This window comes from Schistosoma haematobium, chromosome 7 (genome assembly GCF_000699445.3).
Source record: "Schistosoma haematobium chromosome 7, whole genome shotgun sequence".
In the NCBI taxonomy this organism is placed as follows: Eukaryota; Metazoa; Platyhelminthes; class Trematoda; order Strigeidida; family Schistosomatidae; genus Schistosoma; species Schistosoma haematobium.
The window spans coordinates 5,867,640-5,924,405 of NC_067202.1; the positions used below are offsets into that span (position 1 = coordinate 5,867,640).

Sequence of the window (56,766 nt, forward strand, 5' to 3'; positions counted from 1 at the left end):
TTATATATATATATATATATATATATATATATATATATATATATATATATATATATATATATATATATATATATATATATATATATATATAGTGGTTTAACATCAATAGGTTCATGATCTTAACCAAAAACTTAATAGTTTCCACAATCCTATACTGATTATTACCATATGCTTACTAGTGACTAGCAAAGTGTGGGATTCTAGTGAGAAGCTGTGACCAGTGAATCTAATCCATATCAGGTAGGGACTAGTATCTATCTCAGTACAACGGAAGGTGGTCGCACAAGTTCGTGAATTAATTGAGGTTAGACACTAAAACTGTTGGAGGTTAAGAGTTCGCGCGCGAAATTTAAGGCTCCAAATTCGAGTCTCACGAGCGAGATCGTGGATGAGCACTGCTGAAGAGTCGTACAACAGGACTAATGGCCGTCCAATGCTTTCATCTTTTTAATTGTGGTCTAACATCAATCGATTCATGATCTCAATTAGAATAAAATTATCAATATCAAAGCTATGAAATCTCTAAACACTTCATTTCAATGTGTGATCCCATATATTATAATCAGATAATTATTTGAATTATTCATCTAAAAATACAGCAACAATTTGGTATTCATGAATCATTCACTAAAATTAATAAGCTTTAATTGATTCCGGTTCCGAAAAAAAAACATTAGAAATGTCAACCTCCAGTGACCACCTTATAGTTAAACACACATCTAAAGATTTGAAAGTCTTCAGTGCAATCTCTGATGATGTTATTAACACTCATTGTTGACAAATCTCAAACTGGGACACAACACTTGCCCAATGACTCCTGGCTTAAAATATAAGGTCAAAATGATATATATTCCTTAATAATAAAATAAAGACGTTTCAAGGCTGATAATCTAACATAAAATCATTCAAAATCTGACTAAAATCTAAATTGATTAGAATAATTAACGATTTTTAGTCTGTAGATGAACATACATTATCCAGTCTTGGATTAAGATTAAACAGACATTACAGTATAACGTTTACTTTTCCTAATTCCAATATCCAATCATTAAGATTTGGAACTTCGGTCTGCAAGTGTTTACATGATCTTTTGAACCGCGTTCTTTATGAATATTAACATTTATGAAATTTTAACAAAGACAAATTACTAAAAAACGACTGAATTATACTGAATGTACGATTCATGAAATGGGTTGTCTAAGATCATAATTATACCTTTGTGGTGTGTGCTACTTATATTGATATAAGTAGTATATGACGCGAATTAAAGAACGTAATGTCTGGCAGCAGAAGGTGGGGGAAAATCAAGAAAGGAAGAGCGGGAACGCAATGCAATTTTTAAAAAAAACTCATGAACAATGAAATGTGAGACAATGGATTGATAATTGCAACAGGAACAGTCCAGTTTGATATGATGGATTGATATTTTGGAAACTAACGATTTACTATAGTGTTTTTCCATTTTACAAAGTAACTCTGTAATTTTGTGCTAAATACATTCAGTTGTCCCCACCCGTGTTCAGTTCACTACACCTTCTCTTAGTTATTCTGGAAAGTGATAATTAGTAAGAGGATGTAAACTCATAGAATATTGGCCAATGTACTTTGCTCTGCAGAGGCAGTCGAGGTGATAGATATAAAAGTACATGATCAGTTCAGGTAATTCGTCCTTTAGTTTCAGCGTTACCATTGAGGGTATAGAAAACATTGGTGGTAGCATCCCAATACCTAACCTTTTTAATAGGTCCAAAACTAGCTGTTTTAATCAACAACTATACTAAGTATCTTTCTGTAAAATGACAAACATTAAGTCGTTTTAATAAAAACATTTTCTGCTGAAGAATCCAATAATTTCAATCCATTCAGATTAACACAATCCAGATGGTTAGTTATACAATTTAACAACTAAGTGGACAGATTGCAACACTCGATTGCTATACCATAATTTCATACTGTTAGTTTTACTCCGAAAATACCGACTTTATTAGTATTGTCAGTATGGGATAGTAGTATTTCATTTGAATCATGAACTGATGTTAGACAACCATTGAGAACCTAAAAGGACTGGATAATCTTTTCGTCCTAGTATGGGACTCGTCAGATGTGCATATCCACGCCTCTGAAAGCGTGAACCGAAACCAAGACCTTGTGGTGGTCGGTATTCGATATAATCATTAAACTTCGTATACAGTTCGTCTTGATAACCGTTCTATATAACGTCCCAACGGTTTATTAACCAGAAGGCAAATACGAAGTGTTGATTACGTTTATTACGAGACCACACACATCTATCCAAATGTACAGATGCGTTAAACAAGCATAGAAGAGTTGTGCCGAAAGGCAAGCAAGCGAGCGAGAGCCATAGCAAGAGCGAGACGAGTGTGTGAGTGAGTGAGTGAGTGAGTGAGTGAGTGAGTGAGTGAGTGAGTGAGTGAGTGAGTGAGTGAGTGAGTGAGTGAGTGAGTGAGTGAGTGAGTGAGTGAGTGAGTGAGTGAGTGAGTGAGTGAGTGAGTGAGTGAGTGAGTGAGTGAGTGAGTGAGTGAGTGAGTGAGTGAGTGAGTGAGTGAGTGTGAATAACATGGACATATAATATAGCATGTGAAATGAATGAGTAATCGAATCAAATAATCAGTTAGTAGTAAGACTAGCAGAGTGAATAAATGCGTAGGCCGTAAGCAATATTCAAGCATACGTATTTCATACAAGCACAAAATAATAAGAGTACAATAAGTTGTTATAGTGCGGATGTCTTTGTCCGCTAAATAAGTTAGCAAAAGGGCTTAACTGCGTTAGATGAGACTAAACTCATTTGCACGTGAGTCGCTATAACCTTCAGTATCGCACGTGAACACTTGACCTCCAGACCATTGTGTCACTATCAATCAGTGGCAATTTGTAACTTCAGTCAATCCACGATACTGCGCGACCATCTTCAATTGCCTTCTGTGGGTAGCTGCTTCATACCTGTAAACATGACCTATTGGTTGTTGGTATTTGTATTTTCACTTAGAATGAACTAATTCATTGTATCTTTTCTAGTTATTTAAGTACAATGATGTTTACTGACTCGATTATCTTATCTCAAAACATGGCAACCAACGTTTTATTCTTATTTCATTACGTTTGAAAGAGAGCTGTGTAGTAATTGTTCAATCCATTTAATCGCATTAGATCCTTATTGACGATATTCCATTTATTGAATCACCCTTAACACAAAACATATCAAATACTAATAAACTATATTAAGGAGAATTAACCAGAAAATGATTTGAACCAACAGGTTAGTAGTTGAGATTTAAATACATTTAGGCACTAAACTATCACTCCATGGATTAGATTCTCTTAACTGAACTACCCTCATTTCATAATTAATAAGCATGTGAATCATATGGTATTTCTATCACTTTAAACTGATTAATGGAACTTATTTACTGCTGTAAGTGACATCAAACTATTCATGTCATTCAATAGCACTAAATATAATTAAATGAATTGTAGTGTCGGTTATTATGTTAAGTCCATATACCTTATTCTAGCTTTCGAACAGCCCATTCTATTCATTCTACTTGAGTCACATTCTGACCTCATTATTAATTATTCGCTTATCAATCTTGACTGTTTTTATATGATCGTGTAGGTGTGTGTACATTTCTTATCCCATTGCTCATCACATGTCTGTAACTTACTTCTGTGTAACTATAAATATTGATTAACGCTTAGTTAAACGAGAGTTGGCTTACCCACCATCTCCACTACACGATTTAAGTCGGTGATTATATACGAGGATAGTTGATAACATACATTCATACGATCTAACTGAAGTCAGATCCACGGGCCATTAAAGTGGAGAGCCCTTTCGACCACATCGTTCAATCTAAATGACGACAAAATTCAAGGACCTCACTAAAGAATATTATATGTTAACATTAAGAAATGGAAAACTCATGTTAGCTAAAATAAGATTTTGTGATAGGTTGATAAGTGATGATAGACATACTCAGCCGCTCTAAATATAGAAAATTATCTTACAGGTAAAAACTGACTTCTCTGTGAACTCTAGCCGTATTTCACTCTGCGTTGACAGCTTATAATTTATAAACTGTTGTTTGGTCTAATCTAGTTCTTAATCAAGAAGTTGGATAACTGAAACAAGTATGCCACATGACCGAGTATAATTTGATTGAGCCCCTGGGCTATTTAATTCAACATCTAGTGCTCAGTGAAAACAATAATACTAATTGTTAAGCTTGTGTTATCTAACTACATTCACTACCTTTCCAATCCTCTTTGTATATTACATTATACTACTTACTAATCATTAAGTAACCAGCTTTAATTCTTATAACTTAATTGCATAATATTTTCAAGTACTTATGTTTTACACATCATATAATTGTGTCATCAAAATCTCCGACCATGAGAAATCAATCTTAAACAGTCTGTATTTAAAACAAACAAGTGAAATTAAAGAATATAGCACACAGAACGACAGTCTGTGTAAGAGTATAAAACAACTACGATGAATTTTAGTTAGATAAAAAGCACTCTTTGTAAATGACTATTTGGTGGCCCGAGATCTGACTCCAGTGATGTCGTTTCGGATTACTGTTGATATATATATATCATCAGTCCTCGTATGTAAATATCGACTTAGATAGCGTTAGTGAGTAACGGAATTAAATAAGTCAAATACGAAAATGGATTTCCCAATACATATATTTTGTACAATCTTCAATCCAGACAAAATATTAGAGGATCGAAGAGAAAAGAGCGAAGCGAAACGACGCGCAGTGGAGATGGGTAAGCCAACTCCATTTAACCAAGCGTTAATCAATGTTTATAGTCACACAAAAAGAAGCTACAGACATGTGATAGATGGGATAAGAAGGGCACACATATACGCTTACATAAAAACAGTCAGGATTGGTAAGCGAACAATTAACAAGGTCAAAATATGACTTAAGAAGAATGAATAGATTGGCCAGTCCAGAAGCTAGAATAAGGTATACGGGCTTAACATAGTAAGCGACACTACAAGTACATGGTGGAAATTAAACATTAGTATCATAAAGATTAGACAGATTTTACATAATTAGTAAATTTATTGAAGTCTTCTACAGGTTATTTTGTCTGTAAATCGAAGAAACAACAATATACAAGTCTGTCCATATAAGCATAGATCATTATCTTTCTTGAACTTCTGTAAAGATCTAAACAGTTCTACGAGATTTTGCACACTGTTCCTGGTTAGGGTTTGGGGTTACGACTATAGTTTAGAGTATATATAGTTAGGAATAAAAATCTTATAATTAAACGCACATTTCCAGCCATAACACAGTATTAAATATACATCTTAACATCCCCGTTTGTTCGAAGAATGAATAACACACAGATTTATTTGAAAGACAATAAACTTGCAACTCCCAACATATAGATTTAATCAACAAAGACCAAACTATTTCTCACGAATTTATATTACATAACAACATTTAACTGATTTTCTGTAACATCTTCCTTGTAAATTAATATGAATTAAGCTGTAATTTCTCTTCAGCGCTAACAAACCTTTGCTTGACTAGTGTTCAATACTTAATTTAAACTATTTGGTTCGAAAGTGGAATGACTTAGTTGAGGATAAACACATACAGTTAGTAGTTAACATCATAGAATGATCTTGGCTAAACAACTACTAAATATCAGGAAGCACTGAATAGCTGTTTCCTTTGAGTATGGGACGTTTTAGCAGTGCACATTCACAATCCCCTCCCTATTAAGGATTGAATTCATGACCTTCGTTTTTTGCGAATAAACGCATAATCTCTAGACCACTGGGTCAGCATTTATTGGTTTAACTGTTCTTAAGTTAATTTTATCCATTCATTTTATCTGATGTTTTGATTTGAACATTTTGGTTGCTCGTTATACACTTTTATTCTAACTAGTATAGTGGAAAAACACCCAAGTTTATTTCAAAATATTCTTGAATCTAAATTGTGTTTTCTTATAATTTCGATTGATGTATGTTGTTAGTTGCTGTATAGCATGCGTACAAAGTTGACATGATACACAACAAAACCAGTCTCAATAAGAGTTGACATAAAGAAGACTGAATACCAAAAGAGCAAATATCCATTCTAACTCTGGACAATTTAGATTGTCTTCAGATTCTCTTCACTCTTTTATATAAACATTCAACATCAAAAACAAACCTTATACATCCACCCACTCCATAAAAATGTTAGTTACACTACAAGCTATATTTATTTAAACACATAAACATTGATACAAGGAGGCACCAAATATATATGGGGCACGCTTTGTCATTCGATTTGTTTGGGGGATGGAATACTGTCCGGATGTCCAAACTAAAGTAGGTGGTTTTTTTAGGAGGCCACACTCGGAGCCTCTGACCTAAACGTCTAATCCACAAGGTAGTGGAGTAGTCCCATGGTAGCCGGTAACCAACAATAAGGTCATACGCCAGGATCCTGGAGCCCATGTGCATTATTGGTTTGTAATCAGGGTTTTCCAATCCCCTAGGTAGATCTTCTATATCCACCAACCCGGTTAAAGAGCTGGACATTCGCTTCCGTTCTCTCAATCTCATAAACGACTATCCGGTCTCTTAAAGGCAGTGAGTAGAACCTTCATGGCAGTGGCTGTATACACGTGGTTATATGAGAGAGCTGACTCTCCCTACCCTAGACAGTATCAGGGCATTTGGGGGGCATACTATAAACTAAGAACAAATAATTATTCAAATAAGTTTATTTTACACTACAATATTCTCCTCAAAATACGGAAAACTTCCCAAATATAAACCAAGAGCTAATTGTCTACCACGTAAACAATATGTTTCAATATGTACATTAAGATATTGTTTACAAGAACAACAATCAGCAATATATTCACAAGTCCCTTGATTATCACCTATTGGCCAACTCATTTGAATCAACTGACCAATAGACGAATTTCTTGGTAGATATATTAAGATTTTGTTACAAATATGTCTTGAAATATTTAATGCTTTATTAAGAAAGAGAATATCTTCAAGATTTTTAATAGGTTCCATTTCTTTCAAATCATATAACCAATGTTTCCGTTTACGTTGATTCCAACTAGACGAGCCAGGTGGAAAAATGTTCCCAATGTAATCAGGACCACCCCAAGGTGGTGACATGAATATGATATCGATAAGTGAGTTAAATGTAGAATTAGTTGGCTTCTCTAAAGTCCCATTTTCATTCAACTCTGGGTTCACTTCTAATGTGGTCTCTGTATTAGCTAATAAATGTGATGATGAACTCTGATGTTCAGATAGATTGAAGTCGGGTTTCAAAATATTATCATCTATATTAATCGATGTTTCGGACGAAAAATCCGCAGATTGTTCATCATTTCCAGATAATAATGTACTTCGGTTATTCTCAGGTGAACGTATAGAAGTTACTTTCAAATGATCACTTTCACATTGATTTTCTAAAGTTCGCACGCTTATATCATCATCACCAGTTGTCAAACTTGTAGACGACAATCGAACAATTCTTAAACTACTTAAAATTTTTTCAACGTCTCCACAAACAAGCATAATGTTTGACAAAACACCATATATTTGTGCATTAATTTGGAGCATTAATAATCGCGGAAAACAGTTTTCAATGGCTAAAACTAGAATTGAACGAAAACGAAATAAATGAAGTTTCAGGGCAACTTAAAGCAATGACGGGGTTGAACTTTACAAAGTCACATATATGATATCAAGTAATACTGTAGCTCGTTAAGTAGGATAGGACATGCATACTCAATAGTGTTTTGGTTTTTCCTTTAAATTTTTGATAGGTATTGTTTGACAAAATATTGATTCACCTTGTTTGACCATACATACAGTAACCAATCGTAGAAATCAAATATGGAGTGATAGTTAGGAATATAGTACTTGAATAAATTATAAATTCGTTGAGATAAGTATTACGTTTTGATTATGCTTGTCATATGTCCTATTTGTAGACCGGTGCTAGTTTAGGATAAAAGTTGTGAGAAGTTACAAAGTGATAAGATTATAATACTAGATTATGTGATACGAATAATAAAAATATATTTAGTGAATATAATAAGATGATTAAAATGATGATTAAAAGAACCCAGCTTGGTTATATAAAGGTGAAAGGAAAACAGTTAAGAGTTCTATACTTAAACACCTAATCGACTGTAACCATTCTACAGATCTATAATTTGATTTTAAGGTTGTTAATATTATTCGTTCAAATCTACCCAGATTTCTTCGTATCCAACTCTTAAAAATAGACGAAGCTCTTACCATCCACGAGCTTAAACCAGAACTATGCTTACAAAAGAAGTACGTCTTATCGTTACCTTGGCCTTAACTATTTTGATTATATTATTATTATTATTATTATTATTATTATTATTATTACTGCATTCTCCCCTTATGTCTTATATTCTCATTGTTTTATTCGTGAATACTCATCATACCACCATATTTATTTTTACACCTCTATGGCCTTTAATTATTATAACAAAAACATTTTAATCATCTTATTATATTCACTAAATCTATTGTTATTGTTATTATTCATATTACGTAATCTAGTATTATAACCCCTTTTTACTGTGTTCACATTTCCTCATGGAATTAGTACTTTAAAAAAAACAAAAATTTTCATATATATACGATTGTACAGCTTGATAATAAATTCGTTGAAAAGAGATCCCTTCGCTGAACTTCGTGTTTTTTTAATTTTTAATGTTTAAATGAGAATTATCTGTCAAAACTGATAAGAAGCAAAATGAACTTTATCAGTCCACCAGGGTTGTTGGTACCTGCCTGTATGGTTGCACCATCTGCTTGAGCTGTGCTATTCGGGATGTAAAGACCCTGGATGGCATCTGATTATTCTGAAATCTCAGTCAGTCAGTCAGTCAGCTACAAAGTAGGACCAGGCATATATATGCATCGGTCCAAGTTGCCATACCTCATTAACACAACAAGATGGACACTGGATTCATAAATGTAGTTAAGTCAGTGACGGTAATATATAAAAGAAAGATTGCAATAAGGATATAGTACAGGAAGAAAGAATTAGTTCGTAGAAAGAAAGATATGAAGCAATTTTAATCTCATGGTTTAAGGGAACACAGAGAGTGTATACACCGAAGCCATGGTGATCGATTCTGTGCCATATCACCAAAAGTCTCCAACCATTGGTTACGATAGTCACGCGGACCCAAACCAAGTAGTCTGCATCTACCAACATGGCTCAGACTAGAAGTTAGTGACTTCAAGCACTGATGCCACGTTTTGGTTTGGCCGCCCCTAACTTTCTTCCAACCATCTCCAACACCGGTTAGCATTGCACGTCGTGGTAATCAGTGTTCAGGCATACGTAACATGTGGCCCGACCATCTCAGTCGATGAAGATTCACAACCTCATCAACTGATTTACCATCATTCCCTAATACCCTGCGTCTAAACTCACTATTACTTACCCAGTGATCCCAGCAGACGCCAGTAATATTTCTAAGGCATCCGTGGTCAAATACTAGTAGCTTACGAGTATCTTCTACTCTTAATGGCTATGTTTTGCTGCCTTAAATTAAAACAGAACGGACTGCCGCGCAGTATACTTGTCCTCTTATTGATAGACGGATATCTCGCCTTCGACATAGGTGACGTAAGTTGGCAAAAGCCAAGCGAGCTTTTCGAATCCGTGCTGAGATTTTGTCAGACACCGACCCATTAGGGCTTATCAGACTTCCAAGATAAGTGAAGTTGTCAATGCGTTCGACTACTTCACTCCCTATCCTTAGTTCAGGTGTTGACGCAGACCAGTCCGGTGGCTTAACCATAAATGAGACTTGGTTGGATAATTTTACTCACTTTGTTAATGTGGTATGGAAATCTGAACCGATACACATACGCTGCACATGACTGACTGGTACTAACCAAACTTTATTACTTGGCAAAAATCGGAAACAGTGTACAAAATCCTACCTAGAATGTGTATTATCCAGAGCCGGACAGATTAACTACTAAGTGGGATATGAACTAATAAAATAAAAGACTGGTGATAGAATACTTAAAACATTCTGATCGGAAATCAAAAAAGTATATATTCCGGTTATACAATTAAGAACAACAGTTGGTTTGGGCTGTAGAAAAAAAGGTCGATCCTGTTTTTGTGCAAAAAGCTAGAACCGAAAATCTGCATAGTCTTGTTTCACAATTTCAAAATGCGAACCGACTGGATCTTCAACATAAGAGAAAGATTGATTTGTCAGTGATAGATAAAATTAGTCAGATAGTTAATTGTGCAGAAGCAAAACTAGTCGCATCCTGATAAAATACTTTGGTAGTAATTCGGCCTAGTATACTTGTCATTTCGGTTATCTACATAGTCATAGATCTTCACTGAAGTGGTTCAGTTTTGAAAAAACCTCCGACCATGAATACAATGAATTAAACTCAACATATACTAAGCAGGATTGGGAGGTCGAAAATTCTATATATAAATTTGTTTAGGTTTTAATCAACCAAATTTATCGTTTACTACCGGTCAGTGACAGATACCATCACTAGAAAATTGATAGATATACATAGTTCAATGGACTGGATATCATTTTATACATCGCTGTATGTAATTTACAATTACCTAGTGTTCGCTCGAAATTTATATACAAGATTAGTTCTTTGAAATAAATAAAAAGACTGTACAAATATGATTACTTAGTTAACTATCCGCTATTTTCAGCCGAAACATTCAGCGAATGAAATTAACAAATGTTCAACTAGAATAAACCTCTATAATGTATTATAAACCGGAAAGAACCTATTTTAGCAATTGGAACCTTTGACTAATGAAAGTAAGAACTGCACGGCTAGTTGTATACGTACAATTTACAAAACTAGTGACAAAAAATGAACTTAAAATTGATCACTTACCAAGTTGACAAGTGCGCGCAAACTGTATAGTATTTCCTCCAACACCCGCAAAAGCATCTACGAGTAAATCACATGAACAAGTTTTCGCCTGGTGACGAGCAATAGCTTCTGGTGTTATGCTGTACCATGATTCTAGTAGAAAATATGTAATAAAGCAGGAAAATACTTAGTTCTCACTTCGAAAATGAACATACAATGAATTTGATTTAGAATCCTTCACACTACAGCAGTTTGTCAATAAACAATATTAGACATTTTTTAAGCAGTTATGGCACAGTTCGTTTGCACTCCTATAAAAATACAACCGCTAAATCCTACGTATAGATGACCCTCAAAACCTGTAGGCGTTAGTGTATAACTTGAGTTTATGATAATATTCGTTTTCTCCACTAGTATTTATCATGGTCAGACGGGGAATATGGTCCAGATGACCAGACCGACGTACGTCATTTTCAGAGGGTTTATGACACAAGGCAATGGATCATTGTCAGAATATGAACCCTCATGATAGTCAGTGACTAGAATAGATTTGCACACTACTTATTTTCTCAGGTTTCTGGAAGTCATATATAACATTTGTTGGAAATCAGTTTTCTCGATTACCATAGGTAAGTACCATTTTAGCGTCAGATACCCACACATCTGAAACCAGTAAGAAGTTTTCAGTTTTACGTAGCCTTTATCCAACTTACTAATCAAATAATCTTTTGTACTCAGCTTTCCGTCAAAACTTGGGTACTAGAGCTGGTGACCGAATGACTTCCCGAAACGATGTTCAGGCCTGAGACCCAAGGGTTAAAAGTCGAGTACTTGGAGAACTAAGTCACCACCTAATTTTCATGCAACAAAACTGGATTAGCTTAATGTGAGAAAAAAAAAGAGTATAACTAATCAATACCGTATAAGTAGAAGCACTAATCCAAGAAAAGGAATGGGTAGCTCTAGAATACATTCTTTGATTATATGAAGTGAGAGAGAACTTGACAAACAACATCAACTAACGAACATAACGACACTAGAGTTCCATAGTTTACATTTAACAACTTTGAAGTCGGTCTAACAAAGGAACATATATCTTCATGACAATATCTGTTTTTTTCTGAACTATTCTCAAGGTAACAAAAATTTTACACTGCAAGTTAAGTAAGACTAATCTAAAAGCAGATTGGAAGGTAGACATTTCTCAGTATTTTTTCTAAACCTATGAAATAAATGAAATAAAAGATGCCAACGGTAAGTTACGTCTTACCCTATGTTGGTTGGGACTGGCCTGCTGTTTTTTTTTAGATAGGACTAGCTGTCGAATACTTTTTTTCATCCACTAGAATGTTCAGTTTATGGTTATTTCGACAGAAGTATAACAGTAAAGCAAAAATATACTTTTCCGACTAGAAGTACATTCAGAAGTAATCGTTAAAGAGATGAATGATTCTGCATTAGGTGAGGCTTCCTATACTAATGTAAAAATTTAACACAACTGTCTTAGATCTAAGAGACTACATTATTCATTTCCTTGGTGACCGCAAACACAAAACAACTTACCTTCGTCGAGCTGAACACCTTCATCAAACCGTTCAAAAAGATCGTATCTCCGCTTCCAGTATTTTGGTAATACTTTATTGCTATTATAAAGGACTCTGGCACTATAAAGTAATGTCAGAAAACTAGAGTACCATACACCTTGTTTCTTTTTCTCAAAACTTCTGTCAAACTGACAGGTGCGAAACGTTGAGATGGAACTGCTATTTCATCATCCGAACTGCTAACTTTACTTTTATTAATTTCATTTTCATCATCACTGGATGAAACATCCGATAGCGAGTCGATAACACCTCGTGAATGTAACGCAAACATCGAAAAACGTACGGTGCTCAATCCTCAAACAGTTTACAGTTTACAGTTTGGGAAGGACAGGAGGCTCGATGGCCTATGTTAGTCCTGGCAATGGTGGTCTCTCAGTTGATCCAACTTTCTTTTGAAAGAGTCGACCGATGGAGCCTCAACCACGTGCTGAGGTAGTGAATTCCACTCGTTGATGATTCGATGGGAAAGTCGATAGTCAGCTGACAATTAATTTGTTCTCGGCTAATGAACTTTTTTGGAGTGTCCTCGTAAATTCTTCATTTTGGAAGACAAGCAAAATGAGGGCATATCAGGTGAAAATTTATCTCTAAGTAATTTGAAAGCTGTAATCAAGTCACCTCTAGTTCTACGATATAACAACGGAAATAGGTTTAGCTTGGCCAGTCAAGCATCATATGGAAGCTTCGCTATACCGGGAATCAGCTTAGTTGTTGTTCTCTGAACCTTTTCCAAAAACTCACCGTCATTTTCTAAACAGAGGCTAGCCGTTTGTATGCAGTACTCAAGTTTAGGACTCACGAACATTGTATACAAAGTCAAAAAAGTTTTAGCGTCGACATGACTAAAAGCTCTACGTATTGACCATAACGTTCTAAAACCTTTGGCGGCTATTGCACGGCAGTGTGCAGTAGTCTTTAAGTCTTTACTAACGATAACTCCTAAGTCACTATATGTCTGGACGACAGGTAGCTCAGTGTTATTCATCGTGTATGTATCTGTGCCTTGATGACCGATATGCATCACAACACACTTGGAAGTATTTATCGGCAACTGCCAGGTTTGAGACCATTCAGATAATTTCTCCAGGTCATTTTGAAGTTCTAAGCTATCACTCTTACATCGTATCGTTTTCCATATCTTGACATCGTCAGCATATAGCAAGACCGATGATGATAGGAGACAAGGAAGGTCATTTACACACAAGAGGAATAGCACTGGCCCCAAAACTGTACCCTGGGGCACTCCACTAAGCACAGTTTTCCAGCTAGATAACTTAGAGTTCACCCTTACTCTTTGTTGACGCCCAACTAAGAAGTCTTTTATCCACATCAATAAATTGCCTCCAATCCCGACTTTTCGTAACTTATATAACAGCCGGTTGTGCGGAACTTTGTCAAAAGCTTTACTGAAATCAATGAAGGCGACGTCTACAGGTAGCTTTTGGTCCTTAAGAGCGCACCAGCTTTCACGAGCCACTAATAAGTTACTGAGACAAAAATACCTATTCTGAAGCCGTGCTGCTTCTCCGAGAGGATCCGGTTTTTATCGAGATACTTAAACAGCTCCTTCCGAATAATCTTTTCTAAGATTTTAACAACCACACTAGTTAGGCTAACGGGGTGGTAGTTCTCAGGTCTGTGTTTCGTACCTGTTTTGAAGACAGGACTTACTATGGCGTTTTTCCAGTCTTTCAGTAAACGACCCTGCGTAACGGATAGGTTAAAGCATGTACTTAAAGGGCTTGCAACGAAGTTAGATAATTCCTTCAGTAGCCTAGGATGTAATTCATCGGGCCCCGTGGATTTACCTATGTCAAGCTTATTTAGCAGACCAAAGACATCGAGTTCTTTAATGGTCACGCTATCCAGTGTATGTATGGGGGGATCTGTATACGCTGACGAGAAGGGCGCTTCTATGGTATATACGTTGCTAAAGTAGTTTGAGAACACTTGATCCTTACCAAAGTCGTCCTCCACTAATGATGAAGCAGTACTGTCTTCCCATAGAGCAGGAATATTTCCTTTTCTCCTTGTCCTTTGGTTTATATAGGAATACAAGCGTTTAGGACATTCTATGGATTCCTTAACAAGTTTTCCTTCGTACAGTTTTCTAGACTTACGGAGGGTCGAGGCACAAGTATTCCGAGCCTTTCGATACTGAGATTTTGACTCATCAGTCCGCAGTAACCTAAATCTATCCCACATTTTCCTTTTCTTACGGAGAAGGATACGGACCTCCCCACTGAACCATAGTGAGAAGTTTCTCGGCCCCCTTGGTATAATCCAAGGGATGTGGGGTGTGGTAACTTTTAAGTATGAATTTCGAAATGCGTCCCAGGCTGTTTCGATTGAGGACTCTGGGTCTATTGTCTAATCTACTAACGATGCTGAATGCATGATACCTGGTATGTTTGCTTTCCAGACGTTAGGCCTGGATTGGGCTGACGCGTGCTCATGACTGGCAGTTATATGGAAGTCGAAAGTTAAGACTGCGTGGTCGCTTTTACCTAGGGGTGTCATATAATGGAGGTTCGCAACGTCATCCTCATAGTGAGTCAGTATAACATCTAGTAAGGATGAATCAGTGTCCGGATCGTACCTTGTCGCTTCTTTCACATGTTGCACTAGAGCACATGTGATAACCGCATCAACTAGTTCCTGCTCGAAGGAATTTTCTGACGATTCAGTTCGCAGATTTTTCCAGTCTACCATAGGTGCATTAAAGTCCCCTAGGATTAGACATCGACCACTTTGTGACCAAGTATTGAGACTGCTTAATAGGACCTCATTTACCTCACAGCTTGGACTGAGATAGACCAAACCAATCAGCAGCTCTTGTCCCTTGCATTTCAAGCGAAGACTAACTAGTTCACACGTCCAAATGGGATAGCATTCCTAATGAATAGAGCTACTCCCCCTCCTTTACGCTTTTGTATTCTGTCGGCTCATACTAACGTAAAACCCTCGAAAACAAGTTCCATACTATCTATAGCCTGTGTCAGCAAGGTTTCTGTAACTGCGATTATGTCTGGCTTTGTAGAGTCAATCTGTACATCTAGTTCCGATCGCCTATTAAGTAAGCTTCGTGCATTAGTGTAGCAGATCCGAAGCCTATTTAAGTGGCTTCGTGCTTCACCCAGAGTGGCTTCGGCATCATTCTCTGTCGAAGCCTTACAACCCGAAAATTTACAATTTTTAGGTCCTTTTCTCCAGCGTCTAACCTAAGTTGTAGTTCTTTCTCGGCTTCCCGTCTTTTTACACGGTCTGCCAACGGTAAGTCCTTTCGTATAAAGACTCCTGAACCCTTTAATTTGTGTCCATTCTGTAAAATTAGGTCACGTTCGTTCGAAGAGTTGAATACTACTTTAAGCAGTCTGGAATGATTTGGTTTCGAGTCCGCTAGACTCCCTAGTCGGTACACCTTTAGCAAGGTGACCCCGGTCATATTTTGAGGCATGAGTTGATTAAGCAGCTGCCTAATCAGTACAATGTCATGCTCAAAACGAGCTTTAGGTTCAGAGCTCTCGCTCTCCTTGATTCTATGAAAAATAGCTGATCTGTCGCTATGACCAGCTTTCGATTTTTCGACTACTTTTACGGGGGCAGGGTTCCCTTTTATATCCCTACTTTTCTTCCTTACAACCTGTAGCCATTCGTCAACGGTGCTGGTAGAAGCAATAACAGTTGCGTCAAACTCAACTTCGTTGAGCAGAAGCAGATTCAAATGGTTCAAATGGTTGTGGACGGAATAGAAGAAGCTTCCGCTTAACAGGCTTCCGTGTCTAGTAACAGGGGACCACCAAAACCTCCAGGCAGGAACCTGGGTACGTTAACAATAAAAGAGGAAAAGAAATTGGCAAATCATAGTATGATGCTGTCCTTGGTCCTTAAGAATAGGTCAAGTTGCCTCTTGAAGGACTCCTGAGAAGTCGCTTGGACTAGCTCGGCCGGCAGCGAATTCCAGCTTTTGACAACTCTTAAGGAGTAGAAGTTATGTCTACATTCCGTTTTGCTATGTTGTGTCTCCAGTTTCTGGGTGTTACCCCTTAGGTTATTGTTCGAACTAAGCTTAAGTAGGTGTTTAAGGGGATGTCCAGAAGTGTTAAGAATACTATAAGCCATTAATAGATCACCTCTAAGACGTCTATACTCTAATGGGTAAAGGTCTAGTGAATGGAGGCGCTCTTCGTAAGGTTTAAATTTGAGTCCTCGAACTGATTTCGTGGCTCGCCGTTCGATACGCTCCAAAGTGACCTTATCCTTTTGGAGTGAGGGGGGAGTACTATGTTTCCGTACTCTAAATGGGGACGGATGAAACTATTGAAGATTATATGGAAAGTTCTTCCGTCAAACTGTCCAAAAATGCGCTTCAACGTTACCAGTGAAAGGTTTGCTCAGAAGGCATTTTTGTCACAGTTAGCGTAAGACTTCAAATCATGGGGCACCAGGACTCCCAAATCTTTTTCAACTTGGGATACTACTAGAGAGGAGTTTCCTAAGTTGTAACTGTAGTTTGCAACATGTCGCAGATGGACTACTTTACACTTTGAAGTGTTAAAGGTAAGTCCGTTATCGTCTGCCCAACTTTGAAGTCGAGTCAGATCCTCCTGAAATGCCCGTATATCGTCTTGGTTGCGTATCTCTCTCCAAAGTTTCACGTCGTCGGAAAAAAGTAATAAATCTGATGTTACCTGTTGAGGAAGATCATTTATGTAGATCAAGAAGAGAAGAGGCCCTAGTACTGAGCCCTGGGGGACCCCACCAGGACATTCCATAGCCTGAGATAAAGTGAAATTAACCCTGACCTCAAAGTGTCGATTTTCAGGTATGAAGTAAGCCAATCGATTAGAGATGGTTTGATACCTAGTCATTTGAGCTTATTGATAAGACACAAATGGTTAACCTTATCAAAAGCTTTTAAGAAATCAAGGTAAATGATATCAACCTTTCCCTTGCGATCGAGGATGCTTGTCCATCTGTCCACCGCAGTTATACAAGAGTAACCCTTCCTGAAACCATGCTGTTGGGGTGAGAAGAAATTTAAGGACAGTAGATAGTCATTTAAACCGTCGCATATCAGGGACTCCATGAGTTTTGAAGGTAATGACAGAAGAGCCACCGGCCGATAACTTGAAGGTCCATTGCGTCGACCTCCTTTGAAAATTGGTGTGATGTGAGCCAACTTTCAATTTTCCGGTAGTTTACCTCGGCTTAGAGGGTGTGAGAACATCACGCTAAGCGGCGTTGCCAGGATTGAGGCTGCTTCCCTCAGTATGGCAGAATGGACCATATCCGGGCCAGGAGAAGTATCTAGTCTTAAGTGCTGCAATTTCCGGAACACCAAGTCAGCGCTTAGGTCCACTTCGGAAAGTCCTTCGGAGTTGCAGATGAAATTGTCGTCAGTAAAGTTGATGCCGGTCGGTTGAAATGTCTGAGAGTAATGTGCCGCCAGAAGGTTAGCGGCGTCGCCATCGTTGTTGGTCGGGCCGTTAAGGCCTAGCAGTTGAGAAACTCCTGTTTTGGCTTGACGAAGAGAGGCTGCATAACGGAATAAGCTTCTAGGGTTAGAGGCAAATTTGTCCATAAGCTTTGTCTGGTACTGAAGCCTGTCTTCTCTTATAGCCTTCGTGCATATATTCCTTATATGTTTATAATGCCTGTACGCTCCGTCGTCGTTAGTTCGTTTGTATTCCGCCCAACAGTGCCTTTTGCGGCTTAGCAGGCGAAGGGTACGGTTCTTGATTACTGTACGTGTCCCTTGAAATATAAGTCTTGGCAGAAAGAAAGAGTTTTCAACTATGGTAAAATGTAATTCACATCATGTTCGGTCAAAACCTAAAGGATAAAAACAGTTTATTATGGAAGAAGAGAATATGAAGTGACATTTAGAGTAGTATACCTCGATATCGTGGAGTTTTTTTGAAATAGTAAGCGGAAGATCTTATTACTGTTGTTTTCTGCAGAGAATTATATTGCTTATCGATTCGGCCTCAGATTTGTACTCTGGGGGACAGTAGCCGAGACATTTAGTACCCTTCGTTACCTCTAACTGAATGGCTTTATTGAACGAATTTAAAAATAAAAACTATCCGTTTATTTCAGTAGATCGTACTAAGGTTAACTCATTGTATAATGACAGTAGTGGAGGCTAGGCACAGGGTATTTCGGCAAGACCCTGTAGTGGTAAATAAATCCCCAAAATATATAGCTCTGTAAGTTTTCGACATTGGATGCTGACCACATTAGTTTTAATGGACTCAGCAAGCTGAAGGCTCTCGGTCATGTATCCGCACCAGATCACGAGTGGGAGCGCCGTGCTCAACAACCACTGCAATCGCTAGCCAGATTAGATCAGTCGATCCTCGATATATTGATAGCCTATCAAATATATCTTGGAACCTCCTCGCTTCTGTCTTTTGATTTCACTTGATGGGTACGCTTCATATTAGAAGGTGTTACTAGTTGGAGCGTTGTCAAACTACGAATACCTGTGGCATCTTCAACCCAATGGCACTGGTCCCTTACCAAATCACTCGGCAGTCGGAACACTCAACGTCGAACAATCCACCCATCTTTGTCAAGTTCAATGATAACTAATACCTATGAGTGGATTACACGTCATGGACAGGCCAATAATGTGATGGTCGCAGTATCTTCATTGTGTCCACTTTCACCAATGTATTTCCGTAATAACGTACTTTGTGTTATACGGTCTTCAAAGCATCAATAGTAACTTGATACTGTAGTGGCTTTGCTTCGTTAATCAATCACCTTGATAACCGTTATAATATACATCTCAATGATGTTTGAAGTCAGAAGGCAGTGGAAGCGGCAACTACAGTTTATCATCGGATAGCATAGATCACAAAGATATAAGCACATCAAGCAACTTTGAAGCAGAGAGGTGAATGTGCGAATGCGAGCAAATACAGAGAAAAATTTGCAGTAAAATCGCAAAAGAGCACAGTAATGCAAAGCAAAGGCTAATAATAGGATTAGAGTACATGTATACATGAGGGAGAGAAAGAATTATCGAGCGATGTTTAAGCTGCCAACATTTTAACTAGAGTCTGTCATGTGATCAAGCGTACATGTTTATACAGATATAATAGGGATCATAATAGTACAAAGAACTATACGAATTATTACTGTTCGGATAACACTGTTAAGTAAGTTATTCAAAGTCTCCAGCTTTTACATTCGTTGGTTATGAACCAACGAATTTAAATCAATGTACACCTCAGGATGACGACACCCCAGGAAAGTATCAATTTTTTGTTGTAGATTCATTGGACTCACCCTTCAACTTTTTCAAAATAGTTGTGAAATTGACTAAAGGATCTTTAATTAACGAGGGTCTTGACATCAGAAGTTGCACATGGACATATGTTAGGTCCACTGATGACCTAATAAATAGAAATATCTCAGCGACCGTCATATACACTGACGACGTAAAGATATGGAAGTCCATAAGAAGCGAAAAGGGCCTCACAAAAAACAGCGAAACGAGTGATTGACACAGCTTAAATTTTTCATACCAAGATGTAATGTTACCACATGGGACAGATAATCCTCTTCTGATTATCTCCACAGAAAGCGATCTACGTCTTTTAACAACAGAGAACCTAGAGATTGGCGTAAACTACACTGGGGAATCAAACAAAATACATTCGAATCGTCATTTTTAGTGAAGACAGCATGATGCCAACGATCTATAATGTGTGGCGAATTCTAGTGGCTACGTGAATTGTTTCGTCAGACTAACGGCCCAATACCACACAACAGTTCCCTTTCTAGATAGAATGATTTTAGCCTATCAACACTTATTGTGTCTGTGGTTCCATGTAGGCCGCGAGTGTTCGCGAATGTTCAATGCTTTGAACCTAGACATTTAATCTCGTGACTGATCAACGTAATTTGAAAAGTCAACTCTTAAACTTTCAGTACAAGGAATAATAAACTTCCATCAGCCTACTAAACTGATGGTAGTGCTGTGTGCAACCTATTCTGTAAGCTTCCAGATATTTTGATAACCTGCTGAGTAGCTAAGATTGAATCTGAACTTCCAATCACCTGTTGTTGTGATAAGCGTACCATAAATGGTCACCCAGTTTTGAATGAAACTTCTTGACACAGTTTCAGTTATGATGTTATTTAATAGTGAAGTTACTAAAAGCCTCATGAATCTGTGTTTAAATGTAAATACAACCACAGCCTCGTGACAATATCTATAAAGCTCGGAGCGATTTGCCTAGACTTCAGGTCTCTTATATTGCTTGCATTAAAGTGTTATAATGAATGTGTACATTCTCAAATGACCCTTGTGGAAATTTGAAATATATATTTGACCTTGGCCCTTGTTCAGAATGCGTCGGAGACTTCTATCTGAGTCCCAAGTTGATAAGGAATACTTTAACTCCCTGATTGAACAACAAAAAGTTGATGACATCACGATCGGAGTCTTCTATCGATCTCGTACACTGACCGTACTAGTTGTCATCTGGTTGTGTTTGGCTTACTTCGCTTTTTCAAGGTACTTCGTTTGTTAATTTAAATTTGAGATTAAGGTCCCCTACACAACCACTGCAGTATAATTTATATCATGCATTTATGGCTGTATGTGTTATATTTTTATTGATTTCGGTGATGATAATGCCGAATGGTACGTTTACTAGACTTTCCAAACTGTTTACATGAAAATTTTTTGTTTTCTTTCTGAATTAAGTTCCGTATATGGAATCTGTTAAGGCGTCCGGTTTAAAATAGCATTAGCTTCAATCTGATTTGTTCGCCCATAAATTATAGTTTCGCTAAATTATCTTCAAATCTAATTTCAAGGCATGCATAGTGACATATCAACCATTCTCTCATACATATATGATATTAATAGTATGCCTTAGTTTGCGTCAAGCTATCTAAAAGAATACATTTTTTAGACGTCTATAGTGCGACATAACGTAACTGTTAAATCTTATCCGAAATACTTTAATTGATGGATCTAACCAACGGGCTAACTAAGAAACTAACCACCCAAGATTTCTAAAGTTTTGCTTGAAACAGGTTACTCATAACTTGGTTCTTTTTTAGCATCAGGTGTCCTAAATAATATTTACTTTTTAACTTGGTTCTATATGTTCATTCAATGGTACGTAAGGAAATATACACTGGTCGTTACAATGATAATAGAACAGGGATCATGAGCATTCAGCAACTTAGAAATGAGTAATACTTTCTTCATATACAGTACTAATACTGAACGCGGATTCTCCGGTCGTTTTAGGACATGGTTTTTCCTTTATATTTCAAAGGTTGGTTTCTGCAGATCATAAAAATTCTAAAGAAATTTAACCAAACAACTCAACACAGGTAATAAACCTGGGTTTCTCCGTAATAGTTCATCTCCAACTCAATTATATAGCGTTCCTTTTGTATTATATTTAGCTTTTATTCGACTCATCAGAATGTTACACCACTGGTTGTTGTTGCTAATGCAATTCCGTATGTTTTTTATAGTTTTTCCCATCTTATATTTTGTAAACAAATGCTTTTAATGAGTGTATCCGTTTGTCGTGACAAACAGTGTTCATCCATACTACTAAAAACAAACTTTCAAATTCATTCTAGGCCCATTTATTCGACCACATCCAGCCCTATGGAGGATGGTTTTTGGTGCTAGTTTACTATATTTTCTATGTTTAGTTGCAGTCGTGTTTCTTCGTCTAGATGAGGCTCGCGCCATTTTGATTTGGGTATATCCTGAACTGAAACATATGCGTCATTCTGATATTCTTGATAAAGAGTATGCCGTTAATTGTAGTCAGGTTTGTTATTTATTTGTAAACGAAATTATTTAAATAATACCCCCTTACATAAGTCTATTCACTCACGCTTTATGTCTTCTACAATTTTGTGGTTTAGAAAATCACTTATATTTTTTTCAGAATTCTCAGTTAATTTGGGTAAATCAGTGTAGAAAATACTCACAACTATACATATTCTATCACTCACATATTTATTATGTGTTAACTTCCAAGCTTCAGAAATTCTTTGATGTATTTTGATTCATCACCATTTAGTTTTGTTTGTTTGACTTATTAATAATGCAGTTCGATTGTTGGTCATCTAACTATTGATCTTTAGTCTTTTTAAATTATTTTTAAATCTTAATTATTTTTTTTGAGCATCATAGATTCTATTTTAGGTTCAAACGGTAGAGATTGCAGCAAATGTCTTAAAACTCCAATTCTTTAATTAGTTGAATCAGTAATAGTAAAAGTCAAGTCGTGGAAAACAACCAAAGTTTGCACAAGTTCACCACTCCTTATTCTTCTATAATCGGGGATAAGATTCATTTTTCCTGTCCAATTTAATCCAAATGATTTCTTTTGGTGGAAGTTGTTTACTATAGTGTCTGTGTCCTATACACCTAACCCTTACTCTGATTTTGGTTTGGTGTTTGAGTAGCATGATAACTGAGCATTATCTTTAGCGTTCGACTCTCAACTTATAGATTACAGTTCTAAACTCTGTTCCACCTACTCTCATTTGGGTAGAAAGTCAGGTAATATCACTAGCCGTTGCACATGGAGTAGAGCCGGATGTTTGAATGCGTACTAGGTAAACAAATAAAATTTATTACACCTTCAGGACCACAAATTATGTACTACCTAGTTTACCTGACCCATTTTTACAATGAGTTATTCGTCGTCATACAAATGACTGCCTAATATAATCTTTTACCTTGCAGTTCTATGACGCCGATTAATCTGTGAAAGAATATAAAGTCATAGTCAGCCTAGAATTTAACACAAGTATGCGTCAGACCAAGCTGTCACATTAAAAAACATCATTTTAGTAAAGATTATACAGATACATTGCTTTACCAAACATATTGCTCAGATTAAATAAAGTTCTTTAGGGATAGGTCACAAGCATTAAGCGTAGCTAAAATTTCTAGGGATTATTTACATATATTCTTTTCTATCCTCTTAAGTATTTCGTTTTCCTGCATAAAATGTCTATTTTTCTTAACCCAGCTGTTTATCATTATTATTTTGCTACTTCAAGATATCTTTTGCTCGAGTTTATTCTCATATGGATATCTTTGCATTGGCACATTTTCTTGGTTGGCTTATTAAAGCAACTCTATTAAGACATCATATTATTGCGTGGACTTTGTCGATCAATTGGGAAATAACCGAAGTAAGCAGCTTAATGATTGATATATTTTTATTTTTAAATATTAACTTTAGCAAATTCACTGAGATATTCAATATTTGGAAGTGGTGGATAGGAAATCATGAACTCAAGTTTTCCTACGAGCTATCATATGTCAACAACGTTTTCCTTTGATATTCAGGGAATTGATCCTCTCTGTGTAATTCAAACGAGTGCCAACTAACACGAAACTTAGGCTTAGAGTTTCTTGCTGACTACTTCCAACTACTTATCATCTCAACAAAGTACATTTGATGTTGAGTTGCCTAGACCAGTGACAACACTGAAATGGGATTAGTAGAAATTTAATAACAATAGGGATTAAACAAATAAGACATTGAATACTTATCGGTGATCAATCAATGTAAGTCGTTATATTGGCCTATCCTTATGAGAATTTGAAAAATAAGGGAGACTACCGTTGTCGATTAGTCTCGAACTAGGATGAATGTATACAAAGTTTTCACAAAACCATCTCACGTAGAATTATTTGCTATTATTTGGAACAATTTATTTTGATGCTACAACCTAAAGTTGTAACTTTATTTCCAGAAACTACAATATGACAAGATGAAAAATAAGAGAGAGCAAATAATTTGTAGATACTTTAATCCTAGTGGATAAAAGTATACTACCACTATATGACAGTTATCTGATTGCGCTACTAATATATACGCCTCCTATATGTGGGTCCGACGTGCTGTCTAAATGAGAAAACTCAGAGTTATTAGAAATCTTTCATTGACCAACTGAGTTGAGAATGCATGCACACTCATTTGTAAACAAATTTCCTTTTCCTTTGGAAAACAAAGCCTCATTTTCAACCATTGGTGTGCGCCCATCATAATATTTTCACTGCTCGTTTTGCTTATATCTGATTGGCCCATTGTATCACCTTCCCTTCATGAAAAATAAGTTTTCTTTTGTGGACTAAACTACATGAATTGAGGCGAGGATACATCGGTTACGCACATCAATTTAATTAGTAAAATAATTCCAGTGTTCAATGGTCCTTCAGATGATCTTTGCGTCAATCTGTCAAATCCACACCTATATCCGTGTTCTTATAAAGCTGTTAAAGAATTGTTTTCATTTTTTAAATAGATGGCGATCAGAAAATTAGTTTGACAAGTTTTAGTAATCATTAATGATAAGTTTGAGTACAGCTTTAGATTTAAACTCAGTCACAACGTAGGACCAGGCACATATATGCATCGGCCCAAGTTGCCATACCTCGTTAGCACAACGAGATGAACACCAAATTCATAGAAGTAGTTACTTCAATGGTAGTAATATATAAAAGAAATATTGTGTATAAGGATATAATACAGGTAGAAAGAATTAGTTGGTAGAAAGAAAGATATGAAGCGGTTTCGATCTCACGGTTTAAGGGAAGATAGTGTATACACCTACGCCATTGTGATCGATTCTGAGCCATGTCACGTGGACCCCAACCAAGTAGTCTGCATCTGCGAATATGGCTCAGACTAAAGTTAATGGTTTCAAGGACTAATGCTAGATTTAAATTCTTAACTATCTGTTCTGTTTTTTTTTCAGCTGTAGTGATCGAAGCATTCAGATTTCTTAACTGGTAGATTACAGCTGTTCAAACACATTTTTCCCTACCTAACTTGATTTGACTAAGTCGAGTGGTATCACTCTAATCGCCATGCATAAACAGTTTGACTTAAAGCAGTTGAGCACATTAACTTGTACAATGAATAAGTGGTTTATAGTTAATCATATATATAAGCTTTATATATTATTGTAGTGTAAAAGAAGGACATCATTATATCATTTAGGTATCTAGGATCTATCTGGTCACAAACTATTCTGTATATAAATGTAATTATTCAATAATACTCGATAACAGGTAGGATGACGTTTAAACCTGCGATCTAGCAGTTGGTAATTACCGATTAAGTGATGTACGTAGAAAGATTTCAGATGGTGAATAACAGTTTCGATGGCATAAAAAAATAGGTAATGTAATTTATCACACTCTATTCAGTAAAGATCACTTCTTGATGACTTCTAAAACAATTGAGTCCCAATACTCAACCCAAAATCATTTGGTACAAAATAACAGGAAATCTCATTGCTTATTATAACTATTAGAAAAAAACAACTTATTGGAGCATAAAGAAAAAACCTACATCGTGAAGGAACTCTTTGAACAATCAGTCAGTTACTTTATGACTTACTCGTAGCACGTTTCTACCGACTAAACTGTCAGTCAAGTTTCTAACACATTATTTCAATTACTATTAATTAAAAATATTCGACTGAGCGATAAGTCATTAGTTATGGTGTTCACTAAGTCACCGGTCCTCGAACTCGACTCAGCCTTCGGTTTATTTGGCGATCAGGTCATCACAATTAGAATTCGAGTACACTTATTTTATTTATTTATTTTAACACATATATATTGGTACAATGAGGCACCAAATACATATGCGCCACACAAATCTCATTTGATATGTGTGAGGGCTGTGATACTACCCGGGGGCCCAAACTGAAACAGGTGGTTTTCTTAGGAGGCCACTCCCCGAGCCTTCGACCTGAAGGTCTGATCCACAAGGCAGTGAGCATCGTAAGGAGATGCAGTCCCATGGTAGCCGGTGACCAACGATTGGTTCATACGCCATTTGTTCCCGCAGGATACTGGAGACCATGTGCACCATTGGTTTGGAATCCGGTTAAAGCGCCGGACATTCGCTTTTCGTCCTCTCATTTTCGTAAACAACCCCCCCCCGCCACGAGAAGGCAGTGAGTAGGACTTCCCTGGTAGAGGCTGTATACGCGCGGCCGTGTGAGAGTATTTCAAGAGGGAGAGTAGACTCTCCCCACTCTCGGCCGTACCAGGGCATTTGGGGGCAATTCGAGTACACAGATCTGCTTTACCTAGTAGATGACCTTGATGTATGTGCTCAAATATTTTTATGCATATCAATTATTTTTTTTCTTATTCAAGGTAGCTTTTTCACATATTCTACCAAATTTCAATGAATGTTGGTGGGATAGTCTCATCTTAGATATATTAGTCTGTAATGGTTTAGGTATACAATGTGGTATGTGGTTATGTCGTTGGTTAGAAATGCGTGATTATCAATGGGATTCCATTCGTAATATACCAAGTGCACGTGGTAAATTAAAACGTGCATTTTTACAATTCACACCACGCAGGTAATTACTGTTTTTTCTCTGTTCAAAAATGCACTTTTTGTATTTTCATAATGATAAGGAAGAGTTTTATGGAAATCAATTTAAGATGCAGGTTGTCTTCGTGACAGATCAATCTCGGTTAGAGTACCACTGAAAACCGACGAGCGGTGGATAAACATTTCGTCTCGTTATGGGGCTCTTCAACTGTGTCCACTCACGACCTCACCAAGGGTTCATCCCAAAATCTTTAGGTATCGCAATTTAAAGAGACCAAGTTTCATGCTTGGATGAAACAGCTGTCTACTTCCCAATGGTTTTCAATGCTGCTCCGACTGTGATCAGTTTATGACGTGTACTGTTTCCAAATGATAATAATAGTAATATAATTTAGTCGTGAAGCTTTCAGTACAGTTCAAGATAATTATACCAGCTCCCACTTTAAAAAGAAGTGAGCTGGTGATAAGATACAGATAAGAAATGGTGCCTCAATTCCAATGAAATGCTAAGCATAACAAATGTACTTCGAAAGAAGTGGTCAAATAATAGAGATTATAGAACAATATTAATATTTGAAGAAGGATGAGTGATCAATACAGGTAGCTTTGTCACTGCAATCGACTTTGAGCCCGACGTTTGTAACGGCAAAATACAGTGATTACGCGGGTCCCTCAACTTGTGATTTTTTATATGATCGTCTAATTCAGACACATATTTCTTATACATCAAGCTCACCTGCTGTATGATTGAGAGAAAACCTAAAAATAACTAGGAGCAGTAACTGATAAACCGAATAACTAGGTACACAAATCATTTGTATATACACATTTCTCCTCCTAACTCGGTCAAGGACATATAAGCTTAGACATAAATTAGGTGGCGTAACTGGCTTCCTCTAATAGAGTGCCTTGTTTGGTACTGAGACGTCTTGGGACACATAAAGATGATTTGTTTATACTCTCTTGGTCCATCATTTTCCACTCAGAGATATATCCTGGAACAGTCTTCATTGGTTTCATGCATCGATACAAAATGCCATCCTCTTATTATCAGTGTTCTCATTGGGTTAAATGAGCATTATCTAATCACTTGACGTCTGCTCTATTTTGAGGTGAAGTGATCTACGAATAAGATAACAAAAGTAAACAAAACTTATTTACCATTGTAATTGTGATGAACACTCTCCTAGCACCAAATATCATGATTCAACCAATCAGTTTTGAGCAATGTTAGGACGTAGCAGCACTATGAGTAATGTACAAGGCTAACTTTCTCTTCTCTTTCTTAATGCATCCTGTTACATAGATAAAGGGTGAATTTTTTCTATACTCTCAAGAAGTAGCTTACGTTAAGTCACAAAGCATCAAAAATACAATTTTCCTACTCAGTGGGATATAACAAAAATATATTTATTATGCTGAATATGATAATCTGGCGGAGTTACCTAGACTAGTGGCCATATTGCAACTTGGTCGATAGCATTCGATTTGCACTAAGAAGGAATTGACACACATGACATTGATCACCACCCAGTGATCAATCAATTGGGAGTCTGCGCTTGTCAAGCGTCTGTTGTTATATACCATCTCAACGTCAAACAATGCACCCTATTAGAGAAAGACGATTATGCCACCTGATTTTGGTCTAAGCCCATATGTTCTTGACTGGGTCAAAATGACAAATGTACATGTGACAATGATTTATGTATCTGATTACTCGGTTTGTCAGTTACAGCTTCACAGTCATTCCACGGTCTCCACATTCACGTAACTAGTTATACAGACATATATAGAGAAAGCATGTGTATCTGAATTGAACAATCACAGAATCTCAACGAAATACTGATTGTTAGAAAAATATCCAAAATAAAATACAACAAATTAGTTTATTGTAAAATATCCACATGTTGACCCTAAACAAGAAGAGGATCTCTAAAATGAACAACACACGAAGTGTGTAGTGAATATTTGGTAAGAATAAAAGAACCAAAACCTTGTAAGTTGCATTAGATAAATTAATAATGCTGTCAAATGATCTGATCAATCATTTTACCATGATATATTTAGTATTTAAACGTAACACAACAATATAGTCAATATGGCAGGTTTTGAATTACCTATCTGATTGTTGATATTTAGAAGTGAGTTTTGATTAGTCTTTGCTAGTAAATATGTAAATTGCCTTTATATTCCAATGTTCCAACCATTTGAGTTTGGTGAAGCCCTACTTAGTAAAGCCAATAGGCTCAAGAACCCATCGTGTAGACGTAATTTTGTGTAAAAATCATTGGTAGTAAAATCCGACTCAAAGTCTTCATGTGTTGTCACAGAGTAGTCAGGGCAACCTTGCTAGCAAATTTGGGTGGTCAGCGGAGATCGGACCAACCTACCAATCTGCGCGATGTGGATGCTTATGTATATGAATTACATGAGTCTCGGTTTGTGTGGTTGTGTATGTAGGTATATGCAAAGTGTACGCGCCAGGTTCTCAAAAGGAACGTAAGCTGAAATGTCTGCCATATGTCCAATAAAATCATCGGTTTGAACCGTCAGGTTGAAGACATAATAATGATATTAACTACTCTGTTATTAGTTTTTTTCTAGAATAGGTAGATAGTGTCTAGAATTGGAATATAAGTCAAATGTTTCGTCCTATCCGGACTCGTCATATGAATTCATTTGTATCCTTAGTGTTGATGTTCACGTTGGGACGGACGCAAGTTACTCATATATGAGTCCTAATGCGATCGTCAACATTCGGATCCAGGTACATTTTTAGTTGCCCTGCCTAACTTCATAAAATAACGATAATGAAGTACACTTCCTTAATTAATTTCGTGTATATATAAATCTGACTAGTGATTACGCAATAAAATAAGTCGAATACAAATCAACAGGTAGATGATAACGAATGAATTCCACTAGAAAAAAGCATTACCACTGGCCAACTCAACAAAATAAGTTTTTGTCTCAGTCTATATGGTTTACATAGACAAAGAGTACTGTAGGTAATTAAATACAGACAAGGTAATGAACCTAGATAAAGTGTTACGAATAATTTTATGTGAATGCATATAACAGAACCGATATGGTTATAATTACGCGTGAAAAGGTCAGATAAGTTCACACAACAGTTTGTATCTATCTGTTGCACTAATTCGCGATACAATTGGATTGAGTGCTTAGTATATTTTAAATGAATAAAATCTCACTACACACTCAGCTCACGAGTTCTTGATGGGACGGAACACGTGTCCTGGATTGCATATACTAGCCGTAATCTTTATTTATTTTAAGTAATAGAACAACTTTTTTTATCTAATCATACAGTTTAGATGTTTACATTTCCATCTGTTTTGTTTAGTTGGACACATACACGTTGGTTACATCCAGATTCATCGATACTACGAAGTTTTCTACTTAGTCAATTAATACTAGTCTGGCAATTGGCTGAATTGAATTCATTCTTTTTAAAGCATATATTTATTGTTAAACCAAGTCATATTTTAACACAATTACGTCTACTTTTAATTACATGTATATCGGCACCAGCTATAAGGTAAGAGTATTGTCATTCTTGTTATTACTATCCATTTTTATTATTGAATTTTGTGTGTGTGTGTGTGCGTGTCAGTGGTTAGTTTTACATCACTCATATTCTATATTTACTTGCTAAAATTGACTCATATGTTGCGGATCTATTCAAATGATGCGACACAAAGAAGATTAAATATGCTTGTTAAGGTCTATTGTTAACCATTATCTAATAAAATAAAAGATTAGTTGGTAGTTGGAAGTAGAGTTCAGAACCGACTTTTCTTCTTATTTGGGACTCGTTAACTGGATGTACCTGCCATTGTTGATGTCCCAAATAGGATGAGTCTCGAGTCCTGTATTCCACTACTAGTCACTATCCCGTATCTGCTTGGAAATGTTTGCGTTCTATTGATAATTACAATTATGAATTCAGAAATTCAAGAAAATTGTCTCAAATATCTGTAAAATGAGCCTTTTATATATTTAATCGATAATGATATTAATATTTGGTAGAAATACTATCAATAAAACATACTTGGATTTTGTCACACACCATCAGCATATTAAGACCTACTACTGCAAATACTGCCTTCACCTCGATTTGTTGCTGCGTATGAGATAGAAGACATGAGTCGTATACGAAGTCTAAATCATCTATCTGCATCCAGGCTGTCTGGAAAGAACAAGAGGAGGCAGCCTTGTTTGACACCGGTCTTCACTTGGAATGCATCCGTGAACTGCTCTCCACACACGACTTTGCAGTGTAGTCCGTTGTCAAAATTCCGTATAATGGTGACAATCCTCGCAGGTACCCCGTAGTGTCGAAGATTCCATAAAGTTTTCCTGTCTACACTGTCAAACGTTTCTTCATAGTCAAGGAGGTTGAGTTCCATTCAACTGATCGTTCAACAATAACCCCTAATATCGCGATCAGGTCGATGCTTGATTGACCCTTGACTGATCGCTCTGGCTTACTTTATCTTCCTGCTAGCTTCGTTCTATCTACCTGTCTTATATTTCCTTCTCTTGGAGCTTTTCCCGCTGTTGTTGCTAGGTCTTTCACATATTTTCATTTATCAACTCTAATGTTCCCCTTCACTCGACCTATGTCTTAGTTTTCTCTGCTCTTGTGTGTAGTTAGGTGCCGGTCACTCGGCTGTGATTCACACAATTATCGTAATTAATGATTTAAGATGTTGAGGGACATCGTTCAAAATTGGTCACAATGGTGCAGGTGCACCCATTCTCTATCTTCCATTAGATCTTGAAGTTTAAGACACCTTTTACCTTCTCATTTCAAAAATTCATCTTTTTTTCTCTCAAGTTATCTGTAAGCTTGTTACCACTTATATTACTACTACTACTCTAGTCTCCATCTTGATCATTTTATCTCATTGTTTTATTTGATGACTTGAATTGATTCATATTTATGTTAAATTCTAGGTTGCTTATGACTAACTGTCGGACCCCCATCAACGAAATTCACCACTCACATTTTATCCTTCTTGATAAAAGCTGTTATCTGAAAAAATGTACTGTGTTTCAATACTGATCCTCTGCTCTTATGTAATTTGACTTCAATGTTAATCACTTAAAATGTCAGAATATTATACACAAGTCTATTACTTTACTTACTTACTTACTTACTCCTGTTACTCCCAATGGACCACAGGCCGTCGACCAGCATTCTCCAACCCACTCCTTATAAATATCACTTTGTTTAACACGGATGGTATAAGGATCAAAGAGTTTCATTTGTTGTTATATTTAAGATAATCTGTGTACAATATAAATTTGATAATAATGACCTTAATGGTCATTTATATTATTAGTACATTACATTATATTAATTGCTATAATTGACTTCTTCATTTTATTGGTATATTTAGACAATACTACTTATACGTCATTGATCCACATATCAAACGTGTTGGATCTCAACTATGGCTTTTTATGTAAGTTGTTGTAAATACCTTTTTTCTTGTCATCATTGATTATTCATGTACATTAAAGTAACAGTCTTATGGTATTCACAACTGTTTACTATTGAGTTCAACATAATTCAATCCGTCATTCTGAATGAAGAACACAAAACGTGTTTTTTCTTTAATGGATCCGCCAGGGAGCACCAGTCCCTTCAAGATTACAGGGACACCTTGCTGACGAGTGCCAAGTAGCACGAAACCCGGGTCCAGGGTTTCCTGTCGACTACCTCCAACCACCATCTAATCTCAATATATCGTGCACGCAGTGTCGAGTCACCTAGACCGATGGCCACATTGCAACATGATCGATAGCATTCGATCTGCACTAAATAAGGACTTGACATACATGACATTGATCACCACCCAGTGATCAATCAATTGTCATTACAATATTATTTCTTTCTCACCCTACATTATCTATATTTTTCTAACAATTTTCCATGTTATTCTCATCTCAACAATGCCGATTCACAAAAAGTCGTATAGGTTGATGAGCTGCACAACTTTTAAATGATGTACTCGCAAGTACAGGGTTGTAATAATATTTGAATTCCGTTGAAATGCCGAATCGATTTAAGCTAGATCAACATTAGAAACCTGGAAGCACTGGTCACCCGTTTCGCCATACTTTGAGACTCTCAACCAAAACACATCTACGATCCCACATTCACAAATTGAACCAACAATCTCCGGTCACGCGTGCGAACAACTAGCTTTAGGACTATCGAGTCGGCATCCAATAGTGGTAATATCTAACTTCAATGCAATTTAACAATCCCCATAAACCCATACTGAAAATTATCATTTGCTCACTAGTGACTGATTTCGAGAGGTAATTCTCAGAGTTGTATTGAGAAGCTGAAACTAGTGGAGTTGAACCGAGTCATATGTGAGAGTTATCCATGGAAAATAATGAAATATGGATGCACAATGTCGGGTATTGTTTGAAATTAGATATTAACAGCGTTGGATACCGGTCCAATCGTCTATAGGTTGACCATCCGTGCGCGAAACCGAAGATCCTGGTTTCGATTACCGCAACATGGATTTCAGATGCACTTGGCCCAAGTTCAAGAGAATTGGTTGAGGCCGATCAGATACAGCCTTGATTGTCTGGCTTTAAGCACTTTAGTTCTGTATCTGAAAGATATTACTGCGGAGACGGAAACCGTTGATCCAAACTGATTTATGTTATATTTTAGGATCAACTTATTTTATTCTCGTCCTTACATTATAGGGAGGTATCTTCGGCACACTTGCTGATTGTTCTTGAGAAACACCTTACTGCTGTCTTACTCTTACACAGTCAACCCTATGACTTCACCCTTGAACCTAAAGTTTGCTAGTTTTACTTTTATCATTCCCTAACCCAACCTAAACTATTGAATGTTTTGGCGAACATAACTCGACTGAGTCATCATTATTTACAAGCTTGTCCACTACATCAAGGTATCAGTACTGTCAAATTCAATCCCTTATTCTACCATGATGTTAGAACCCCCCCTAATGTTTATAAATCACTCGGGTAAATTATTGTCTTATTCTTCACCTTTTCTACCCATAACTTGTATAATTGCTTTCTGTTTTTTCCGTATTATGCTTTAGACAATTACGTAACTTAGATAGTTGATTACATCATAAAGAGTTCAAAGATTCCAAACATCAAAAGAGAATTACATAGTGACCCTGCAATTCTACTCTAACCTCTCGGTCATTACATAATCTTCTTTTGATATTTGAAATTTCGATTCACTAACAAATGTAATTTATTTCTATTCTTCCATTGACTCGTTTCTTTTATCTACCACCTTTGTATAGAATTTTAATCCACTATATGCTCGTTAATATGAATTGAATTGAGAAGGGCAAGGCATTATATGCAGTCAGTCCGAGGAAAAATGAGAGTACAACTAATATATCATTGACCAATAATGAGATTTGTGACAAAACTGAGTAAAATTTAAGTGGTAACAGTCATGCTTATGAAAAAAAGACAATAAATTTCATCTATTAGTAATTGTAGGAAAGTAAGTCACCATAGGAAAGGCATTAGACATATAAATAAACTATGAAAGTTTTAGTGGCTCAGTTTGTGTTTGCATTAAACACATTATATCTATGTTTATATAGATTCGGAAAAAAACTCATATACAGATCAACATTTGTTGAGTAGTGAACAACCAGTATCATTCTTCCTTAGTCCCTTCCATTGCCGATCCAATGCTACCAATCAAGTTCGGATGTGACCACTAGTCTAGGTGGCTTGACATCACATACACTACGTTTAGATGTTAGGCGACTGAAGGTAGCCTACAGGAAACCACACTCGACCTAGGTGTCATGCCATTTGGCACCCACTAGCAAGGTGTACCAGTAATCTGTGGAGAACTGGTGCCTCCTAAACCACGTCAACATGGCATTTGTCACTAATCAGTAATCAACAAATCGTAAACGTTCCCCACTTTTACAGAACGTTACTCACAGTCTAATCGGATCAGTGGTAACCTATCAGACCATGAAGTTGGATGACCTGTGTTCGAACTTATCATAGGTAGAAGACTCCCTAAACATTGTAGGTACACGTAATTGTGATGAGTACCAAATAACAGGAAAGCTCAGATCCATTGTTTCCTGTCGACCACCTCTGACCATCCAAGAATTTGTTCATTCCTTTCATGATAGTACAATGCCACATTTTTAGTATATTTCTTCTAACATGTGAATCAATATTATTGATGTTTGACTCTCATGTACTTTAAAATATCTAGTTGTGTTAAGAGAAACTTATTACTGAATCCAACTTATTATTATTATTATTATTATTATTATTATTATTATTATTATTATTATCATTACAGTGCAATAATTCTTACTGAGTTATTAGTTTGCTTAAAATTGGGTAGTGAAATATTTGAAAATACGGTCTTCTGGAATCTTATATACTGGGGTATATGGATGGTAAGTTGTAGAACTTTTGTCGAAAAATAAACTATCTAATTGTTTCTCATTTTGTCGTTGTTGTTGAGTAAGCTGAATAGATACCTCTTGAGACATTAGAAAGAAAGTATACAAGATTGGTTCAGCGAAGATTTACTTCTCTTTCCAATGAATTCGCTTTCAAACTTGTACAATCACAAATATATATTCACTTTTCAAAATTATAATCTGTTTGGTAGGCCGACTCGAGAAGGCAATTCAAAGCTCAGCTTATCCTATGAATATCGAATTTAAAGGAGGTACACCTGTGAAATTCTCGAATAAAAGAGCTTCGAAATCCCTGAGGAAAGCTTTCTACTCGGCTAATCTTCGTATCGTCTTCCTAAGCGTTAAGGAGAAACTTCCACGTTTTACCCCCTAACCAACTTATTTCTATTTTCCTAATCTTTCTGATCACAATTCATCTCAACTTCAACATTTCGTCTCATTACGTTGTGCAATCTTCCTTTCACAACCATTAATCGCTATCTATCCTCATGATGAATATTCGAGGTCATAGCAACTAAATTGTCAATGAAGTGAATAACATATTTGTGTACTTTCTTTATTATACATCACAGTTACCATGTTTGGTAAATCTATCATTTACTTGAAATCATGAACGGATCTAGGTTAGACCAGTATTGAAAACCTAGAAACACAAGACGACCGTAAGATGGTCGTACAAAATCGTGGATTAATTGAAGTTAGGCATTGGAGCTGTTGAATGTGGACTCAATAATCTCGAGGCTAAGTATTTCTGAGTGAGTGAGTGAGTGAGTGAGTGAGTGAGTGAGTGAGTGAGTGAGTGAGTGAGTGAGTGAGTGGGAGTGAGTGAGTGAGTGAGTGAGTGAGTGAGTGAGTGAGTGAGTGAGTGAGTGAGTGAGTGAGTGAGTGAGTGAGTGAGTGAGTGAGTGAGTGAGTGAGTGAGTGAGTGAGTGAGTGAGTGAGTGAGTGAGTGAGTGAGTGAGTGAGTGAGTGAGTGAGTGAGTGAGTGAGTGAGTGAGTGAGTGAGTGAGTGAGTGAGTGAGTGAGTGAGTGAGTGAGTGAGTGAGTGAGTGAGTGAGTGAGTGAAAGCGAAGTCCTGAGTTCCATTCTCGCATATGTGGTTGTAGATGAGCAAGCTGAAGAATCACATACTAGGACAAACGAACCTGTCTGGTACTTCCAGAACTTCAATGGTTATCTAACTTAGCTCAGTTTGTGTTCTCATCAAGAATCTATTGTTATTTCTCTTATTGACAGAAAGATAATCGACTAATATTTATCTACGATTGTATATCTTTAAAAAACTATTCACCGAAAAGCGAACTATCTCTTCGTGAAACCAATCTTTCTTGTTTTCCTGTTTTAGGGAAACGTAACCGGTAACTTTTTCTCTCAAAATTCAACAGTTTTTGTTAGCTGTAATTAGTTGTAACTGTATAACCAGGTACCAACTGTCGCTGTGAGATCTAGTCTTTAAAAATAGAAGCCATATGTAGGCTCCAGATAACCCGTAAATTTTTTGTGTATTTGATACTCATTATTACTAATTACCTGTCTAGATCATCAAAACAAATGAAGCAGTGTTTTGTATCTTTGAATACATTCGATTTAATTATTAAACCATTGGTAACTTAAACCTCATCCCGTCTTTTATTTCTTGCAAACTTTAATTTCACAGAGCAAATTTTACCTGAAAGCTAGGTAATTTTACCGTTTCTTCGCAATACCCATTTCATTGACATAAGTTGCATCCTGTGATTGGGTGTTGAAATCTGATTGGGCGATTTCATAGTCGCTTCGATGATAACTCACGGTCGTCGACACAGTATTACGCCTTTGCACCTAATATTAATGTAAACTTATCCATTCACTAAATGAATTATAGCTAAACTTTGATACAGGGATAAGTGAATCAAAATCGAAATGGCTTCAAGAGATTTTTGTGTGTTCAGAACGTAAAATTCTATGAGATTTATCTTATATCGCTCTATAATACTCAAATTGGCTAAAATTATTAATAGAACTTATTTTTTATCTTTATAGATTACACTTGACATTGTAAAACACATCAAATTCTATGGCATTACAGAAGTATATGGTGTTTCGCGTCTCCGGGATATACAGTAGGATAACATTATAACTCGATATGCTAGATATGAATTGGATCACGTTATATACTCATTCTAGACACGATACACAACCAACGAATATGACACAGATGACTAGTTAGACAATAGTTTATTTAACATGAGTACCGGCAGTTCACACATATAGAGTGGATTCCACAGTGAAAGCCAAAGTTGAAATCAATCGTAGAAAAAAAATCACAATATTGAATAGTGTCATGATATTTAACAAAGCTTTGTGTCTGTTTCTCTTTTTTGGGTTTGAGAGAACTAATAAAACTGCCCGGTTGCTTGACAAAAGTTGGTGGAGCCGGGTTTGAACCTGGGGCTCAGTGGCCGAAGGTCGAACTCCCTAATCCTTAAACCACTGCAATAGCTTAGTGTTCGAGGCGTTCAAGTTTTTTCAGCCCTATCATATCACCAGCATTACATAAACAAACATTCTTAGTTCAGCTTCATGAATACAAACCTATACTTGGTAAATAATTTCAACTAAAATAGTTCGCAGTGGATAGATCTCACAATAATCTTTTAACAATCTAGTGCTCGTCGCGAATCTTGAAACTTTTGAGTTCAACCTTTTCATTTGCATTGTAATTCGAAGCTAAGTATATGAATTTTTATCTGATGAGTGGGTGATAATTAGTAATTATCATTAGATACAGTCTATGTAGATAACGCTTTCTAAATCGTAAGCACCAGTGGCCTTTTTGTTAAAACACTCTAATTTCAACCACCGAGCTGTGAATGCTAACTACACCCCATGTGCTTAAGTTTCAGTAACCGTGTAGTATCATTCAACTCTTACATATACACATAAAGTGTACTTCAAAGCCATTATTAACTCAGTAAAATCAAACCTCTTATAATTTTAGATACCCCTTGGTAAGAAATACCACCTAGTGTGAAACCGGGATTATATAGAGATAGATATAATTATTTGATTCACTCATTAAACACAAATTCTTACAATTTCAACATTTATTCAAATTCATTTTCATAAATAGTTCTTTAAGTGTTCCATAGCGGACAGAATCAGAGATAACTGTAATGACATGCTTGATATTGTGTACACCAGCACTGGTCTGTTACAGTCCACCCCCCAACTACTCTAGAAAACAAATTTTATTAAAATAGATTATTTACAAGTGATCAATGTAGATTAAATTTACATTCAGTTGTACATCAATTAATTTCGTTTAAACACATAATAACAATGAATTAATGAATACAATGAAATGTTTTTGATTGAGATCATGAACTGATTGATGTTAGACCACCATTGAAAACCTGGAAGCATTGGAAGGCCGTTTCGTCCTATTGTGGGACTCCTCAGCAGTGCGCATCCGCGATCCTGATCGCAGGTTTTGAACCCATGGGCTTCATTCTCGCGCGCGAACTCTTGACCTATTGGACCACTGAACTGGCACCCAATGGTGTTAATGTGTAACTTCAATCAATCCACGAAATTGTGTGACGATCTTCCATTGTACTGAGGTAGATATCTGTCTCTACCTGACACGGATCAGCTCCATTGATTACGGCTTCTCAATAGAACTCCGAGAATTCCCTCATGTTGCTAGTCACTAGTAAGCACATGGTAATTATCATTAGAGAATTGTGTAGATTATTAAGTTTTTGATTGAGATCATGAACCGACTGATGTTAGACCAACATGGGAAACCTGGAAGCACTGGACGACCTTTTCGTCCTATTGTGAATGAATCTGCTTGACAGGATGTTCTAAGCTTTAGATTTTGTACACATTCGTTTAAACTGTATTATCTGACATCAGTATCGCTTAAATTTGGTTTATTCTAATAAGAGTAAGTTGCATAATGGAGAGCTTCGGAAGGGCATAGATCATAAAAAAACTAGATGTTCTACTGAGAGAGATCACGAACCGATCAAAGTTAAACAACTACTGATAACGTGGAAGAATTGAACAGGCGGTCCGTCCTAGTATAAGACTCTTCATCGGTGCACATCCAAGACCCGCACTCAGGAATTAAACCCAAGGCCTTGTCTTCGGGCGTCAACGCTTAACCTCTGGACTATTGAGTTAGGGTCTAATAGAACTCGGTAATTCCCATAACCGTATACTGATAAATGGGAGTTCGTTTTAAAATCACTGAATTCGGTATTGACCATAGTTACAATTGTCGGAAAAAAAATAAATAATTTGCAATTAATTAATGTTAGTAAAATTGTGATTGTATGTGTTCCTTTTTTTTGCAATAAATTATCTGAGTACACTTCCAAATTAGTGTAGTGGTAGTGTTGAGTTCTCCTAGTTAGATGATTTAACTGGGGAACTTTCATTGTCATTCTAATTGTATCATAATTATCATATTGATCTTTATAGGTTTTGTCCTCTTAATTTACCTTTACATTCATGTTGACCATTTTCGTTGATTGACCTCTTAGTTTATGATCAATGGTTGACATTAAGTAACCGGCCTATATGATTCCCTACCACCCCTTTTAAAAAAATTGTGGGGTGTGAATGAAAAATTTAGGTATCATTGATTGGTGGACTTGTTTTGCAAGTGTGTGCTCAAGTGATAATGAACAAACATTTTGTTACCTTTAATAATTTTGTGATTGGTCGTAAACTGTTCATCTTTGTAATCTGATTAGTTGAAATCGAAATCACATCTGGAGCTGTGATTGGATACCAGAATTTTCATTTTTTACATTTGAAATTTAATGATAATGAATAATTTTTTTTGTGTAATCTTAGTCTTGAAAAAAATTTAGACTTTTGAAGAAAAAGACACCAACTTAATTGCATTACCATGCAATCCTACTGTTAGTGAATGTGTATTGGGATCAATTTTTGTTTTCCGATCAAGTATACCTTGAATTGAAGTCGTTAGTTATCGGAACAGGAATAATCATATGTATCTCAGTAAAAGAAAGTTTTTGGGAAAAAGCATCTGTAAACCGGTTTGAATATTTGATAATAGTGATTACTGAATGAGGTCGGTAGTCAAATATTTAATACCAAATTAATAAACAAATTATCACCAAAGTGTGTGCATAGGCTTTTTTGTAACACACGGTGTGTTAATGGGAAAAAGAAATCAACATATCAATAAATCATCATGATAAATTACTGGTTGCAATATGTATAATTCAGGTGAACCAACCGTAGACGATCATTTAATGAACTGACTTTGACAGTATATGAAAGTAGTAATAAATTTTCCGAAAAAGATACTTAATATTTAGTAAAGGATTATTTTGTAAATGTTCATTCATAATGAGAATTAGACAACGTTAGATTTAAATGTGGTTAATTTGTAAAAGTCCATTGAAACGGTTTATTGTGTTCACTTGTAAATTATTTGTAGTTCTGTATTTTAAAATTAATTTTTGGTCGTAATAAAAACTAGTTTGTTTAATCAGTCATGTGTGAATATTGTTAACCGCCGTAATATGAAACCTGAATTATCTAGACATTATGAATGTAACCATTTTTGACAAGCATTTGAAATATCAGTTTCATGAAGTGTAAATGAACAAGCCTACGTCGTCTGACTGACTCAACAAATATTTATCGACTTTAAACGTATAAATATGAGTAAGGTCAACTGTATCAATGAACATTTACAATGCTATTACTATTATTTATTTTCCTTATTATTATTATTATTATTATTATTATTATTATTATTATTATTATTATTATTATTATTATTATTATTATTATGTCAATTGACAAGATTCAATTCTTGTACTATGTATTTCATTGACACAAAATTTTTGCATTTTCAATTTTCCTATAATGCTTAGTCACTTATTGTGACTGAACACTTTACTGCAAATCATCCCGACCTTTAGTGAATGACCTTTTTAATTTGTAAATATATATATCGTTACAGATGTAAACGTTAACCATTGTTAACACATTACATTGTCAAATTCATAAATGTCATGCCTTATTTTTGGACTTTATAAAATAATAAAATTATGGACTAATAACTGTATAGTGCGATGATGAAGTTAAGGAAAACGATTGTTTCCTAAATTATTTTTGATTTTTGAATATTTTAAGGGAATTTTTAACTGGTATAATGTGATTGTACCAGTCATAAATAGTTGATGAGGTGTGCAAATGAATACGGTGATATAATCAGTAGTTATGAATAACTATGGAGGCTTAGTTTACGATCAGACGTACTTCTTACGTACGCATAGTTCTGGTTTCAGGAAATTTTAATATTAAACAAGAATATGAAGTTCTTGTTTTGTGTATCTATGAAACGGATAATATTCTTATTTCTTTTTACACTTACTGTATGACCTTTTATCACCATCATCATTTCAATGATGATGGTTTCAACTTGTTTTCAAATGTCATTATTTTATTCCTAAATAAGTTAATTTTCTCAATTTCGTTTACTTCTCTATGAGCTTTAATCACATTCATCTTTGTAATTATCTTATTACATTCACTAATAAATGTCATCATAAGTTTATTGACCTAACGACAAAATTACGATTTTCACTCATTTAAAATATTCCTATTAAAATGTACTCAAAATGTACTTTTATTAGATAGTTTACAAATGTGTTACTAAAACATGAACGCTAATCACATTATTTTCAATATAAAATTACTAGATTAGTCTTCATTAGATGACAAAATCTTGTCTAAGTTTTCTTAACCTTTATATCTAATAAACGTTAGAAACAAGTTTACGAATACATGAACGATAATCGCTTTTCCACTATTAATCTCTAAGGGATATCTAAATTCATGAGACATTAATAAGTGCTTAATCACTTGACCTTTGCGGCGGAAAAGTAGTAGATAAAAAATAATGGAAATCAAATTGTGGGTGGCCCTGAAAAGGGCCTTTACTCGTTCTCGCGGTCGAACGTCATCACTATTAGTTTGTAATGGCGCCACAGATAGGACAGTGCACTGCTCGTACGTTCGGCGATGGGTCGTAGGCACAGAAGGTATGAAACATTGCTTCACATCTACAGAAAACCCAACCAACCGCAAAGCCCACCCAAGGATGTTATGTGAGCTTTCAATTTCCCGTAATCACCTATAGTGTACATTATAAATTGGCAAATTCCGTACCAGGAAGGTTCGCGTGTGAGAACACTTTGTACCGCATATTGCAGACATCTTGAGCGGTCAGACATTTCCCATAAGATTGGTAAGCAAAATTCCTGATGTGGAATGCAGCGGTACCGGAAATCAGCAGCGGTCTCACAGTTTCAAACTCCCCATCCGTTAACCTGCGCATCCATGAATTACCCTGGTACCTCAGGGAATTGCACTCGTGATTGTGATGTACATTCCCACGTACAACAGTCCAATAGCCGTCTATAATCTTACAAAACATAAATGCTGGACATTGGGTGTTCATAGAAGCCCTTCATTAAAAAAATTATAAAACAATTTACCAAATTACCTCCTCCGTCTAATACGTTGTGACGAACCGCTAGATCTTATACGCCCATTTCGCCAACACACAAATTTAATGTAGGATTTTTGATCTCTGCCAATATGCGAATCTCTCACTACATAATGACTGTAAGTCGATCTTTCAAAATTTGTGATAGTGGTCTTTAACGCTTCAACCGATGGAAACGCAACCAGAAACAAGGTAGTCAAAAAGACTTCCTCCATTTCCGTTACGTGAGAAACACCAGCGCTCGTACTCGGCACGTTACTCTGCTCCATAATGACGATTGAGATTGTGCTTCGTCGACAAGTACTGATAATTTATAACAATTTTCAAGACATAACTAACCAATTAAATCTAATTTTTGGAACTAGCCATTTCATTGGACGAAACACGGGATGAAAAATATTGTAATTTGGGGTTGGAAAATTTTTTTTTAAAAAAAATGGCCGGTCGGACAATATTATTCATGATCAATTAACCTTTACTTTATATATATTCATAGATTGGGTCAATGTTGGCATGTTCATTGATCGCTAATTGATCTAAATGTCATGACCCTAGAAACTCTTTGAGACCCAAGTGATACTATTTATATATATATATATATATATATTGAAAGGTAATGAGCTACATTGTAGATAAATATTCTCTTTATGCTACATCGGAATGAAATTAGATTACATAATCGAAAAGGTCATAGGGGTGTTGATGTTTTTTAATAATCAAATGGCTAAATTATCATCAACAACAACGTAAAGTGGATATTTAGAAATGTACAAACTATCATACAATGAAGTGTAGATTGTGCACAATCGTGCGAAATATGAAATTCACACAGTTTGTACCACCAGGAATCTAACCACATGTAAAAAGAATAACTAAACTGGTTAATGAAAATGATTTTGAAAATAGACCAATGCTTGACTTTATAAACTATGAGATTAAAATGGCTTCATATCTTCCTTTCTACTAACTAATTCTTTGTTCCTATACTCTATCCTTATATGCAATCTTTCTTTTATCTATTACCACCACTACTTCTATGAATCCGATGTTCATCTTGCTTTGCTAATGAGGTATAGCAACTTGAACTGATGCATATATATGCCTGGTCCTACGTTGTAGATGACTGACGGCTGACGTTTTACGTGAAAAAGCACACAGTTTGAAAATGTAAATAACATTCAAATATTTTGATGGAGTTTTGTTCTCTGAGCTGGATCACTTGGTCGTGGAACTTTCATCGTTCTTCTGAACGACATCAAAAATCATCCACCTGAGCTAAAAAATCTTCCCCATTTCAACATTCAAATATATATTATTACATTCAAGTTGTCTTCGTTACAGTTGTCCCCTTCACTCATTTTTACTTAACTTTGTTATAGAAATACTTTGGAAGATGACTTTCTCGTCGTCTAACTTTTCAGGGATCGATCTCCCGAAAGGAGATTCACTACTTGGTCTAGAATATACAAAAAACATAGCCTTGTTTAATGAAAACATTGAAAAAAATTAGAATCTTCATACTGATTTAAGTAATAACGCTAACATGTTTAGGATGCGAATTTCTCCCTACAAATGCAAAAGGTTGGCTTTAGATTGGCTTGCTTTAAGGCCTAATATAAGGATACAAATTTAAATAGTTGACTATGACAATCACTTCACTTATATGAGGATTCTCATCAACCCTGGAAGGTTAACATAAATTCAGAAAGCATAGTTGGTATCTACCAACTCCCCTCAATTGTGTCATAAGTAAGATATTAATTTGCTAACTAATTGAGGAATTTGCTACTCAACAGCAGTTCATCTCCTTCTACTTTATAGCTATGAAACGTGATCATTAATAATAGAGGATATTCATAGTCTACACTCCGTTTGTCTTGACATTATTATTAAATCACACTTTCAACAATGAATTGTGATTTAATATGTTTAGTAAACCAATGAATTAGTGATTTTAATTTATTTCATCCTTAAATTACACTTTACGTTGCGATCTTATTGGAAGATGCCTTCAAATTCATGGATATTTATCTGTTTTTCATTAATTCGTCAATTTTATTATCCATACAAGGTATTCAGTTCCTTTTTAACTGTATGGATTGGTCGATATTTGGCGAATGGTCATTCGTCTAAAAGGTTGCCATCGTTGTCACCAGATAATCAGGAGAATATCAATCAATCATCGTGTATGAATTCGAAGAAGAACTCTAAAGTAAGTAGTTTTGTTGAAGTCTATCATTTAATTGAATATCCTTATATGCCATATTGATTACTGTATGTATAATAAATTTGTTATAAATATTAACATAATCTAATGGTTAGGCCCGTTTATTGCGGCGAACAAAATGGTTGCAGAATCAGATGAATTCCAATGGTGAAATAACATCACAGGATAGACAGACATCATCATCCATTGCGAAACATTTGATTGAGACGGGTCATAAGGTTGATATCAAATCAACATTTGTTGTGCTGTACAAAAGCCTTCAAGGACGTATACTAAGGTTTATTGAAGCCTTGGCTATACGAAAATTGAAACCCCCTTTATGTGTTCAAAAACAATTTGTGCTTACACTTAACCTACCCTGATAGTACTGATTTACTATCCAGAGTGGTAATCACATTTGTTTTTGTGTACTTTAATATTTTTCCTTTGTTATGACTTACCCTTAACCTGTCTAGTTGACCTTTTAATTTTTCATATATAAACGTTCTTAATAAGTATATGTGTGATCAGATTGTTCGAAATGTATTGCGCAAATATATCACATAATTCTGATAAACAACGTCTTCTCATTGCATTATCGAAATTTATCAAAGGGACTAATTGTTTTAAATTTTTATTTATTTATTTAATATCCAACGGTGTCTAACGATGTCTAACTTCAACTAATCCATGAAATTGAGCGACACATTCACCATTGTCTTCAGTGAGTTACTATCTCACAACAGACCTGGTTGAACTCCACTGGTCACTACTTCTCACTAGAACTCCAGGATATACCTCGTGAAGCCAGTCACTAGTGAGCATATAATGATTAATATCAGATGGGTTTTTTGTGGAGATTGTAGTAATTTCAATGGTTAATATAATGAGTCAGTTGAAGCTAGACCACCATGGAAAACCTGGAAGCACTGGACGGCCGTTTCGTCCTATTGTGGGTTAGACATTAACATCGTTGGATGCCGGCTCAGTGGTCTAGTGGTTAAGTGCTCGCGCGCGAAACCAGTAGGTTCTGGGTTCGAATCTCTCAGGGGGCGAGGTCGTGGATGCGCACCGCTGAGGAGTCCCACAATAGGACGAAACGGCCGTCCAGTGCTTCCAGGTTTTCCATGGTGGTCTAGCTTCAACTGACTCATGATCTTAACCATTGAATTTTATTTATTTATTTGAACACATAAATATTGGTACAAGAGAGCGCCAATATATATGCGCCACACAAAACAATGAGAATTCGAAGAGAAAGAAAAAAAAGGTAAGGAGCGTGAAAAAAAAAGAACAATGACGAAGAGGTTGGTGTAAGGTATAGTAATAATAATAGTAATAATGAGGGAACGGAAAGGTACAATCAGAAGAAATCTTTCAGTTAAGGAAGACACAACCACTTTTTATGAAGAAAGTAAAAGAAGGTTACAACAGGATCGCCACTGGCTTCTATTCTGAGCCATATCTGATAACGTCTCTAGCCACTGTGTAGCACCATCTCTCGGACCCCAACCAGGGAGTCGTGAAGGACCGATAGAAGCCAGTCCTTTGCAGTTTCCTTTCATACCACGACACCATGTTATGCACTGACCACCTCTCCGCTTCTTCCAACTGGTCCCAGTGTCGCAAATAATGCACGACGTGGAATTCTCTAAGACATTCGTAGAACATATCCACGCCACCGAAGTCGGCGTTTCAAGATGGTGACACCAATTGAATTATCATCTCTGTGCCCGAACACACGATGCCGAACCTCTGCATTACTGACATGGTGTTGCCACTGAATGTCAGCAATCCTTCGGAGACAGCGATGATCGAACACAGAGAGTCGTCTAACATCCTCAACTCGGAGAGGCCAGGTTTCACAAGCATAGAGCAAAACTGCTCTCACCGACGCGTTGTAGACCCGACCTTTTACAGCCAGACTAACACCACGAAGGCGCCAAAGATGGCCCAGATTGGCATAAGCCGCTCTGGCTTTCACTATACGTGCATTGATCTCATCACTCACACCCCCACCAGTACTTATGCAGCTACCCAGATACACGAACTTCTCGACTACGTCTATCTGCTCACCATCCAGGGTGAGTACAGGATTGGAATCCGGCCAGTCTTGTAGAAGTACTTTGCACTTCGAAGGTGCAAAGCACATACCATACCTACGGACACTGATTGCCAACTGATTAAGTGCGGATTGCATGCCTTGGTCATTACCGCACAGTAAGACAATATCGTCCGCATACTCAAGGTCGAGGAGTCTTTCTCCAGGCAACAGATCCACACCACCATTACTTACATTCATCAGAGCTGTTTCCAGAATGTCATCGATGGCAAAGTTGAAGAGGAATGGTGAGATTGGGCAACCCTGTCTAACCCCACTGCTCGAATGGAACAATGGAAAGAGATGGTTGTATGCCCTCACTCTACCTGAGGTGTTTGTATATAGGACTTTTAGGATGTTAATAAACTTCTCAGGCACACCCTTCTTCAATAGGCAATCCCAGAGAACAGTCCTATCCAACGAATTGAAGGCAGCCCTGATGTCAAGAAACGCTACGATTGTTGGGCTTTGAAAAGTATGACGGTGTTCTAACATTTGGCGGAGGGTGAAGATATGATCAATACATCCTCGACCAGAACGAAACCCAGCCTGCTCCTCGCGAGTCAATCTTTCTCGAGTTTTGAACAACCTACGAAGTATGACGGAAGCCAATAGCTTGAACGCAATCGGAAGTAGACTTATCCCCCGATAGTTGTTACAGGAACGACGTGAACCCTTTTTAAAGACAGGGACAACTATCGACTCATTCCATGACGTTGGTACACTCTCTAGTTCCCAAACCTTTGTAAACAACGTCGTCAATTCTTTAGGCAGAAAGTCACCACCATCTTTAAAAAGAGCCAGAGGTAAGTCATCTGGGCCAGGTGATTTGTAACGCTTCAAGAGTTGGAGTTCCTTGCGGACTTCCACTTCATTTGGTGGATCAGTCGTCACCGGCCATGGAGGGCAGGACAGTCTGACCGATGTTGCCGGAGCAGCAGGCCAGTTGAACTGCCCTTCGAAAAATTCTGCCCATCGTCCAAGACGTCGATGTATGTTAGTGATTGGCATCCCATCATCCTCGTAGATTGTTTCGCTCACACCAGACTTCTTGGTGCCAGTGGCTCAGATGAGTCGGATGAGCTTCCGGTAATTACCAGATGCAGCTGCTGCTTCCAGCTCATTAGCACGCTCCGACCACCAGGCTTCTCTGTCCTTACGCAAGCTTTGCCCAATTTCATTACGTAACAACCTTCGTTTGTGGTCAAACTCACGGTCATCCGGAGTAGACCGACGGGCTTCAATCAGTAGTAAGGAACCTGAAGAAACCCAGTGCTTATAAGAGGGACGTTTCGCGAACCCAAAACTGACTGTACCCGCCATTTTCATGGCGTCATGCAATTGCAACCAATGCTCATCTATACTTTTCGGTGGAATGGTAGCTAGCCTAGAAACTAGCTCGGTTCGATACTTACTAGCAACAGAAGTTGCAACCAGCTTGCTAACATCAATCCGTTGGTGGCGGTCACTTCGTTGTCCACTGAAAAGTAAAGTAAGATTAGCGCAGACCAAGGCATGGTCAGAGTCCAGATAGGTACTCCAAAAGGAGCGGCAGTCTTGTACACAACCACGCTAGCGGTAGCTGATCGCGATGTGATCAATCTGAGTCCAGGGTTGGGATGCAGAAGGAGGACGCCAGGTGGCACATCGGCGATGACTGTGCCGAAAGTTAGTGCTAGCCAGAAACAGGTTATGGTCTGTGCACAGTTGCAGTAGACGGTCCCCGTTATCTGACCTGCGACCAACGAGTCCCCATCGGCCACCTAAACGACTCTCTTCTGTGCCTAGACGCCCGACCTGAGCATTCAAGTCTCCGGCTAGTACTACAATATCTGTCGAACGCACTTTCTGGAGAAGAACAGATAACTGGTGGTAAAACTCATCCTTGATTGCATCCGGGCTGCAATCTGTCGGAGCATAGGCGGAGATGACGAAAGACATCGTTTCTCACACCGATTTCTTCTCACTTTGATGGAACTCTCTAATCTAACAGCACATAACCGACTGTTAATGGGGATCCAGTCGATTAGTGCTGCCTCAGCTCTATCGCTTAGTGCGACACCAACGCCAGCAAGACCAGACGAAGATGCCATAGGGTCCCCGGATAAGCGCACGTAAAACAAGCTTTTCGAAGCGATAGATGAAGAGTGGATTTGTAGTACTTCACCAGAGTCTTGAATACAGGTCTCGGATAGACAACAGACATCGATATTAAGACTTTCTAAAGACATAGCCAGCCCTATCTGTTGTCCGACCTGCATAAATGTGCGAACGTTGAAGGCAGCCAGTTTGAATGGTGCATGTGGTTTCAGAAAAACTGCTTCAGTCCTCGTATTCGATGGTAACATACAATTTCCAAACGGACGGTGACTCGAGAACGTTTAGATACAGTCGAATTTCCACCAAAGACGAGCTGCTGTATAAGTATAAAAAAGGGTGAATAATGTGGTAAATAATAATAGTAATAATAATCATTTGAATCATTTGATTGTTATTCGAAGCGAGAAAAGTGGTTTCCATATATATATAGTTCATCGTTTGCGCGTGGGCTGCGATACTGCCCGGGTGCCCAGACCGAAGCAGGTGGTTATCTTAGGGGGCCACACTCCGAGCCTTTGACCTAAAAGTCTAACCCACAAGGCAGTGGAGCGTCGTAAGGAGATGCAGTCCCATGGTAGCCGGTGACCAACGATTGGTTCATACGCCATTTGTTCCCGCAGGATACTGGAGACCATGTGCACCATTGGTTTGGAATCCGGTTAAAGCGCCGGACATTCGCTTTTCGTCCTCTCATTTTGCGATCTAGCAGTTGGTAATTACCGATTAAGTGATGTACGTAGAAAGATTTCAGATGGTGAATAACAGTTTCGATGGCATAAAAAATAGGTAATGTAATTTATCACACTCTATTCAGTAAAGATCACTTCTTGATGACTTCTAAAACAATTGAGTCCCAATACTCAACCCAAAATCATTTGGTACAAAATAACAGGAAATCTCATTGCTTATTATAACTATTAGAAAAAAAACAACTTATTGGAGCATAAAGAAAAAACCTACATCGTGAAGGAACTCTTTGAACAATCAGTCAGTTACTTTATGACTTACTCGTAGCACGTTTCTACCGACTAAACTGTCAGTCAAGTTTCTAACACATTATTTCAATTACTATTAATTAAAAATATTCGACTGAGCGATAAGTCATTAGTTATGGTGTTCACTAAGTCACCGGTCCTCGAACTCGACTCAGCCTTCGGTTTATTTGGCGATCAGGTCATCACAATTAGAATTCGAGTACACTTATTTTATTTATTTATTTTAACACATATATATTGGTACAATGAGGCACCAAATACATATGCGCCACACAAATCTCATTTGATATGTGTGAGGGCTGTGATACTACCCGGGGGCCCAAACTGAAACAGGTGGTTATCTTAGGGGGCCACACTCCGAGCCTTTGACCTAAAAGTCTAACCCACAAGGCAGTGGAGCGTCGTAAGGAGATGCAGTCCCATGGTAGCCGGTGACCAACGATTGGTTCATACGCCATTTGTTCCCGCAGGATACTGGAGACCATGTGCACCATTGGTTTGGAATCCGGTTAAAGCGCCGGACATTCGCTTTTCGTCCTCTCATTTTCGTAAACAACCCCCCGCCACGAGAAGGCAGTGAGTAGGACTTCCCTGGCAGAGGCTATATACGCGTGAACATGTGAGAGCGTTTCGAGAGGGAGAGCGGACTCTCCCCACTCTCGGCCGTACCAGGGCATTTGGGGCGGCGAACAAAACAAGTTCCTTGAATTCCTACCATGCTAGAGAGTTTGTCTGGAGTGATTAGTCAGTCAAGCGCAACGTAGCATCTGGTACATGTATACCTCATCAACACAGCGAGATGAAATTGTTAGGGTAAATCCCAGAGTATTGAAGGTAGTAACAGAAAAGATTAGGCATCGAAGATACGATTTGAGAAGAAAATATAAATTAAAGAAATGAGAAAAACTTTTAACGAATTGAGAAGCTTGGAATGCGGGGAGGAAGACAAATAGTGGATGCACTCGAGTCATTAAGGACGATTGCTAATCATGTCGCTCAATATCTCTAACCATTGGTTACGATAAGCACACTGATCCACACTAGGTAGTCTGCAACTATATATATATATATATATATATATATATATATATATATATATATATATATATATATATATATATATATATATATATATATATATATATATATATCAGTCTAACAATCATTTTCTTTATGCACAGATGCCATATTTTGATTTGATCACTCCTACATCAGTCATCATCACTCGTCGAAGTAGCAGACGGATTGGTACATGTAACACATATTTCAACCATTACAGTTGATAGAGATTTATTACATCTTCAACTGACTTACCCTACTTACCTAGTACTCTACGTTTAACCTCATATAATGACCAACTCGATGACCTCGCAATACACAAGTGATACTTCGAATGATCGGATATAAGTGTAGACCTCTATTATTAATAACCACGTTTCGTAGCCATAAAATAGAACGAAATGAACTGCTGTTGAACAGTGAATTCATCTTTTTGTTAGCAAATTAATATCTCACCTATGCCACATATTACCGCTTTGTATTAAGACTCAAAGTGATAAGTATACTGTCAAAGAATCATTCCATACTTTTAAATTCTTTGAGATAACATGATAATAATCTGTCCTCCATAGATATTTAACATCACCATAAATACTCCTTCCCTATAATAGTCATGATGAGAGGTTGGCAAAGATCAAATGTTATTAGTTTTGTTACACATACGATGGTCATCTATCTTTTAGATGAAATTCAAATTCATAAACAAGATAACCGTCTTTGTTACCTTTACCAACTGAACATCAATAACAATAGAGTATGAATAGGTTTTCGTTCAATTTACGTTCATAAAAATGATATTTTCCCTACTTCCCTTTTATTTTTTTGTTTTTGAAAATTAGAATAATAATAATAACTTAGATAATAAATCACGTCAAGTGACCATATCAGATGATGTCATCACATTTGATAGATTATCACAAACAAGTACAACCCATTTATCATCGTTTTCGCCATCGATATCATCATCATCAATGACCAATATTTCTAACCATGTTAAAATCGAATAATACTACTTACTAATTATACATTAGTAGTATTAATACTAATGGGTAATCGATAATCAGTCGGTGGTACGCATGCTGAGAGGAGGGGGGCGGTTGGTTGTAGCCAGGATCAATTCACTATTTTATTTTCTTGAATTTTTTTTCGTGAAATTTAGTTCGTAGTGATTGTATTATTATTGTTATTATCAAATGAAATATTAAGAACACTGTCAGTAACGATCAGTCATTGTACTGTATATGTGTATGTATTTGCATTCTTATTTCGCTTCTTTCCACTCTATTTACTCAATTTCATTTGCTATCTTATATTTAATCGTTCAAATATCGCTTGATAGTGGAATAGTTATATAAAGTGTTCAACGTCTTACTAGTAGATCAGAGGTTCGAACCATACCCTGCTTTCTTTGGGGAGTGATTCGAATAGCTCCAAGTAAAAAGTAACACTAGACCACACACACACACACACACAAGTACATATTCAATTAATAGCTGAAAGTCGGGCAATCGAATGAATCTTATCATATTTACCGAAATTTCATCAGTTTCGCTTTCCCAATCATCAGTTAGTGGCGAACACCATGCTTATCTTCAGTACTACTTTAGTCTTTGCAACAACCTGAATATATTTCTATGTATTTTTATACACATCAATTATACAAATATCCATTTGAAAAAACAACAACTAGTCTGCATGATTTTAAATAGAGACATAATCAGAATGTTCAGTTACCTTTCGTCCTTCTCCTTCTCCCCCTCCTCTTCCTCTTTTTTCGCCCTTCTCCCCATCCTCCTCATCGTCTTCTCAGTTATTCCAACTTTTCTCTCTTTGTCAAATGTATAATTCCATTTTATTGTTTGTTTATTTTTAAAGAACTTTTTTATTCTTTTTAAAGAAATTTTATTCCTCATCGAAAAAAAACTTCTGATATACTCTTGTATAGTTTAATATGTTTCTTAACAATACCAACAACAATTATGTCCAATGGCTTCAATAGCAAAGAGGAGTTGATTCATTTGTACAAAATTTAACTGATCAGGTGATATATTACTAAATAAAGTAATTGACAACCTTAACGAAATTGATCGTATTTATTTATTGTGGAACTGTTGTGATACATAACATAACATAATACTGAATTAAAAGATCACGAGTGGTGGTGGTGGTGATGGTGCTTAAAAAACTGGTAGACTTAAAGGTAAATGAATCATTAAAATCATGAACTGATCTAAGTTAGACCAATATTGAAAGCTTGGAACTACTGGATGATCGTTTCTACTGAGTATGGCATTAGTAGTGCTCACCGACGACACCATACAACAAAAATCAAACTCAAGACTTCAGTTTCACTCACAAACACTTAACTTATTCAACAGTTTTAATGGGTATTTATTTATTTTAACACATAGATATTGGTACAAAGAGGCACCAAATACATATGCGCCACATAAATCTCATTTGATATGTGTGAGGGCTGTGATACTGACCGGTGCCCAAACCGAAGCAGGTGGTTTTCATAGGGGGCCACCGCACCCCGAGCCTTCGACCCGAAGGTCTGATCCACAAGGCAGTGGGGCAACGTAAGGAGATGCAGTCCCTTGGTAGCCGGTGACCAACGATTGGTTCATACGCCATTTGTTCCTTCAGGATACTGGAGACCATGTGCACCATTGGTTTGGAATCAGAGTTTTCCAACTCCCCTAGGTGAACTCTTCATGTCCACCAACCCGGTTAAGGCGTCGGATATTCGCTTTTGGTCCTCTCAATTTCGTAAACAACACACCCGCCACGAGAAGGCAATGAGTAGGACTTCCCTGACAGGCTATATACGCGTGAACATGTGAGAGCATTTCGAGAGGGAGAGCGGACTCTCCCCACTCTCGGCCGTACCAGGGCATTTGGGGGCGAATTCATTGGAAAGAGAAGTAAATCTTCGCTGAACCAATCTTGTATACTTTCTTTCTAATGTCTCAAGAGGTATCTATTCAGCTTACTCAACAACAACGACAAAATGAGAAACAATTAGATAGTTTATTTTTCGACAAAAGTTCTACAACTTACCATCCATATACCCCAGTATATAAGATTCCAGAAGACCGTATTTTCAAATATTTCACTACCCAATTTTAAGCAAACTAATAACTCAGTAAGAATTATTGCACTGTAATGATAATAATAATAATAATAATAAGTTGGATTCAGTAATAAGTTTCTCTTAACACAACTAGATATTTTAAAGTACATGAGAGTCAAACATCAATAATATTGATTCACATGTTAGAAGAAATATACTAAAAATGTGGCATTGTACTATCATGAAAGGAATGAACAAATTCTTGGATGGTCAGAGGTGGTCGACAGGAAACAATGGATCTGAGCTTTCCTGTTATTTGGTACTCATCACAATTACGTGTACCTACAATGTTTAGGGAGTCTTTACCTATGATAAGTTCGAACACAGGTCATCCAACTTCATGGTCTGATAGGTTACCACTGATCCGATTAGACTGTGAGTAACGTTCTGTAAAAGTGGGGAACGTTTACGATTTGTTGATTACTGATTAGTGACAAATGCCATGTTGACGTGGTTTAGGAGGCACCAGTTCTCCACAGATTACTGGTACACCTTGCTAGTGGGTGCCAAATGGCATGACACCTAGGTCGAGTGTGGTTTCCTGTAGACCACCTTAAGTTGCCTTCCGTAAGGATAGATCGTGTACAGACCAAATCACAACTCTACGGATCATTGTGGAACAATCAATTGAATGGGATTCATCACTCTACATCAACTTCATTGACTACGAAAAGGCATTTGATAGCGTGGACAGAACAACACTATGGAAACTTCTTCGACACTACGGCGTGCCTCAGAAGATAGTCAATATCATACAGAACTCATATGATGGATTACACTGCAAAATCGTGCATGGAGGACAGTTGACAAAGTCGTTCAAAGTGAAGACCGGTGTTAGGCAAGGTTGCTTACTCTCACCCTTTCTCTTTCCCCTGGTGATCGACTGGATCATGAAAACGTCAACGTCCGAAGGAAAGCGCGGGATACAATGGACATCTAAGATGCAGTTGGATGATCTAGACTTCGCAGACGATCTGGCCCTTCTATCCCAAACGCAACAACAGATGCAGGAGAAGACGAACAGTGTGGCAGCAGTCTCAGCAGCAATAGGTCTCAATATACACAAAGGGAAAAGCAGGATTCTCCGATACAACACAGAATGCACCAATCCAATCAAAATTGACGGAGAAGATTTGGAAGATGTAAAAACCTTTACGTATTTGGGCAGCATCATTGATGAACAGGGTGGATCTGATGCAGATGTGAAGGTGCGGATCGGCAAAGCAAGAGCAGCATATTTACAACTGAGGAACATCTGGAACTCAAAGCAACTGTCAACCAACACCAAGGTCAGGATTTTCAATACAAATGTCAAGACAGTTCTACTGTATGGGGCAGAAACCTGGAGAACTACAAAAGCCATCATCCAGAAAATACAAGTGTTTATTAACAATTGTCTACGCAAAATACTTCAGATCCATTGGCCGGACACTATTAGCAACAACGTACTGTGGGAGAGAACAAACCAGATCTCAGTGGAGGAAGAAATCAGGAAGAAGCGCTGGAAGTGGATAGGACACACATTGAGGAAAGCACTCAACTGCGTCACAAGACAAGCTCTCACATGGAATCCTGAAGGTCAAAGGAAAAGAGGAAGACCAAAGAACACATTACGCCGAGAAATGGAGATAGACATGAGAAAAATGAACAAGAATTGGATGGAACTAGAAAAGAAGGCCCAGGATAGAGTGGGTTGGAGAATGCTGGTCAGCGGCCTATGCTCCATTGGGAGTAACAGGCGTAAGTAAGTAAGTAAGTACCTTAAGTTGCCTAACAATTGAAATGGCGTGATTTACAAGTGACTGATCACTGGGTAGCGACCAATGTCATGTATTTCAAATCCTTCTTAGTTCTAACCAAGTTGCGATTTAGCTACTAGTCTAAGTGACTTAATATTGCGTTCACTATTTTGAGATACATGGTGGTGATCTAGGGCATTTACCGGGGAACTGTGAACCTAGATTTCGTGTTATTTGGCATTCGTCAGCAAGTTGTACCAGTGATCTTGAGGGGACAGATCCTCCCTAGAGGTTTTAATCCCGTGTCACCAAGAGTCACAATCAGAGACGTTACCATCAAGCACATGGAGATGTACCAGTGAAATCGATTTTATATAATACAGTAGAGGAAGCTGTGTGAACATGATGGAATGCATCAACACACTCAACTAATTAAATAACAGTAAAGTAGACAACGGA

The 56,766-nt window shown here is 37.0% G+C and overlaps 2 protein-coding genes across 5 annotated transcripts; one reads left to right on the plus strand and one right to left on the minus strand.

Annotated features, from left to right (window-relative positions):
• Positions 1 to 6,753: 6,753 nt before the first annotated feature.
• On the minus strand, positions 6,754 to 12,815 carry TGS1_3 (Trimethylguanosine synthase; the record flags this gene model as incomplete). 2 transcript variants are annotated; one of them, XM_051217867.1, is made up of 4 exons in its annotated part: positions 12,639 to 12,815; positions 12,503 to 12,603; positions 10,961 to 11,092; positions 6,754 to 8,014 (listed from the first exon to the last, which is right to left on the minus strand). In XM_051217867.1, exon 4 carries the CDS (start codon positions 7,631 to 7,633, stop codon positions 6,773 to 6,775), a length of 861 nt encoding a protein of 286 aa, XP_051064296.1. In that variant the 5' UTR covers positions 7,634 to 8,014; positions 10,961 to 11,092; positions 12,503 to 12,603; positions 12,639 to 12,815. The 2 variants fall into 2 exon arrangements, with proteins under 2 accessions (XP_051064296.1, XP_035589368.1); XM_035730421.2 differs by having other exon boundaries at positions 6,773 to 7,668.
• Positions 12,816 to 19,129: 6,314 nt separating this feature from the next.
• On the plus strand, positions 19,130 to 53,926 carry PTDSS1_1 (Phosphatidylserine synthase 2; the record flags this gene model as incomplete). 3 transcript variants are annotated; one of them, XM_035730422.2, is made up of 11 exons in its annotated part: positions 19,130 to 19,221; positions 20,909 to 21,076; positions 21,111 to 21,205; positions 22,168 to 22,364; positions 23,611 to 23,745; positions 26,735 to 26,946; positions 30,286 to 30,480; positions 32,348 to 32,413; positions 35,302 to 35,401; positions 45,043 to 45,183; positions 52,272 to 53,926. In XM_035730422.2, 11 exons carry the CDS (start codon positions 19,130 to 19,132, stop codon positions 52,437 to 52,439), a joined length of 1,569 nt encoding a protein of 522 aa, XP_035589369.2. In that variant the 3' UTR covers positions 52,440 to 53,926. The 3 variants fall into 3 exon arrangements, with proteins under 3 accessions (XP_035589369.2, XP_051064297.1, XP_051064298.1); XM_051217869.1 differs by lacking the exon at positions 19,130 to 19,221 and having other exon boundaries at positions 20,895 to 21,205; XM_051217868.1 differs by lacking the exons at positions 19,130 to 19,221; positions 21,111 to 21,205; positions 45,043 to 45,183; positions 52,272 to 53,926 and having other exon boundaries at positions 20,869 to 21,076; positions 35,302 to 36,248.
• Positions 53,927 to 56,766: the final 2,840 nt, after the last annotated feature.